Source organism: Medicago truncatula, chromosome 3, assembly GCF_003473485.1.
Source record: "Medicago truncatula cultivar Jemalong A17 chromosome 3, MtrunA17r5.0-ANR, whole genome shotgun sequence".
NCBI lineage: Eukaryota > Viridiplantae > Streptophyta > Magnoliopsida > Fabales > Fabaceae > Medicago > Medicago truncatula.
In genome coordinates this window covers 25,385,287-25,452,141 of record NC_053044.1, presented here as the reverse complement: position 1 = coordinate 25,452,141, position 66,855 = coordinate 25,385,287, and the positions used below count along the sequence as shown (strand labels likewise).

At 32.7% G+C, this 66,855-nt stretch overlaps 6 protein-coding genes and 1 pseudogene across 10 annotated transcripts; 2 read left to right on the top strand and 5 right to left on the bottom strand.

Annotated features, from left to right (window-relative positions):
• Positions 1-8,551: 8,551 nt before the first annotated feature.
• Positions 8,552-14,073, top strand: LOC11444833 (protein TORNADO 1). The gene is made up of 3 exons (XM_003600202.3): positions 8,552-10,187; positions 10,625-11,871; positions 12,430-14,073. Exons 1-3 carry the CDS (start codon positions 8,675-8,677, stop codon positions 13,813-13,815), a joined length of 4,146 nt encoding a protein of 1,381 aa, XP_003600250.2. The 5' UTR covers positions 8,552-8,674; the 3' UTR covers positions 13,816-14,073.
• Positions 14,074-14,311: 238 nt separating this feature from the next.
• Positions 14,312-17,077, bottom strand: LOC11444832 (uncharacterized). 4 transcript variants are annotated; one of them, XM_003600201.4, is made up of 2 exons: positions 16,832-17,077; positions 14,312-16,091 (listed from the first exon to the last, which is right to left on the bottom strand). In XM_003600201.4, exon 2 carries the CDS (start codon positions 16,071-16,073, stop codon positions 14,775-14,777), a length of 1,299 nt encoding a protein of 432 aa, XP_003600249.2. In that variant the 5' UTR covers positions 16,074-16,091; positions 16,832-17,077; the 3' UTR covers positions 14,312-14,774. The 4 variants fall into 4 exon arrangements, with proteins under 4 accessions (XP_003600249.2, XP_039687132.1, XP_024633403.1 ...); XM_039831198.1 differs by having other exon boundaries at positions 14,312-16,083; positions 16,830-17,076; XM_024777635.2 differs by lacking the exon at positions 16,832-17,077 and adding an exon at positions 16,367-16,493.
• Positions 17,078-25,315: 8,238 nt separating this feature from the next.
• On the top strand, positions 25,316-32,306 carry LOC11444830 (kinesin-like protein KIN-12F). The gene is made up of 16 exons (XM_003600199.4): positions 25,316-25,702; positions 25,791-25,919; positions 27,028-27,111; positions 27,221-27,346; positions 27,445-27,504; positions 27,615-27,668; positions 27,775-27,867; positions 28,049-28,144; positions 28,248-28,393; positions 28,991-29,140; positions 29,514-29,637; positions 29,717-30,523; positions 30,605-30,703; positions 30,780-30,869; positions 30,978-31,763; positions 31,860-32,306. Exons 1-16 carry the CDS (start codon positions 25,472-25,474, stop codon positions 32,109-32,111), a joined length of 3,327 nt encoding a protein of 1,108 aa, XP_003600247.2. The 5' UTR covers positions 25,316-25,471; the 3' UTR covers positions 32,112-32,306.
• A 163-nt stretch (positions 32,307-32,469) lies between these two features.
• Positions 32,470-36,043, bottom strand: LOC11438006 (disease resistance protein RPM1). 2 transcript variants are annotated; one of them, XM_003600198.4, is made up of 2 exons: positions 33,000-36,043; positions 32,470-32,771 (listed from the first exon to the last, which is right to left on the bottom strand). In XM_003600198.4, the coding sequence occupies exon 1, from the start codon at positions 35,846-35,848 to the stop codon at positions 33,017-33,019; it is 2,832 nt and encodes a 943-aa protein (XP_003600246.2). In that variant the 5' UTR covers positions 35,849-36,043; the 3' UTR covers positions 32,470-32,771; positions 33,000-33,016. The 2 variants fall into 2 exon arrangements, with proteins under 2 accessions (XP_003600246.2, XP_024635466.1); XM_024779698.2 differs by having other exon boundaries at positions 32,470-32,767.
• Positions 36,044-36,666: 623 nt separating this feature from the next.
• LOC11419536 (probable cytokinin riboside 5'-monophosphate phosphoribohydrolase LOGL3) lies at positions 36,667-40,439 on the bottom strand. The gene is made up of 4 exons (XM_003600194.4): positions 40,124-40,439; positions 38,431-38,559; positions 38,069-38,253; positions 36,667-37,241 (listed from the first exon to the last, which is right to left on the bottom strand). Exons 1-4 carry the CDS (start codon positions 40,349-40,351, stop codon positions 36,845-36,847), a joined length of 939 nt encoding a protein of 312 aa, XP_003600242.2. The 5' UTR covers positions 40,352-40,439; the 3' UTR covers positions 36,667-36,844.
• Positions 40,440-53,927: 13,488 nt separating this feature from the next.
• Positions 53,928-56,909, bottom strand: LOC11430892 (disease resistance protein RPM1-like; annotated as a pseudogene).
• A 4,293-nt stretch (positions 56,910-61,202) lies between these two features.
• On the bottom strand, positions 61,203-64,635 carry LOC11419533 (disease resistance protein RPM1). The gene is made up of 2 exons (XM_003600185.3): positions 61,635-64,635; positions 61,203-61,476 (listed from the first exon to the last, which is right to left on the bottom strand). The coding sequence occupies exon 1, from the start codon at positions 64,413-64,415 to the stop codon at positions 61,659-61,661; it is 2,757 nt and encodes a 918-aa protein (XP_003600233.2). The 5' UTR covers positions 64,416-64,635; the 3' UTR covers positions 61,203-61,476; positions 61,635-61,658.
• Between the last annotated feature and the right edge of the window lie 2,220 nt (positions 64,636-66,855).

Below are 66,855 nucleotides of genomic sequence, written 5' to 3'. Positions count from 1 at the left end.
CTCTTGACTTATAAGAAATAAAAAATATATATATCAACGAAGTTAGATATATCCTTATGAGGGGGCTAAATCTAAACTAAATGAAATAAAATATATTTTAAAGGGGAATGCTAATACACACCCACTTCAATTTTAGAAGGTGTGCATTAGCATCATACACCTAATTGATTTGGATAAAAAATATCCCTTCTATCTTTTTTAATTGTTATTAAACACATGCCCTCTAATGTAATTGGTGTGGGCCAGGCATGAAATTACATTAGAGGACATATGTTTAATAACAATTAAAAAAGATAAAAAGGGTATTTTTTGTCCAAATCAATTAGGTGTAGGATGCTAATGCACATCTTCTAAAATTGAAGTGGGTATGTATTAGCATTGCCCTATTTTAAATGTTGTTTTTACAATTTTAATTGTTAACTAAATTCTTTTTGTATTTGTTGAAAAAAAATGGTAAAATAAGATAAAATAGATTTATTAAACAAGAGAATATCTTTTAACTTTTTTCTGTCCGCTGCTTTTGACAAAATATATTTGTTCAAATTAAAAAATATATTTGAGGTAACGAAAGCTACCTCACTCATACTAATACCTTCGCCGCTGAATTAATGCATGTGTTTATTTTTTAATTTTTTTATCATCTACAATTTATCCACATTTAAAAACTCACAAAATTTTGATGTTTAAAAATCATTTCACTTATGTTTATTCACCATATATACGCAAATTCTACAATGAACTATTTTGATTAGTATACGGTGGGTGGATACTTTAAAATTATTTCAAACTTCAATTACCACAAATATTGTTTTTCTAAAGTAAAAGTTTATAATATTTCTCGTTCTCATAGTGATCCACGGTAGATTTGTCCATTAAAATTCATCCCATATTTATTTAGGGTATTTTAAAGGATAAATCTATTGTGAACCACTATCAAGGAGATCTAACATTTATTTAAAAAAATAAAAATAAAAAAGTGAAGTGCAAATGCAAAGATTGAAGGGAAAATACATTACATTTTTTTAAAACAATCGTGCCACGATCTCTAAATGGAAAATGTATTACATAGAACATGTGTATTCTTGAACTATAATCACTTCCCTACTATTTTGAATAGGATTATTATAAGAGGATATATTTCACGTGCAACAATGAGGATAAATCTTAAGTAATCAATTTATTATAAGAGGATATATATCAATTTAATTCGGTTAGGTCACAATGACTAGGTTATACGTTTACGAATGTCTATATATATTACAAACTATGAATCTAGAGTGAATTGATTACTCGATATTAAGAAATTTCACAAAGTAGCTAGGCCAATGCCCAAGTTAATAACTCTATTCAATTGTTACTGCTTCCTAATATTTTAGGTGAGCCCATAACCATTGAAGATTTAAGAACGATAAATTAAGCACACAATTATCATTAGTTTATGTCTAAAGCTAGCCAATAATTAAACAGTTAAAATATGTCGAGCTATCAAAATTAAGGTTAGTAATCATTGTGACCTAAATTGATATATATAGACATTCGTAAACGTATAAAAACCATTAAAACAATACTAACCGAATAAAATAGGAAAGTAATCAACTTAAATTAATAGAATAGTTTAAAGTTACATAATAAAAAAATTATAGGAAAATTCCTATTTCATGACCTAACCTAGAGAGGATTAGCAACTCATATTTCCTAAACATATACTAATAAATAGTGTTTTTCCACCAACCCAAGGGTGCAGTATATATAGGCGTGTGTAATCCCTAGAATTTAGGGAAAGCAGGCTCGCAATGTGAGTGTGCTAGCCCTGACGTGACGGTCACAAAAGTCACCCATTTCACATGCCACTTAATACTCGTGATGCGAGGCTCATAGCCCGCGGCGCGAGATAGGCAGTGGCTGAATTCCTATAGTTTCTTCACTGCTTGCTCCATTTTTTCTCAGTAGAATGTCTGTAACGACTATGCCCCAAGAAACATTAGTGATTAACTTGTAAAAAGCATAGCACAGATTTTTTGTCAATATTATTTCCTGGTTTCGGTGGATTTCCATGGTTTCAAGGCTATTTCACTTGTTTTGTCATTTTTTGACTTTTGAATGATTTATTTACAAAACTTGACTAAAATACAGATAAACTACCTACTTTAACTCTACAATGACTCTAAAAGTGGAATGAAAACCCAATATCATTTTATGTCATCATTCACCTCTCTTATATAGGGGTGTAACGGTTCGGTTTGGACCGATTTTTAATCAAAAAAATGTCTGAACCGATGAAATTTCGTTGGTTCGATTTGAATTGGTTCGGTTGATAGGTTTATTTGAAAATACAATTTAAAAAATTTATATTCTCACTAATTTGTATTTATGCATACATCATACACCATACTAAAATATTTCATGGAACTTTGTATTTCGTAGAGTTTTTTCATGTTCTATATTTTTCAAACAACTTTTTATAACTAACTTTACTCAATATTTCATACATCCAAGATTCATTCATCCATCATTCATCAAACTCAAATATTTCAATCATCCATGATTAGAATTGTTTGAGGAGGGATAGTATTAGAAAAATAGAGAGTGAGATTATCATCGGTTTGGTTTATCGGTTCCTTGGATCTCAAAATGTAAAACCGAGAATCGAACCCAGCAAGGTCGATTTAGTTTGGTTCGGTTCGATTATGAACCTAACCAGACATGGTCGGATACTTTTTCGGTTTGACCTTTCGATTTCATCGGTTTTGACCGAATCGCTTACACCACTACTCTTATATATCAAACACGGTGTTTATTCATATATTTGATATGGCACTTAATAACTTAAACTTAAAGTAAAAAATATTAGACACAAGTTTATTTTGGACTGTGACTCTTTGGAAATTATGGCTGATTCTAAATTTAGAAAAGAGATTCGGATTTGCTAATTTGAAATAGGTATCAAAATGAATTTGATATAGAATGATATTGGGTGTGTGTTCTTGCTTCTAATCTATCAAATAAAGTGATAAGGGATGAAAACTATGACACAATTATGTTATACTAGTTTACCTACATTGGGCTAGTCTTGTCCTTCAAATATTATACCTTTTTTCACTTCTTTTTTGGTCTAACTAACCTAAAAGATTTTGGATGACCTCTTCAAACTTTCGCAACCATAAAATCCACATTTAAAGCCCTAAAAGGAATGTGATTCCTTAACAATTAATTACAACAGTTGTTTCTGATCTTGATCTAACAATGATTAATTGATCTCACAATGACCTTTTTTTGTTTCACTAAGTTCAATCTGATCTCGATTGGATAATGGATATAAACTTTTACATATACACTTAGGATGATGTTCTAAATATATAGAGGAGACTTGTGTGTATTTGAGATTTATGTCTAATATATGAGAGTGAATCACAATTATAAGTGATTATGATATTTTTCAAGCAATCTATACTTTTTGCATTTTGATCTTCGATTGTTATAATGTTTGACTCTTTTTTGCAGAAAGACTTTGTGTGAGAATAATGAGATAAGATTTATTTTCATTTTGTAACAAAAAAAAAAAAAAAAGATTTATTTTCATTTGAATGGTGACTATCTTTATTGAGGTTTTTCGTGGTGAGCAAGCAAGAAAGTAGTCGTTGAAAATTAGTTATTATTCTTGTCCTTTTGTTCTTTACCTTGATTACCAAGTTTCTCCAATAACTATATGTTGTGTTATAGCTTAGCTTCTCAACTTATGATCTTTCAAACTGACCTTCTAACACACCTTTGATTTCATCATTCCTTTTGATGTTTTCTTACTTTCTCACAATATATTTAAAAATCAGACCGGAGATCAAACCGATGAGACCTTTGGTTCAAGGGTCAACCGATCGAACCGGTTAAACCGTCGGTGAATCAGATAACAATTAAATATAGTTTCATATGAATAACAAATAGCTAAATAATACAAAATTATCAATAAAAAAAATAAGAAAATAACTTTTTCTGACATTCAAAATGTCATATTGACACATGAAAATGACATTTTTACCCCTAGCAGCAGTTAACTACCGTTGAATTTATCCGGCGGTGGTTAACTACCGTTCCAAGTCTACAGCACAAAAAAAAAATAAAAAAAATTGCTCCAACGGTAATTAACTACCATGGAGCATGATATCTTAAAATTATGAAAATTATTTCTGCACCAAAACACAGTCCCGCAATGGGTGCTCCCAGAATTTTGAGAAGAGAAGTTAATTGATTCTTTTTCATACTGATACACTACCATCTGTGAATTAAGTAGTGATAAGTTACAATTACAATAACTGCTACAATTAAACTGAAAGTAGTAGTTACTGACACTAGATAACTACAAAGGAAACTAGCAAATAAAATATTGACTTAATAAATTAAATCTAATAATAGTCTTTCATTCAAATGGGCTTTTTGCTAATTCTGATAGGTTTCTTTCTTTTGATTCATTAGGCATATGCTCACTTGTCTCTTCTTGCTGAGAAGCTTTGTTTGTCTTGATGCACGTATCATCCACTTAATCATCAGGGTAGAAATCAATATACATGCTCCATGGTAGTTAACTACCGCCGGAGCAAATACTTTTATTTATTTTTTTGTATTGCATACTTAGAACAGTAGTTAACTATCACCGAAGGTAAAAACGTCATTTTCATAAGTCAATATGACGTTCTAAATGTCAAAAAAGCAATCTTCAAAAAATAAGTAGTGCAAAATCAAGTACAACGCAAGCCCATTTTGTAAGGAATAAGGAAGCCCATTAAAAAAGTATAGGAGACACAATAAGCCCAACTTTCAAACAAATATAAAACATAACAATACTAATGTTAAATCCATGATTCTAGTGTATACATATAGTGCCGCACAAGCATATCTCTCGCGTCATTTTTTAGAGATCAAGATTATTTGATTAATTTTTGACTCACATATTATTTCACGACTGAACATTTAATTTTTTTTAAGAAAAAGGGGAAAAAAATTCAAACTACCCCTATTTGAAAAGATTTAGGGTTCGAGGGTTAGTTACATAAAGGGAGTGTATTAGCACCTTTTATGTCCGTAATACACTACGAGAACCTCTTGTTTTTATTTAATTAATGTGCTATAAATTTGCTTGCTTTAAAAGAAACTAAAGTGATGATTAAAAGAAAAAGAAAGTGAGACCTAATTTATCTACATTTTTTATGATTTGGAAGGACATGGTCTCGGGATAGAAAATGACGTTTGATTGATTTTGTGTTTTTTATTAGTTTTGAAAAAGGTTTTAAAATGAAAAGCCAAGTGGCAAAATAAGAATTGATTTGTGTTTTTTATATTAAAAGAAATATGACTCAAAGTATGATTAAATTGATTTAAGTTTGATTAAGAAAGAAAATAAAAATGGGAATCACTTGATTTAGAATCAAGATTTGTTTAAGAAAATATTTTTGTTATTTGCATGTTTTGTTGTTTTTTTTTTTAATGATTGAACTAAAATTAACTAACAGAGCAAAAAAGTAAAATGTATGTACCTTATGGTGGCGTTGGACCACCACAAGGATCTTTGACCTAAACTAGGAGCATAAAAAATAAAGCATACGCACGCACGCACACATACATGATTTACATTAAACCTATATTTAGGTTCTAAGTTATGTGTAATAAAAAAAAATGACATAAACAATAAATATGTAATCAAAATGCAGAATAAATGATTCTAATCCTAAAATATGCATGAGAAAGAAAAATAAAATGCTAGAGAAAACAAAAATGAATGAAGAAGGAATTAAAAAAAGAAATGCAAAGGGGCCACCAGCCACGGCAATAGCAGTTGCAAGCAATTGAGATTGTTAATAAATTTATCGTTAAAATAAAAATAAAATTTAGTTACTAAAAATTTATAAAAAAAAATAAAAAAAAATGTATAAAAGTATGAGAATTGACCAATCAAGTTCTTATACATATAGGAATGAGAATTGAACAACCATTTGCGAGACAATTTATATTACAATCAAAGATATACAAAGAAAAATTCGTATTGACACAAAAACTAAAATAATAGAGAGAGAAAGTAAAAACACAATGTGAATATGAATATGAGAGAAAAAATTATCACAAAAGTTGTCATAAAATAATTGTATAACTATCATTTATCATTTCTTATCAACCTTATTTCATAATAATATTAACATAAGCATTTTCCTTTTACATTTATAACAACCTCGACGTTTCCTTCAAAAACAAAAAAAACAACCTCGACCTTAAATCCTTCAAAAAAAAAAACCAACCTCGACCTTAAAGAGATTCTTCTGCATAAAATATATGAACTTTTAAATGTTATTGGGACTAAAACACTATGACGTAGACCAATTCAACTTGCAGCAAGGAACATTGATCCCCAATATTTGTTTGAGACAAATCTTTTTTTTTTTTAAGAAGTGTCACCCCAAATCTTATAAGGTTCTGTAAGTTTTAGTTAGGTACAACTCATATTTTAATATGGTGTTAAATCCTATTATTTCTGATCACCTTCCAGTTATATACATTTGTCAAGCCTAATAGTATTATCCTTCAAAAAAAAAGCCTAATAGTATTAGTGCGAGGGTTATATTGAAAAAACCAGCGATTAAAGATAAGGTATGATTAAGGTTTGTAATTAGTTTTTAATGATGAATTAGATTCAATATAAAAACTTAATAATGGTATCATAATCTAACAATCGGACACCCAACATTTAAATATAACAACTAAGTTCAATAGCATTGAACATGATACGGTGTATTGGAAAAAATTCAAATTCAAAAATATATAATTTGTGATAAAAAAATTATAAAGAGTAACCACTCTAATCTTATTAGTGTTTTTTTATAAGATTGAGTTATATCCAACTCATTCTAATAATTAAATGCAATAAGGTAAAAAAACATAAAAGGGAACAATGGACCCATTATTTTGTATTTTTAGGGAACTGGTGATTCAAAAGTTAACTTACATTATAAAAAAGGATTTATTCACCGTTTAGTAGCCTTGAGAAGAGGTTTAATTTGTCCCCTACTTAGCCTCCCCTTTCCCCTACTTTATAGGATTCTAGGTTCTTTCTTATTCAAATGGAAAAGGAAGAAAATAAGAAAGGGACAAAGTTTTCATCGACCCCAAATGTCAAAAAGCACATACCCCACTGTCATTAATTGGCTCACAGTTTGTAGATATAGTAATACTAGTAATTTTTTATTTTAGAGGGAATAATACTAATAACTTTTTTGTTCTTCATGTAAATAAATCTAATTTCTTTTTAAATATTAAATAATGTGAACATTTTTTAAATATGTGCACCTCATGAAACATGTCAAATATCTCAGCAACGTTCTATATGTAAATTGTAATTGTGAGATTATTTTAAAAAATAATAATAATTGGTGTGGAACACTATTTTTGACGTACAAGAACTCTCTAAGAGCATGTGTTTGAGATAGTCATGCTTACTACATAATGCATTCTAAATAATGGGGTAATCATATGGTCAAGGTTTCATGCAAAGTAAAATTACAAGTTTTTCTTACTAGCAAGTGTTGGATCTTAAGTGGTTAGTTCACTCAATGTGATTGCATCAGCTCTAATTGTGCTTACATCTGATGCTTGACAATGCTGCATTGGTAGAGTAGAGATCCAATTTTGATGCACCATCTGCATGAAATTAAAACAGGGTATTAGTCATTTTAGTTTCTGAATGTATAGTGAGTAATCACAATAATCAGTTAATGTATCGAAATTTCAAAATAATTTTTGATTGTGCAATTTGTTAGTCAAAATAATCTCTACCGTTAATATAGTCCTTCAAAATAGTCTCTAACGTTAAAATAGTCCATCAATCCTGACAATAACTCTTTTATTATAGAACTGATATGAGAATAAGTAGATACTTATAAGGATCGATATGATAGTAAGTATATATATTGAGGGACTAATATGATAGTATTAATAGAACATTTTAACGTGAGAGACTATTTTGACTAACGAAGTGTACAATCAGCGACTATTTTGAAATTTTAATACATTCAAGGACTATTGTGGCTATTTATTACACATTTAGGACAAAAATGACTATTATCAATTAAACTATTTAGTGAGTTTGGATCTCAGTCCAAAAATTAGTTTAAAAAATGAAGGTGCTCAAAAACACTTTATCTTTAAACCGGCTCTAATATCACATTCAATAAACTTTGATTTAATATAAAAAAGATGAGATAAGGGTGTTCCAACACATTTATACATCTAACAGATCCAGAAGTTGCATAATGTGAAATTCCAAACCACTTCAATACCTACTCTTCCAGGTTTAAATCTCATCCAAAAAATTAGCTCAAATGAGGGTGGTAAAACATTTTTATATCCAATAGCCAACAAATCTGAACAATTTCAACTCCAAACAAACTTCAAACAACTTAAATAGGAATAATTATTTAAAATAAGAAAGAAACATCTTTATTCTTTACTAAAGTGACACCATCAATACAAGTTAAGAATATAGCAAGAATGTTTAATCCAAAATTCTTATAAAGAATTAAAGTCACTACAATGTGAAACATTTGTACATTATCTTTCACAAACAAAAACATAAAACATTTGATGTTGGGCTATAAAGACAACAAATTTATGCAACATTGAAAGAGCTTCTACACTAATGATGTCATCAAACCAGAACATAAAAGACATACAATGGGCACAACAAGCAATCAACATGATGGAGAACCAAAATCTACACAGCATTTCCTTCTACCTTTCCCAACCAACTTCAACTTGTTACCAAGAAACAAACAACTCCATAAACATAAACATTTCCAAACAAAATCAGCAACATTTTACCAACCTTTTAGCAACATTAGCATCATGTCACCACACAAATTCAACCTTGAAAAATTTGGAGTTTCACAGAGTTGAATGGGAATCACAACAGGTAAAAAACCTTGGAACCCTTCTGAGAAATTATCATACTATAAAGCAAGTTGTTTTTAGAAGAAACAGGTTCAATGGAAAAAGTATGTTAGATCTTTCTGACATTTTGAAGGAGAATAAAATGGTTAAAGAGATTATGTTTTCAGAATCATGTATTGGTTCTGTTGGAGCTTGTTTACTTGCTTCTTCACTTATGGTGAATCATAGTTTGGAGGAGTTGCAGATTTGGGAAGATTCAATAGGTTCAAGAGGTGCTGAAGAAATTTCAAAGATGATTGAAGTTAATCCATCTCTTAAGCTGTTAACAATTTTTGACTCAAATTACATCACTGCTACACCTCTTATATCTGCAGTTTTGGCAAGGAATAGAACCATGGAAGTTCATGTTTGGAGTGGTGATCAAAATGGTGAAAGAAGTTCAAAGGTTGTTGAGTTTGTACCTGGGAACAATACACTTAGAATTTACAAGCTTAACTTTTCAGGTACTTGTAGGGTTGCATGTTCCTTAGGAATGAATTTCACAGTTAAATCACTTGATATGACTGGTGTTAAGATAAAATCAAAATGTGCTAAGGAATTTAGATGGGTTTTAGAACAAAACCAAACCCTAAAAGAGGTTAATTTTTCAAGAACATGTCTGAAAGATAAGGGCATTGTGTATATTGCTGCTGGACTGTTTAAAAATCATAGTCTGCAAAAATTACATGTAGCAGGAAATTGGTTCCGCGGAATCGGTGTCGAGCATTTACTTTGTCCTCTGAGTAGATTTTCATCATTGCAAATGCAAGCTAACACTAGTTTGAAATGTGTTACTTTGGGGGGAGGGAGAACAAGAATAGGAAGGGATGGTTTAGTAGCTATAACACAGTTTTTAGTAACGAATGAGACGGTGACGCGGTTCGGGATACATGATGATGAGAGTTTGAAACCAGATGATTTTGTTAAAATCTTCAAGAGTTTAGAGAAGAATGCTAGCTTGAAATGTTTGTCTTTGCAAGGTTGTAAAGGTGTTCAAGGAGAGATGTTGCTGCAGACAATTATGGAGACACTTCAGATAAATCCTTGGATTGAAGAAATTGATCTTACTAGAACACCTTTACACAATTCTGGAGAGTCTATTGGGATTTATCAGAGATTAGGGCAGAATGAGAATCCTGAACCAGAAATGGATTTGATCAAAGATATGCCACTCACTGAGCCTAAGAGTTGCAGAGTTTTCTTTTGTGGACAAGAATATGCAGGTAATGTTTAAATATAAATTGATTTCACAAAACACCGCCTTAAAATGTAAATAAAACAAGATCATGAAACTTAATTAAGCAGAATTTTCATATAAACACAGACTAATAGTAAAGGTCTGTTTGGATTGACGTATTTGAGCTTATCTGCTGGAATAAGCATTTGTGAAACTGTTTTGAGAGTTTATAGAAACAACTTATGACATGTCCATAAATTGTTTTAACTTTTAATCTTATTTTCATAAGCCCTACATGATAGCTTATGAAAATAGCTTACGACTTATATGAAAACAGTTTGACTTTATTTTATCATTTGTTATATAAATAGCTTATACATGAGCATTTATATGATAAGAGCTTATATACTCTTCTAAACATTTAATTAAGCTGTTTTTCAAAATGAAATCAATCTGAATTATAGCTTAAACTCATATTTCCAGGAAAAGCCACACTTTGTCATTCAATATCACAAAACTTCTCTGCTTCGGCGGCACTACCCTACTTGGATCAAGTAAGGACAATAGTGAATCCAGTGGAGCAGGCTGTCAAAACAGTTGGAATGAAGATAAAAACATTCAAGGATGAGGATACAAAGATTTCAATATGGAATCTTGCTGGTCAACATGAGTTTTTCTCCCTCCATGATCTTATGTTCCCAGGTAGCGGTAGTGCGTCAATTTTCATCATTATATCGAGTTTATTCAGGAAGCCAAGTAACAGAGAACCAAAAAGCACTGCAGAGATTGAAGAGGATTTGCAATATTGGCTTAGGTTCATAGTTTCCAATTCCAAAAGAGCAGGACAACAATGCATGCTGCCAAGTGTAGCTATTGTTCTCACACACTTCGATAAAATCAACCAATCATCACAAAATCTGCAGCAAACGGTAGATTCAATTCAGAGATTGAGAGACAAGTTTCAAGGCTATGTTGATTTCTACCAAACTGTATTCACGGTTGACGCAAGATCATCAGCATCAGTTGGTAAACTCACTCATCACATCCGAAAGACGTGCAAAACAGTTCTGCAAAGAGTACCACGAGTTTATCAACTTTGCAACGATCTAATACAGATTTTATCAGAATGGAGATCAGAGAACTACAACAAGCCAGCTATGAAGTGGAAGGAGTTTGGTGAGCTGTGTCAAGTAAAAGTCCCATATTTGAGAATTCGATCAAGACATTATAATAAAGAAGCGGTGGAAATGAAGCGAAAAGCTATAGCTACTTGTCTTCACCACATTGGAGAAGTGATTTATTTTGATGAGTTGGAGTTTCTAATTTTAGATTGTGAGTGGTTCTGTGGTGAAGTACTTGGCCAGCTCATAAAGTTGAATGTTAGAAGGCAACAATCTTCGGAAAACAATGGATTCATTAGTAGGAAGGAACTTGAGAAAATTTTAAAAGGAAGTTTACAAAGTCCAATTCCTGGTATGGGGTCAAAGGTATTTGAGAACTTAGATGCTAGTGACCTTGTGAGAATGATGCTTAAACTTGAACTTTGTTATGAACAAGATCCATCAGATCAAAATTCTCTACTGTTGATTCCTTCCATTCTTGAAGAGGGTAGAGGAAGGCCTCAGAGGTGGCAGATAAGCTCACCAGACTGTCTTTATGCCGGACGCCATCTTGAATGTGATGATTCGAGTCATACGTTTCTAACTCCAGGATTCTTCCCTCGCTTACAGGCAAGTGTTTCTCCATCATGCTCCTCTTTTATTCCCTCAGTTTCACTCTTTGCAATTGTTTCTTGCAACTTCTTTTACATTTTTTACAATAAATCATTCCCTGCACTTAGTATTTCAAAGCAATGTTGTCAACAGAAGATCACGGAAAATAATGGTTTGTTCGTATTTTGTCATGCTATAGCACTATAGCACCTCTACAAAGACTTCATACTAAATAGCATATCGCGGAACAACAGTGGTTTGTTCAAATTGTGTGGTGCTATGGTGCTCTGCTATAGCCGCTGTTTGACAACAGTGTCCCAAAGTTCATTAAATGTTAATTATTTTTCTGATGATTCAGAAACCTAACTCAAATGAGGTTCAAAGAGTGCAAATATATATATAAAATAGTTTGGAAAGGAACATGATTAGGTTTTACCTGCAAAATACACAAGCCATATGCTACTATATTTTTACAAACTGTTTCGATTTTGATCTTCACCCATAAGTCTTTAAAGCTACGTTTTCTAGGATTTTCAGTATTTTCCTTGACTACAATTTTCTCGTTTCGTGCTGCAGGTACACCTTCACAACAAAATAAAGGCTCTGATGAATCAACATGGTGCAACTTACAGTCTTGAAAAGTACCTCATTTCAATCAGCATTAATGGAATCTACATCAGAGTTGAGCTTGGAGGACAACTAGGTTACTACATCGACGTTCTTGCATGCTCCACCAAAAATTTGACAGAAACTTTAAGAGTCATTCAGCAACTTATAATCCCGGCGATTCAAAGTGTTTGCCATGGGATCACCTTGACAGAAAATGTCATTAGACCTGAATGTGTGCGAAGTTTGACACCCCCTAGGTACAGAAAAACTCAATTTGCTTCCCTGCAGCAACTGAAACAAGCACTACTATCACTTCCAGCAGACAGCATGTATGATTATCAGCACACATGGAGTCCGGTCTTGGATTCTGGTAGGCCTATTCTCCAAGAAGGGTTTGATTTTGCGCGAGACCTTTTATCAGATGATGACTTCCGAGAAGTGCTTCATCGCAGGTATCATGACCTACACAATCTTGCTCAAGAGCTGCAAATCCCACCTGAAAATAACCCTGAAGGGCGAGATCAAGATATAACCTTAAGCAATGAAGCTGAGAAAGTTGAACCATCCTTTGGTGGCATTGCAAAAGGGGTTGAAGAAGTTTTACAGAGACTCAAAATTATTGAACAAGAAATCAGAGACTTGAAGCAAGAAATCCAAGGGCTAAGGTATTATGAACACAGACTCCTACTTGAGCTTCATCGCAAAGTGAATTACATAGCAACCTTCAATGCACAAGTTGAGGAAAGGAAAGTACCGAACATGTTCTATTTTGTAAAAGCAGAAAACTACTCAAGGAGACTGATCACCACCATGGTTTCTGGCATGACTGCTCTCCGGCTTCACATGTTATGCGAGTTCCGAGGACAAATGCATGTTGTTGAAGATCAGATGGGCTGTGAAATGATGCAAGTTGATAACATGGCTGTGAGGTCTTTGGCTCCATATATGAAAAAGTTCATGGTCATGGTAACTTTTGCTCTTAAAATCGGAGCTCATCTTGCAGCTGGAATGGGGCAAATGATACCAGATTTGAGCAAGGAAGTGGCTCATTTGGGCGGCTCTTCGCTTCTCTTTGGTGCAGCCGGGGCAACTGCAGCTGGTGTTGTAGGGGCTGCTGCTATCGGTCATAGAAACAGGTCCGCAGAAGGTTCAAGGGGCATTCAACAAGACATAAAAGCAGCACAACAATGGATGGTTGATTTCTTAAGGGAAAGGAGGTGTTCCACAGGGAAGGATATTGCAGAGAAGTTTGGACTGTGGCGAGTAAGGTATCGGGACAATGGTCAGATTGCATGGATCTGTAGGCAGCACATGTATTCCAGATCTGCAGAGATAATAGAAGTGCCTATTTGAAACAAGAAATCATTATACAACACTAGGAACCTTTGCTTTCAAGTTTCTTTCTTTGGTTTTTTGTGTGTTCATTATTATTTCAGCCATGAATATGGAATGTATTGAAGTTTCCCGAAACATTTAGAGGAGTTCATATGTTGCCCTGCCACCGTGATTTCGTCACATTTACTGTAATTCAAGTAGATTTTAGTTTCTAAATTGATGGAATCTTAATCAATAGCATTTCTGATTATCTGATATGATATAATTACATTTTAAGAGTGCTTTTCAAATTCATTAAGAATAAATATCCAAATTTTTTAGACTCTGACAAATCAAATTTAGAATCGAAAACCATAAAGACTCATGATGCTGTATGGCATGAGCTTTTTGCATGTGAAATAGAAGAAAGATAAATCCTGGAGATTTTGCTCCATCAACTTTAGTGTTCACCATGTGAATGTGGGACCATATTATCACTAGAACACATGATTAAATAGTATGTTGTGCCATAAAGTTCAATTTCACAATCATTGACATTTAAATCAAAAAGGACAAAGAAAGAAGGTAACACAGAAAAGTTCATGCAACAGTTAAGATAGCAACAAGCTTGTGAGAGTACAAAGTAATATTCCCTGTAACCTACAACATCAGAAGAAATACAGAAGGAGAAACCACACTGGATACTACATTATTTCATTTCACTGCTATTATCAGTTTTCCGGACCCGAATTCCCTACGCTCAAAAAAGCACACGGTCGCACACACACGGGATCTGATCATTGGATGAAGATCAGAACAATTGTATCTTGAATTCGCCAAATTGACTTTAAAATTAAATTACATATTAAAATATGATCCAATCTTCATCTAACGACCGAGATTCATGACTGCATGACTACAGAGAATCCAAAACCCAGTTTTTAATCTAAAATCTACAGTCACCTGCCTGTATTCCCTTAAACCAAGGAAGCAAAAGCTCAGAAGAAAGCTCTGCTTCCATAATAGACACGGGAGTTAGCGTTCTTAGTTTGCGGTAGTTTCTGCTCAGTACTTGAATTTCCTGAAGTAGTTGGTTCACTTTCGATGTCCATAGGAAGCTTCATTTTCGCTAATGACTCGGTAAATTGCTGCATACTTTTCATGTACATGTCAACTATATCCTGCTGAACCATCTGCGGCTCTGGCATATTCACAGTCACAACAGGCTTAGGGAATAAATCACTCGGAACAACACTTGAGGAATCACTCTCACCGTCTTTAACATCCACTTTTTTCACCTCTTTGGTTCCTGAAACTTGTTCATGACTTGGGGACTTAGAAGCTGCTGCAGCATCAGATGATTCTGAGCTTTCATGAGCAGAAGGAGAAGAAACCCCATTTGTTGACACACTGCTTGGTGGAGACTCAACCTTAGGAGGTTCCACATGTACAGACTCACCACTGCATGCTGAGAAGCTTTCCACAAGACGAACACCAGCTTCCGAACTATGATTTTCAGCATCAGAAGTTGCCAAGCTATCAGAGCACTGAGTCTCCTCACATGAAATGCCAAAGTATTCCGAAACCATTAAGTGGTCTTCGTTTACAATCTTAGGATCTGGAAACTCAATTTTATCCAAATCTCTGGCCAATGACTCACATGTTTCCGAGTCCTGCTGAGTGACATGCGTAGCCACTTTCCCCGGCATAGCAGATATTGCCATAACATCAGGTGTAGCACCGGTGTAAGCAATGGACAATTGAACAAAACCTGAAGGAGAATGAAACAGATCAGTTGAAGAAAGAGAAAACTCTTTCTCTAGTTTACCATTCTGGACTAGTACTTCTGACAACGGCACCAAAGCAAAACCAAGCAACTGATCTTCAAGATAATTCTTCACCCTGCTAAGCATCCATAGCTCACATTTGAGAGACGAATCAACATCCCAAACATTGAGACGAAGATTGTCGTTAAACACAGGGTTCCTTCCACCTCCATTAATGGTCTTAGTAGAGACGCTGTTCTCCGGATTACTTGTCAGGTAAATCTTAGCATAAACATCTTGCTTGTGGTATATGCAAATATTCTGAATGTCCCTAGCCTGATGTATATAAACATCGAGCACTCCAACGCATTCCTCGGCATTTGACATGATAGTTTCCTTCCCGTTGACTTCAATATCCTTAGAGGAAGGACCATTGCTTTGTGTGGTAACATCAGACTTGTGCTTCTCACCCTCACCCAAGACTGAGGTTCTAAAGGGTGATACAACAGATTGTGGGGAATCCATGATCATACAACAGTAATTGAGAACCTGTCAAAGCACAAAAGCTACATGAATGCCAATTCATACAAGTTTTAACACAAACTTCATAACTAAGATAAAAAAAACACAAGATTCTTAAGACTAGCTAAACGACCTAGTACTAGCAAAACACAAAATTCATTACTCCAGTACTAAAAACACATAAGTTAAATGTCCTAAAATCTAGGGTTAAGCAGATCCAAAAAAGAAACTAACATAACTGCATATAAAGTAACATAGGAAAACAAGGAAAGAAAGAAGCTTGAACTTGAGTTCCTCCAAACCTTTGAGAAGCAAATTCAGAATTGAGAATCAAAACCAGCAAAACACAAGAGGAGCAAAAACCAAAACCTAATTACCTCTCAAAATTGAAACTTGCAAGTGATATACTAATATACCTAAATTCTCCAAGCTTATAAAAACTAGCAAAAATAATCAAAAGGGTCACAAAAAATATCATCAGATTCCAATAAAGCGTACAAACTTTAATTATTTGCTCAAAACAGAAACACTTCCACAGAATCCAAGAGAGAAAAAACAGGAAAAAAGCAAAAGCACAATAACCTATGCTATATATGACACAATTCCAACACAAACCCACTTTAAATTCCTCATCAAATCACACAAAAAAGTACTCAAAAGTAATAATTGAAGCAAAACTAGGAATCAATCAAAAAAATTCAAAAAGTAAATAAATCTGCAAAGTGCATATACATGTTACTGAAACAGAACATGCTATGCTTTTTTACCTGAACTTTGGTTGTTTCAAAAGTCAAAGTTGTGTGTGTGTGTGGCTCAAAGACAGAATCAGAGGATGACCCAGGTGATTGAACCGAGGTAGTGTTACAGAAAGAACAAAAAAGTTGTGAACTTTGTTGTTTAAAGGGAAAGGAGGATGGATATAGGTGATTGATGAGAGAGAGAAATGAATGATATGAGTGTATGTGATGTAGGGATCTGTGAGGAAATTACATATACAATGAAGTGCAACTATGTATATTTGGAGTGTAGTAATAGTATAATACCATTATATATACGGTAGGTACTATGTGGGAAACCAACACTAGGCTAAATTTTTTTTTTTTTTTTTTATGAGAATCGACTATCGTGTGCATGCAATTGCAAAGACTAATTTTTCGAACCCAAATATAATTGAAATGGATAGTAAAACTCTCATTTAAAGAGATTGTTGTATTTCTAGTACTCAATCGAACTCGTTGGTTAAGCTAGAAGAGATTCGTTACCATTTTATCCAAGAGTTTATAAGTTCATATGTGATATTTGTTGTTGTAACATTTGTTTTTCAACACTCACTATTTAATCAGATGAAACATTTGTGAATTTTGCGCTTTAAAAATAGATCTCACATAAAGTAGTATGATCCATATGAGTCTTGTTGAATAAGAGAATGAGTGTTAAAATGTGTGTTGAAAACAGAGTATCATTAGTGCTTCTTTTGTATTTCTTTTAAAGTGTAGGTTAATTATATGATTAACAAAGGAGGTTAATGGTGTACTAGATTTTTTTTTTCTTAGGGGAGGTTAATGGTGTGCTAGATATAAGTTTGTTTCTATTGTGTGATCAATAAATTGTCTCATGAATTCTTGGTTCCATATAAAGACATTGATTAGATATGTACTAGCTTAAAACTAATATGAAAATATGAACATGACAAACATCGTAATAAAACGGAAAAGCAAACAATGTCACACAAAGATAAGAACAAAACAACGTCGTTCTACGATAACGAAATCACAAGAGAAAAAACTTAGGGTTGTAAAGAATTCATATAAACTCTTCTCCAATATAATTTTTTAGTTCCCCTAAATGAGGAGAGTTTAGTATTATGAAGAAAAATTAACCCTCAAAGCTCTCTCCTCCTATTTTCCTCTATTTGTTCCATTTACTCATTCTTTTTTTACCAAATCTTCTCCTCTAAACTCGCAAGCGAAGCCTAAAAACTCATTAGCATTCTCTAAAAGTTAATCATAATTAACTAATATTTTTATTTAATAATAGAGGAAAGGGAGGGAGGTATAGACACGCCGACCCACGCCATGGACCCTAATCACAAAGAGACCAATCAGAATGCATTTGAGTGGATTTTTGTAAGTGGGGTATGGTGTGCTTTTTCTCATATGATATGACTTTTCTTTCCATACATATTGACAATAACACCTGCAAAAGAATGTATATTAAAGAGTGCACTGCAGTCGGCTGTTCTGTCATGCTTGTACATTTTAAGCCTGCCAATTCAAAAAACCGTTTGCTAGGGAGAAAATAACATAGTGTACTCAGTTAATAAATTTAAAATGGAATTAATTGATAATTTTTATGTAAAAAAATATTTTTTTATGTTTTAATATGTTCAATATATGAATTTTTAAGATAAAATTTTCACAAGTTTTGTATCAAATGCTTTAAGAGGAGGAGAAAAACGATTTAGAAAGATGATTTGATGTTAAAAATTGACGATAAATCACCTATCTTTGGTGAATGATGGAGAAAAAATTAGGATTTTAGGTGACGACTCACAAAAGAGAAAGGAAAAAGCTCGTTAGTGCGAAAATTCCAATGTGCGAAAAACGACGAACTTATCTCAACCGTTGGATGTGAAACTTGTTGTATTTTACTTAAGTTTGATTAAAATAAAATAAAAATATAAAATCGGTGAATTCGCAGCATGCCGTACCTTATATATTCGCACTATATAGCAGCAACTCAAAGAGAAAACTTTAAATTTTATCTTTTTAACTGTGTATTTATTGATTTATTCATTTTCTAACTTCTTAATTGGTGTTCTTAAAAAAAAAAAAGTTAACATACTCATTTATAACTTTGTTTTATGCATTATTTGAATGACTAAAAATTCGATAAAATACCAGTGAACTATATATTGTTCAAACTATAAAATATAGTTTTTGGTCTAAATACCTTCGGTGACTTTTTCAGTTGAATATTTTTAACAAGTTAGTTCTTTAAGATTTTTTGTTATAAATTGATCATTTAAGCCGTAGAATATTTATATCGTTAATCATTGTTTCATTCAACTTTGTTAAAAAATGTTTATGGATCATCTAACATTGATGTGGTAGGTCCAAAAGTGTTTATGACATCAAATATAACGACTTATGCACATTTTCTTCTTCTTGTATTTGCATTCAAGCCTAATTTTACGAACTTGAATCATCTCATTCCTTTAATTCTCTTCTGCCCCCTTTACCAAATTGTATCTATCTCTCTCTAAATATTACAGAGAAAATCAAGAGAGAATAAATAAATAAATAAAGATCAAGAGAGAAGATTAAGTGAGAGATAAATACAACTTGGTGAAGGATGAAGAATGAGAGGATCCAAGATGTAATTCTACGGATAAATATTTTATCAACATCATTATAAATCAAATAATCGATCAATTTTGTTTTAAATCAAAACTGAAATACACATATGAATCCTAGTTTTGAGAGCGGTAAATTCACACCTATCAACTTAACATTAAATTATTTCAAGAAAAAACTTAATATTAAATGTCTATGTATAAACATTTTTTTTTAATTGAGTTTGATTAAAATAAGATAATGATGCATATATTTTATACCTTAAAAGGACTAATTTGTAACAAAAATTTAAAATATTAATTTGTTATAAACATCTAATTTAAAAGATCGTGGATGATATTTCATTTTATGAAAATCACACATTAACACTTATGAGAATCTAAACACACATTGCAGTTATTGTCAAATGTCAAGTTAGATGTTGAAATCTAGGCACATGAGAACACTTTACAAGTCTACTTAGTTCTTCTAGATGACTTAATAAATTATTGATTAAAAAAAGATGACTTAGTAAATTAATACTTTTTTCTCAGTTATTTATATTTTTTTAGTATATATTTTCAAAATTTGACAGCACGTATATATACGTAAGAAAATTCTTCATTACGACCGTTAGTATCATTTTTAATGTATATTTTCCAAAATTTGACAACACGTATATATTCGTAACAAAACTTTTCATTAGGACCGTTACTATCAAGTGATCAATATCACTAGAAAGCTAATTGTAACCCAAAACAACTCTACTTCGAGAAATATTTCCTACGATTTCGGTTATAAGTAACATTTCACTCTTCAAATTTATTAAATAATTGATCTTTTTGATCTATATATTATTGAATAATTGATCCTTTTTATCTATATATCATGTCTAATACATTAGTTTATTCAAAAAAAAATATTTAATACATTAGTTATTCAATAAATTTAAAGAGTATTTTTTTATAATTAATATTGGATGAAGTATATATGATATAAAATAATTTATATGTAATTTAGCTTATTTTGTGGACTTTCCAACACAAGCTTGGTACTGCATGAAAGGGTATTTGCAAATTGCGATTGCTCTAATTTCAAAACATCAACGAGAGATTGAGGTGATTGATCCTTTGAATGATTACTACAACTAAGAAACACATGGAAAGAAAATAGAATCATTACTAATTATCTTTAACAACTATTATAATCTACATTTGCTCAAAAAAAAAAAAAAACTATTATAATCTACTTTTGATATTAATTCAGAGTTAGTTTTTGTGCAGAAGTTTAAATTGAATTTGCTTAAGAAGCTAAAATGTATTGTATCAAACTAAAAACGTTTGATTTTTCTAGCACAAGATGCGTCAAGAGGAAATTAGGAAAGGAAATATCAAGTTACATCAAAGAATACAAATAGCAAGAAACCAAAAAAAAGAACAAAAACAAAGAAAATTACAACATGATCTCCAAACAAATTAAAAGGTTAAGCCACCAAGAATAATAACTCAAAGCAAAATTGAAGCGATTTGCTTGCAATCACCAATAAGATTGAAGTTTAATTTTGTCAAGAAGATGTTGTATGATTCATCTTTTTATTTTAAGAAAAAAACGAGAATTTCTTTCTTGCCATACCCAGACACAAAAAAGTCAAATGAGATGAAGAGTTGAGCGGATACTTTTAGGTAACCCACCTAAAGCTCCAAATTGGATTAAATGATGTTTCACATGCACATGACGCACCGTCGTAAAACCCAGCCAATTACTAGAAATATCATGACAGATTTTTCCCAAAAAAATCACAAAAGAGAAATAGGTGATCTATATCCTCCACTTTGCCACAACCATCCAACAAAGCTGAACATTATGCTGAAACACACGCCTTTTTAATCAAGTTGTCCATTGTTAGAGGATTTATTAAATAATTGTGTTTGATTAAAAATATTTTTCCTTCTAAAAAGTCATTTTACATTGAGGGACTTATTGAATAAGGAAATTAAATAAGAAATAACATTTGTCATTTTAAAAAATAATAATTTTAAATATTCAGATCATCCTTTCAAATTAAATAAGAAATAATTTTTGTTCTCACATGCAAAAACAAATCACTATAGTTTGTAAAATCACAATGTTTTAATTTTGGTCCCTACCTTCATATTATATTAAAAAAAAAAATGAAAAATGTATGTTTACACCATGCCTTGATGGGTACTGGCTGGCTACTGGGTAGAGTAGAGACCAAGATTAAGACATTTTAATTTTGCAGGGACTGTAGAGCAATTTTTTTCTGCATGGACAAAAAACCAAATAAACATAATATTTATAGGAACGTTTGCAATTATTACATAACATTTTAATTAATATTGTTATAACTTAAAATTGTCTTAAAGTAGAAATCATCTATTAAAGATGTCCTCACAAGGAGGACAACAAGAGTTGAACTCACGATCTTGCGAGTAAGTCAATTCGTTATCAGCTCAGTAAACATTCATTAATAGTTTGGTTTTGACAAAAAACAATTGAATATTGTTATTTCTACTTTTTTACAAAATTTGTTTTATATTTTTAAGAAAAAGTAAAAATAGACTAAAAGTATAATAATATTACACACGTTCCTCCATTAAATTCAAGGAATAATAAATTTAAAATGAGAAGGAAGGAGCTGCGTGCGAGAAATGAAATGCTGAAATAAGCTTGGCCGACCTCAACGGCTAGTACGCTGTCCCCACTCCCCCCAATAATGCACCATCATCCTCATGGAGCGTTTTAACTTTCAATTTCTTTTTCTTCTTTTTTTCATTCTTTTTGTCTAAGATGCCATTTCTATAGTTTTTTTTTTTTTTGAGGAATGATTTCCTTAAGAGATAATTTGCCTTGTCTAAAACAAAAAATAAGAGAGTATTTGTAATGATCTAAGTTAAGCACATAAGAATAAAATAAACCAAAGTTATATTAGGTGATGAGTCATGCATTCTAGAAGGATTCAGAGGGATCTATTAAGATGAGTTATATATTAAGTTGTTAAAATACAAATGGTATAAATAAAGGAAAGATCATTATAATCATTATAAAAAGAAATTAAAGAAGAATTAGTTTGTTAGAATAATGTAGTTGTAACTTATTAGTCCCTTTTAGAGTAATTATCCTCCATTGATGAACAACCACAAAAGTTGTACATAACAATTGGTGCTTTTATTGTCATGGATTCTCCTCCCAACCACTACTACAATCACAACCTTTATGATCCTACAATCATCAATGTTCATACATTGTTGAAGCCACAAACCTATCAACAACCAAACTTCATCACCCACACTCACCAACAAAAACATACCCAAATTTTACCAACCACTCTCTGCCTCCAAACTTTCCTCCCAACACCATGTCCATTCTCAAACAAATTTTACACTCTCAACTAACTAGCCTTCAAACAATGACCAATTGTGCTAAAAGACTTTTAGCCATTACAACCGACTTAAAAACACTTAACACTAGTTTAACGAGAAATTTTAATATGGTCACAGGACCAAAGAAAAAGTATTTGGACACACACACATGAAAAATCTTTTTTTAATAATAAGGAGGAAATTGATAAAAAAAGATGATTGAATATTTTGAGAAGAATCTTTTTATGTGTGTGTACAAACATTATTGATTTGATCTTTTGACCATGGAAGAATACCTCATAGCTTAACACCTTATGGTATTACCAAAACACAACCCATACCTTGCAACAACAAACCTATGCCACACAAAAACCCTTCTACAAGCATCAACCACTCAAATCTCCTCGCCTATCACTCATCACCTAATATAACTTGAGTCTATTTTATTCTTATAAGTTTAACTTGGATCATTACACTATTGCATCCGTATTTATGTGTCATTGTTCATGGTTTACTATAATACGTAAATTGAATTCACATAAATTGAGTTTACATATTTCTTTTACATAAACTATGTTTTCTTGCTATGTTAACCTAGTTTGTTATGTATAAGGAATACATAAATTGAGTTTATATAAGGAATACCTCATTTTCTCATAATATCTCTTTTTCTATTAAACCAGTTATTTCAAATGAGAAGTCTACGCAAACACCAGTGAAGGTTCCTGCTCCACCACATCCAACTGCTTATGGAGTTATTAGAATGTCATATTAAAGTTATGGGTCATCCGGTTCTACTCAACCCTAATTCATGGAGTTTATCTCAACCCCGGGATTTTCAAAGAAGTGATGTTTGATGCCTAATTAAATTATGCTTTTAGAAAATGTAATATTTAGACTTGTTTAAATTATGCCCCCAAGTTGAATTCTTTTTGGATATGTAATATTTAAGGACATAGAAAGTATGACTTATGACTTCTTAATGCCCATGGTTGGGTTTCTTTTTACCTATGTAATATTCCTGCACTTGTAGTGTAATGATTGAATTACGATTTATTTGATGGAATGTATGACTTATGACTTGTTAATGCCTCATAGTTGGGTTGCTTTTTGCTTATGTAATGTTTTTGCACTTGTAGTGCAATGATTGAATTACGACTTATTTGATGGTATATTCAAGGATTAAATTGTGTATCTTTACTTTTGTACTTTGTTCTGCACATATATGCACCAAGGATCGCATTGACATCTGTTTAAATAATTCAAGGATTTATTTGATGATATTTTTTATATAATGCAGGGATCAATTTAATACTTAGGCAAATAATTTAAGGACTAATTTGATGAAAATATTTCGACATAAAGGTTGGATTCATTCATCTTCAACCTATTTCCATTACAATAAATCAATAATACACATACCTCTTCATTGCCACTTTCCATAGGCTTAACCATGGACTGAAACTTCTCCACCAATCTTGCCTTTCTTCCATGACCAGCACCAATTCCATTGTCTTTAGAGTAACCTAATTATTCAGCTTCATCAACCCAGACAAAAAATCCACAATTTTCAACATCATCATGTACAAAGAAAATTCAGAATTAGTAGAAGTTAAACAAACCATTATGACATCACACAATAATGGTTAAACAAACCTTTGGCAGATGGCAAGAATAGAAAGACATTCTTGGGTTTTTGATAGTGTTGCATTTTCTTACAACGCATATTATAGGACACCAACATTCAAGTACTCTCACATCACCATTAGACATAGAACTTGAAGATGAAGACCACCTATTATATAGCTATTTTTGCTCATACGTCCACCACCTATCATTTCCGAATACCAAAGCTTTGAACAATTTTTGGAGATTTTGAACTTTAAGTGACAAATTATAAAATTAGGGTTCCAATTTTATAGATTTTGGGAGGAAAGTTTTGACTCGCTTTTGTTTTTCTGCAAAGCTTTGAAAAATAAGACATCAAATATGTCTTTTTCCAAGGAGCTAGAATAATGCCTATTATTTTTCTGCGTCTACGAGCCATCAAATGTCTTTTTTCCAAAGCAAGTAAAAGACATATAGACAATCAAGTTAGTAGTAATTAGAAGAGCGGAACAAGCATGACCCGCCAACACAAAAGCTTTTAAAATTGAAAGGTCATATAGACAATCAAGTGAGCGTTTGGTTAATCAAGTGAGAGTAAAAAGTTGCTTATTGTTAAGACCAAAAGGAGTATTGTTGTTGCTCCAGTCGTTTTTAGCTGACTATGTCAATCTAATTGGGACCGGCAAATAATATCAACCTAGTTAGAATTACCCTCCATTCGAGATATGCGCTCTAATATTTATTTGTTTATTTTAATAAAATAATGTGAACAAGATCAACTTCAAAGTAGGCATTTTTAAACATCAATTAATTTATCCTTAAAAAGAAAACATCAATTAATTTAGGAGAAACACAAACATTATTAAACCTTTACTTTATATATTTAGAAAGATAGGAAGAAGCAAGCACTTCCCATAAAGCCAAAAGGACAATTTTGGAATTTAAAACATTCATAACGTTCATCTCAGTTCAAACCAAAACAACAGCTCCAAGCAACAACACACTCTTCATCTTCCTCTTCCCTCTCTTTCCTTCATTTGAATCTCTCTCTCTCTCTCTCTCTCTCTCTCTCTCTCTAACAATGAAGCCAAAGAACAACAACAACAACAACGATAACAGTTTCTTCGGAACCTTCACTTCAACTTCAATCAAAAACCTTCTTCCAATTTCATCCTTCCGTAAACCCATTTCTTCAAACCCTAAATCCAATCTTGAAAACGTTCCTCCACCAAATTCAAACATACCCATCACTCATAACCAAATTCAATCACACCCCAAATCACAATTTTCTCATAATAACCCTCACGTTAAGGCAAGTTCAAATTTTTAGTTTCTGTTTTTGTTGCATTTTTCAGTGTTCAATTTATACTGATATGTGTTGTTTTTGGATTTTGAAACAGGTTGTGGTGAGAATTAGTCCTGATGAAAAAGAGGGTGATTTGATTGTTAAGAAGTTTTCTTCTGATGGTTTGTGTGTTGGGGATGAACAGTTCAAATTTGATGATGTTCTTGATGCTGAATCCAATCAGGTAGTAGATAGAGAAATTATCTTAGATTTACTCTGTGTGTAGTTGTGGTTTAGATTTTAAACGATTTTACATGATTTTTATTTTTGAGTGAAGGGTATGGTTATCAAATTGAGATTCAAATTGAATTCTGAATCGTGAATCGGATCTTATTATGAATTGTAAGTTACATCACTAGTAAAAATGTCATGTTTTAGTAAAAAACAATAGCAAAACTATAAGCTAATTGGTATTTATCATAGTTCAATGTTAAAGTAATAAATCAAATGGGGAAAAATGTAGTTGGCTACACTAAGTTTTAGCTGTGATTCATTAGAATTAGAATTAGAATGAATTGTGATTCTTCGTAGTGAAATGGGATTTGAAATAAAATTCATGTGCAAAATAGATGCAACACAGAGATTCATTTTTAATGCTGACTCCAATCAGGTATTAGATAGCGAACTTAGATTAGATTCGCTGTGTGTGTAAATGTGCTTTAGATCTTCAATGAGTTTACACGATTTTGAGTGAAGGGTATGGTTATCAAATTGAGATTCAACTCGTGAATTCTGAACCGTGAATCGAATCTTATTATGAATGACATTTTTCAGTGAAAAAAATAGCAAACCTATAAGCTAATATATCATTAGAGGGATTCATCATAGTTCAAGATTAAATCCATAAATCAAATGGGGAAAAAACTAGTTGGATGCACTAAGTTTAGGTTATAATTCATTAGAATGACTTGAGATTCATCATAGTGAATTGGGATTCAAACTGAGATTCCCGTCCAAAATAGATGCAACATAGAGATTCCTGTCAATCAGGTTCAATTTTGTATTGTAAGATACTGATTGGTATAGGGTAATCGGAAATTTGTTGAATTTTCTGTTAAAACAAAGGAATAAGTAATTTGACTAATCTTGTCAAAAAAAAGTAATTTTACTAATTTGGTTTAATTATGTTGCTTCATATGCATATAAGTGAGTATGATAGAAGGATGTTATGACGTCATTTGATCTATATAGCCTTTTTACATGGTGAAATAAGGTTTGTTTGTTGTTTCTTTGTATGCGTAATAGAAGATCAACCACTAATGTGATTTATCGGCTGTCATATGTATGTTCAGGAAGATGTTTTTCAGTCGGTTGGTGTTCCCTTGGTTCGAAATGCTTTAGCTGGTTACAACACTTCAATTCTGTCATATGGCCAGGTACATTTTGATTTTAAACTTTCAAGTGAAAAAATGTATAGCATTTGTTATGGAAGTATTGAGGTTAATGGTTATTAACCCTTCCATATGTATTGTACTTCTTTACCAGTCTGGAAGCGGAAAGACTTATACAATGTGGGGTTCGCCAAGTGCCATGGCTGAGGATCCCTCGCGTCATAGTCAACAGGGAATTGTTCCTCGGATTTTCCGAATGTTATTTTCTGAGCTTGAAAGAGTATGTTCTACTTCCTACATTAATTGTTATTATTTTACTAAATTTCTGCATTATGGTATTTTGAATTTTGACTGTTTGAGTTTGAATTGCTAAATTAGGAGAGACTTATGTCTGACCAGAAACAGTTCAGCTATAAATGCCGTTGTTCTTTTCTTGAGGTAAGTTTGAACTTGAATGTCATTATAAAGCTTTCGAATGTAGCAGTGAGCTTGCCCCTTGGAGTTGCTAATGCATTTTTTTGCTCCTTTTTTTCCTTGTTTTGTAACAGATATATAACGATCAAATTGGGAATTTACTCAATCCAAACCAGCAGAACCTTGAGGTAGGGGTATACTGTCATCTTGTGTTAAATATGATATTATTTTCTACTCCAGTTTTAAGCGCTGCAAGATAATTATAATTATGGCTTGGTCCATATCATGTTGCAGATAAAGGATGACTCCAAAAATGGGTTTCATGTTGAGAATCTGATAGAGGAATATGTCACATGCTATGATGATGTGGCACAAGCTCTGATTAAGGTAGAGAAGCATTCTAGCGTTTTACCGTCGAAAGTCAGATTTCTCTATGCCATTTATTAGAAGCTGAATACTTGTTTATGTTAGCTGAAATATTTGTCAAGCAATTGTATGCATTTGCCTTGGTTTTTTTGTTTAATATATTTGTTCAAATCTTGATCAGCTATATTCGTTTGTGCTGCAGGGCCTTTCAAGCAGAAAAACCGGAGCAACAAGCTTAAATTTTAATAGCTCTAGATCACATGTCATTTTCACTTTTGTCATTGAGTCTTTGTGTAAGGTAATGCCATATTTCATAACAATTCTACTTAACATTTCTAGCATTGGTGTGAGGAAACTATGGCTATGATGCTAAGTATGGGTTTCATTAACTGATTCTTCAGGGCACCACAAAGGGTTTCAGTAGTTTAAAAGCTAGCAGAATCAGCCTTATCGATCTTGCCGGATTAGATGGGGATAGTGTTGACAATGGGAGCAGCCAATATCTATGGGAAAGCAGACATGTAAAGAAATCGTTATCTCAGCTTGGGTAAGATCCCATGATTAAGGCCCTGTTTGGATAAAGAACGTAATTAATTGTTTATCGCACAAGCACTTATCGTATAAGTGCGTATGTATAAATTATTTCTATAACAAAGGATAAAATAAAGTGAAATTGTATTCATATAACCTATAAGTTGTTTTCATATAACCTATAAGTTGTTTTCATAAGCTATCCTAGAGACATTACGGAAATAAGCTGAAAACAGCTTATGGACATGTCAAATGTTTTTTTCATAAGCACTTGTGAAACTAAACAGTCTCACAAGTGTTTATGTCAGTTAACGAGCTCAAATAAGCCGATACAAATAGGCCTTAAATGACTTCTCATTTCCTATTTATATCTTCTACCACATGTTTGGATGGATTTTTCAATAAGTTGAAACATAAAAGTAATGCATTATCTGCGTATTTTACTATGTCAAACTATTGCTACTTTGCTACTTAATTCCATATATTAACATTTTTCTTCTTCGAAGAGCATTGTCCGGCTACTTGTGGATTAGTTGCTTGTATCACTACTTAATAACCAAGTCCATCACCTTGATTGTTTTCTATTTGTAACTTTTGTATTTAACTGATGTAGGCATTTAGTGGACGCTCTTACGGACAAATCTCAGTCTAGAGAAGATGAAGACATTCCACACAGTAACTCCTGTTTAACTCGATTGCTACAAGAATCACTTGGTGGAAATGCTAAACTCTCAGTAATATGTTCCATCTCCCCTCATAACAAGTACTACCTCCCTTCTTTTTTATAACTATCTTTGACATTTCTCACATATATTAAGAATAGTTAGCAATGTCATTAATGTGTACATTTTTATAACTATCTTTTGTATATGTATTAAATTCTAACTTTCCATGACAAATTGGTAGTAATTATAAGGGATATATTTGTTTTTTTATATGCTATATTTGCAAAAAGCTAATGAAGTATCTATTAATTTGAAAAGGTGCTTATATTTAGGGACAATATTTTTAAGAGGGGGATTATCATTAGGGGCATAGGTAGTATTTACCTGGATCAAAGAGCATAGTTTGTCTGTCTATAGAGTAATAGGAAAGTATTGAGTTCTAGAGATAAAGATTCAACTTTTTGATTGTAGGAGCAATGATGAAACAGTCTGCACACTCAGATTTGGGGAGAAAGTAAGATCCATTAGAAACAAGCCAATTATTAATGTAATAAACGAGGCTGACGATTTGAGTGGTAAAATCCGACACTTGAAGGTAAACTCCTGGACTTTTTAATTGAAACAGTTTTATAAGGATTAGACTGATGCAAGTCTCTGTGTTTTCTTTGGTTCAGGAAGAACTTATTAGAGTGAAGGCTGGTGATGTTCATAGCTCAGTTGGGGGTAAGAATGGATGCTTCCAAGGACATAACGTGCGGGAAAGCCTTAATCAATTGAAAGTCAGCTTAAACCGTTCTATACTCCTATCTAACTTAGATAATAATACTGGTGTAGCTGTAAATGTCGGTGAGGATGACATACAGCAATTACGCCAGCAAATTGATGAATTAGATAGTTCATGTGAAGGGGTTCCAAAGTACATTTCTGTCGGTGAAGATTGTGTTCAGTTTTATTCTTTTGAGGAAAATTATGATGCAGACACAACCATAGGTGAAGAAAATTCTGTTGGTGATAGCATTTCAGTCATTTCATGCAGCAAATCTCCAATATTTGATGGACCAGAGTTGTCCGAGTCTCCAAAATTCAGAAATAACCAAAGGAAAAGTGTGGCTTTTTCATCGAGTTATCTAGGAAGTGGGAACAATGTTTCTGAGAGTTCAACTTTCGGGAATGACCTTTCAGGAAAATTGTTTAAACGGGGTGAGCATATGCAAACTTCATTACAGTCAGGCAAAGCTGAGTCCTTGGCAGAAAGTCTCCAGAGGGGATTACAGATAATTGATTATCACCAACAGAACTCGCCATTGAACAAATCTTCAAGCTCCTTTTCTTTTGGCCGTTTAACTTTGACACCATGTCTAGAAATCGACAAGGTTGAACCTTATGATCAAACAATACAACAAAACATTTCTAATGATGAAGTAACTTCCACATTCCTTTGTGCATCTTGTCGTACAGATTTAACAGATAAAGTTCCAAAAGTATGTTTCAACCTAATCTCTACAAATTTCTCTTTCAAAAGTATTTTTTACTGACTATTTTTCCTTTTTTCGCTCTTAAAGCATTTGGAAAATGTAAGGGCAAAAGACCAAATGAGAGAGACGGAGCTCGAGAGTGTTTGTAAGGAGCAAGCAGCTAGAATTGAGCAACTAAATCAATTGGTATTAAGATTCTGCCTTCCTGAATTATGTTTGTGGTTGGTTTCTACATTTACTGATATTGTGCATTTGTCTCCAGGTGGAGAAATTGAAAGGAGAGAAAAATATGAACTCCATTTCTGTGTTTGATGAGGGTGAAGAGTGTAGCTCCATGAAGGATGAAAACAAGGTCCATTGTTGATCTTTAATTCAATTTAATTTTATACATATAAATTCTACCCAGACGACGGTTTGTTCTGATTTGATTTAATTTGTTTTCTTCTTTTGTCATTTGCAGCTTCTGAGGAGCAATTCCTTGCATGGTCATTCGCTGTATGTTATAGAGGAAAAATGTGAAATCAAAGAAGTCCTTGAAGAGTTAGATCAGAGAGAGATCTCTTTTGATTCAACTGAGAAAGAATCACTACTCAAGGAAATTCAGAGTCTTAGGAGCAAGCTGCAATTATATAGTGATGCACCAGTCAAAATTTCTACAGACAAACTGAGAACTTCTTTAATGTCAAGATCCATACAACTGCAAAAAAGTGGAGTATTTTCTCACGATAATAGGAATGAGGAGCTGGAAAATGAAAGAGAGAGATGGACAGAAATGGAAAGCGATTGGATTTGTCTTACTGACGAACTTAGAGCTGACCTTGAGTCATACCGCCGGCGTGCAGAGAAGTTGGAAACTGAACTGAAGTTAGAGAAGAAGGGTGCAGAAGAAATGGACGATGCACTAAAAAGAGCTGTTAACGGGCATGCAAGAATGGTAGAACACTATACTGATCTTCAAGAAAAATATGATGACTTGGCTTCAAAGCATGATGCTATGAAGGAAGGGATAGCCGAGGTGAAGAAGGCAGTGATAAAAGCCTCTAAAAAAGGTAAAGCACGCTTTGCCAAATCCCTTTCTTCTGAGCTTTCTGCATTGAGGCTGGAGAGGGAAAGGGAGTCAAAATTATTGAAAAAAGAGAACCAGTGTTTGAAAATACAACTTCGAGACACTGCTGAAGCTGTTCAGGCTGCCGGGGAACTACTTGTTAGACTAAGAGAAGCTGAACAAGCTGCATATGTTGCAGAGGTACAATTCTATCATTGATTGAGAAGATTTTTAGTAAATGTTGCATTGCATATTTCTGACTCATTTATTGTTTATTACATTTCTTATGTTATACAGGAAAACTTTGCAAATGTCCGACAAGATAACGAAGAGTTAAAAATGCAAGTGGAGAAGCTGAATAGAAAACACAATACAGAGATTAATACCATGAAGCAGTATCTTGCAGAGAGCAAATTGCCAGAGTCTGCATTGAGGCCACTGTATCAAGAGGATTCTGATATGAAACACAATAATACAACTTCTTCCTATGCTTATGATGATCAAGCATGGAGAGCAGAATTCGGAGCGATATATCAAGAGCATTACTAATTCATCGATACTGCAATCACCTGTTTGTCTGGAAGTAGATCCTACTTGGATCGAAAGGAACCCGTAAAGTCAATTTTTAGATATTTTTTCAAGTTGTGATCTATCAATCAACACTTGGTCTATGGGAAGTATAATTCTTTGTTTGCTTGTATACTTATAAGTAATATAGTAGCATTTTTTTTTGAGGGAAAGTAATATAGTAGCATTGAATTCTTGTCGTTACCACCTTGAATTTTAATGTGTAAGTAAAGCTCCTCATGCTTTCTTCTTAAAAACTATCAACTAAAAGATGTGAACAGAAAGGTCTGATTTTTATTCTTATTGCAATCATGAAGTTCTATGTTATGAAACATATGCCTTTGCCAACGTGAAAGCATTATAAAACCAAGTGAATTACATGAAACTTTTTTCGTCCTTATTTCAAAGTAAAAAGGAACATTACAATTCATTAAAATTGAATTATCATAACATGATGCAACCATTTATTACATATGAATCAAACATGAAAAAGGAAAAAGGTCTTAAATCACTCATTTGTTCAAAGGTCTCATATTGCTCTTTTTTTTAGGATTGCAGCACCAAAGCAGAAACTGAAATATGCAATGTCATTATTGTTGAAAGGCCATAACGAGAACCTGAATTAGCCCCATGAGTTCCTACCTAATCAAAGCACAAATATTATCAATAATATAGAAACTATTAACAACCTTTTTTAATGATCTGGTGATTATAATTGGTTGACATTTGATAGTATAACTTTTTTAAAAAATTGGAGACAAGAGAAACTATTATTAAAAGTGACATTAGCAATTTTACAACCTTTTTTGAGCGAATTTGAACAAGTTACACTGGCTGTGTATATATACATACAAACGGGAAAACACATACCTTTATCACCAAACAAGTTAGACATTTTCAGGTGCCCAACTTCGGTCAACTATTCCTACACATGGAACCTTCTCTATGATCCATTGATGTTGTCCTCGAACACGATCAATGCTTTGCTCAAACTCATCAGTCATGTTTATGATATGACAAACTAGCCTGGGCAAGTTGTAGACACCAGAAGGCACCTCCATCAGTTGTGGAATATTAACTAACTTGAACTTCTCAAGAGAGGACAATGCTCCTTTACCAATTTTGATGGATTTCAAATTATACAAGCGCCTAAATACCAGTTGCTTGAGACTCTTAAACCCTTCATCTTGAAAATGCAAATGTTCACCTTCATATGCACGAAAGAGGATGCTAAGGCATAACAAATTCGGAAGATCTGTCAATGATTTCAATGGATCATGAGTTAACATGGAATATGACAAAGACAATTTAACAAGGTTTTGAAGCTCTCTAATCCAATATGGAAACCTCTCCAACTTCCCTACTAGGCGAAGCTTCTGAAGTTTATGTAATGATACATCAAAATTTGAAAAATCAATGACTTCATCTTTATTTATTGCAGCAATGTATAGCTTCTCCAAGTGTTGCATCTCGTTTATGGAAGAACATACAGCTTCTGTGTATTCTTGCTTAACATTAGTCAACCCCAACATTTTTAACTGCTTGAGCCTCTCAAGATCGGTAATCAGCTCAACTCCGCCATCATCTGCTTCCACTTCGCGTAGCGTTTGTAGGGACACTATGTCTCCAATGCCAATGCCATCATTCAGTTGAATTCCATATCCAACACCTTTAGACTTATCATAAGCTAGAAGGTGCCTTAACTTTTGAAGCTTGTTAATCTCTTTTGGTAACTTGCGCACCATAGTTTGCCTTAAATCTAAGGTCTCTAGGTTATGAAGCTTACCAATAGATCCTGGGAGATACCTTACTTTTGTATTTCTAAAGCTTAAATATCTCAAATGGAATAAATCCCCTAAATTTTTTGGAACATAATGATGTAGCGCAACATCTTCAAAATCAAATACTTTTAGTAATTTGAACTTTGAAGGGATACTTGCCACAAAGGAATCTGGTAACTCTTCATTTTTGAAAACATGCAGTGACCGAATGTTTGAGCATTCAACATTTCTTGACAGTAAAGTGTTGGAACTGGTTGATATTGTTAGGCGACGAGTCATCAAGCTTAGGACTGACTGGTCCTCATTATCTTGAGTAAAGTTGCAAAAGCTTAGGTCCTGAATTTTATCAAGGATCATTTCTCGTATTAAGCCACGAACATGACAACTTCTAGCTTTGCTATTACTTGAAAAAGAAGATACAAGAACCAACCTTCTATGGATCAACTCTGTTAAATATTGTTCCGCAATTTCTTCCACCGTTTTTCCTGTTTCCTCTTTGACAAACCCTTCCGCTACCCATTGTTTAATTAGTTTCATGGTGTTAACTTCATAGTTTCCAGGAAATATTCCAAAGTATAAGAAGCATTGTTTGAGATTGTAAGGTAAATCATGAAAACTAAACCCTAAAATCTTTGTTATAACATGTATACTGGGATTGTTGTCCAACTCTGAACTCAAATTTTCACTAAACCTTTCCCATTGATGTGAATATCTTTCTTTGGTAGATAAAAGACCACCAATAGCCACAATTGCAAGTGGCAGACCCTCACATTTTTCAACAATTTTAGAAGATACATTCATAAGGTTTTTAGGACATGGTCCATTCAAGTCATTTAAGTCAAAGAATGCCTTCTTATAAAAAAGCTCCAAAGATTTTTCATGACTCAAAGGTTTCAACTCATGCACTTCAAGAAAAAACGAAGACCTCTTACAAGACATGGCAACATCAATCTTCCTAGTTGTGATTAATACCCTACTTCCTTTTTTACTATCAATCAAAGAAAATCCAATATCATTCCAAAATTGCTCATTCCACACTTCATCAAAGAAGATGATATACCTTTTGTTTTGCAAGAAGTTTCTCACGTTATCAATTAACGACCTTCGATCCATTTCAGAAATTCTACAAGGAAGATCTTCTTCTGTTTGTTTGTAAATGTTTTGCAACATGTCCCTCAGCAATCCTTCAACTGTGTGTCGAGACACTGTGATCCATACACGACAATCAAAGTATCCAATAACCTCTTTGCTGTCAAAAACTTGCTTGGCAAGAGTTGTTTTACCTTGCCCTCCCATCCCAACCACCGAGACAACAGTGAGCTCTTTTCTTCCATCTATCAACAAATTAACCAATTCATCCCTTGGGGCTTCGAATCCCACAACTTGAGCTTCTCCAATGTAAAATGGAGCCTCTCTAAGGTTGTTCAATATGGTGTTTTCAGTTGCTGCAGAACTACTTGATCCTCGTGTCAAAGATGATTTGATTTGGAAGAATCCATGGTTTTTTCCACCAGTATCATCCATTGCACTAACTAGTGACTTAATGTCCTGAATCTTGTAAGCTATTTGTAGACGAAGAATCCTGGTTTTGAAAAAGTCTTTAGTCACAGGAAGCAAAGCTGCACATCCAGGATCATGAGGCTGTTGTCCCTCACATATCATATATTCATCAATGACATCTTGTATCTGAAAAGATGCTTCTCTCAGCTGTCTGATCTTTGCTTTGATTCCGTCGCGCGTATTGTCTTCTTCAGCTTCGGTCATTCTATCTGTATTGTTGATGAAGTCTTCAATGCTTTCTAGTTCATTTTTCATGTCTGCAACTTCTTTTGGGACACCTCTTATCATATTGGTTACTTCCTTTAATAGTGGAAGCAAATGGTCCCGAGCTAACGGAAGCAACTGATCGAAAGCAAAGGAGATCACAGTGTCACACATTTTGTTGTGTCTATGGTTTCTCCTGATTAATGGTGAGATTGATGAAGTAGAAAATTATAGCATATATGTTCTTCAAGCTCTTGGAATAGTTAAGTCTATGGTGAGAAAGACATTGACTTTGACTTGCTTTTCTCTATCATTGTTTGATATTTATTGAGCAACTTCAGATCTGCCATACAAAATAAATTCATTTTGGTTTTGGTTGAGGTTGGTGATTTGTTGTCCACACTTCTTTGATTTCTTTCTTATGATAAGTTATGACTGGCTACAAGTAATTTAAATTATTTGAGGTTTTAAAATGCAAAATCAATTAATAAATTATTGAAGTCAATTTCTTTAACATTTATTTTTCAATCGATAATAAAAAAATCATTGAATTTTTTGTTGAGACTGAATATCTTTGGATAAGTTTTTTTTTTTTTTTTTTGAGGGAAAGAAGCTTATAGCATTTCATTAATAAATAATGGAGTTGGATGAAAATGTGGCTACCCCTGCTAACGCGTGAACAATCTCATTTGTTTCTTTCCGACTAAACTCAACAAGCATGAGAGACATCAATATTTCTTGGATAAGATTTTCTTAATTTTAGGTTTTTGTTAAGTAATTTTTTGATGAAATTAAATTATTCCCTTGATGGCCTCTGGGCTGCTACAAGTCATCCATCCAAAGATGCCTAAGAGTGGTGATTTTTTTTAGGGTTTGCATAAATTATAATGCAGTATTAGACACCAATATTGTTGTTCTTGTTAGAACTAAAATGTCAATGCGCTCGTGCGGGCACGCGCCCATACAGATATCACTTACTACTACTGTGACTATAGAAGAACCTGAATTTTTCATGCAATTATCACTTGCTACTGCTACACATGTCAAAAGTCAACCATAAGGCTTGGTGTAAATTACAATAATTTAGGAGAATAATCTACACCTCAAGCTTTGTTAAGAAAGCAAATAATTACTAAGTATTCAAAGTGAAAGTTAAAACATAAACTCTTATCAAGAGGGTAAGTCATGTGTACTTTGTAATTTAGTTTCCTTCTTCTGACTTATATCACCAGAAGAAATGCAGTAGAAATCGGCAAGGTAAGCCAAAGCTTCTGAGTTGCTATTACAAACCTTCCATAATGATGCAACCTCTCCTTTAGAGACAGTTCCCCGATCCTCACAAACATCTAAAAAGTCAAGTAGTTTTGAATAAAATGAATCATAATTCATCAACAGGAAGGGAACAGGAAGCTTTGATCCGATCCGTTCTAGTTGGATTAACGCCAGCATCTCGAACAACTCATCTAGAGTACCAATCCCACCTGGAAGGGCAACCACAGCAGTTTTATCGAATGAGTTGTTCCTCACTACAGCATCGACTAGCCCATGCTTCCTTGCAGAGAAAAACCTGAACTTAAATCGAAATAGTTAATAGCAGTCAAGTATATTTTGGATCCTCTCAGTCTCCTATTTGAATGTAAAAAAATACCATCCTGTTAGTAGTGTACACGGGTCGGATAAGGTCAAATTTGGCCAAACCTCATACCCATCCTTTGGTTGGGGTTGGATACCCCCCCGTAGGTTTTACGACAAAACGAAACCAAACTAACATGGTGACAAACAGGTTGAGTCAGGTTGGGCTGACAAGTCTTAGAGGGAAAAAAACTAACTTTTTTATTCTAAAATATTGTAACTACATCAAAACACTTTAAACATTACAAAAACCACAATTTCAAGCAAAATTATGAAGCACAAGTAATATTCTTCCAGAAAACATACTCAAATTGACAGAAAAAATAATTGGGTCGGGTTAACTGGTTTACAATTCTAAGTCCGTCACCTGAACCACACTTGAATTTAATCGGGTTCGAGTAAAGTATAGTTTGGGTTGAGTTGAGTCATTGGATTAATCGGTTCAATCCAAATCTGTGTACACCCCTAGATCTTATTGGAGCGTGAATGACACATTTTTTCATACACTAGTAGTAATAACCCTGTGTTGGAACAGAGGTCTAAAGAGAGTACGATACTTTGATTAAATAAAGGATTAATGACATATGACAGAGCAAAGCACAGTTTTCTTATTAGTATTACGACAGAGCTTCACCATGATCTTTTGTATGGTGCACTAGTTGTATACTTGTATTACCAAATCAAATGTCTTTCTATCTCTAGTACAACTATATCTTGTTATCTTCAAATAGAACAAACTGTTAAACAATGGCGGTGGATCACCTGCAAGTAAGGTAATTTTCTGATGGTAAGTATGGATGAAAGTTGGATGCTGTCCATTCCCCGGCTTCTCTTCCGATCTTGAACCCACCGACCGGTTTCCCTGCCAGCAGAGCACCTTGAGTAACAGCATCCATTAGTCCTGGTCCAGCCCCTGACCATGTAGTACTGTCCAAAAGATTTGCTATCTGCAAATAAACATTTGTTGAAAAAAATAAGCATAACTTCCAAAGAAGAACCTTTTCAGTCTCAATTGTTTGTGCCAGAAAAACATTATTGGTTAATAAGAGAATAATAATTTATATAAAACTCACCAGCAAGTAACCAAGAAAACATGCTGGAAGCTATTGTAAGAATTTACTTGCCTCTTTGGCCAATTCTTGTGCTTGCACATAATGTGAATGGCTGGAGCCCATTCTAGAAGAACCAAGATACACAATTCCTCTTCCCAATCTGTTTATGAGTTCATAACATTGTTTGATCTCTTCTTTAACCTGTAATTTTGAAGAAGAAAAAATGAGAACTACAGATATTAATTGTACAATCGTATATAGTTAAATCAATCATGCAAAGGAATTCATTAGATAGAACTCTCGGCACAAAGTGTTTTGCTAGAAAACAATGTTGTATGGTCAATTACAAGCAAAGGTTCGAGCTATTATTTCCATTTTTTTCCTTCTTAGAGATGTATCAGCACTGCACCACACTTGGAGACGCATTGTTTGAGTCCAATGATTCTAAGGGTGGTACTTTTTTTGATTATGTAAGGATTAGTGATGATAAATAGGGATGCTATAATGTAGCAGAATTTGAACAAATCACTATTTTTAGCAATACACAATTTAGTGCAAAGTATAGTCAAATATCGGCAATCACAGGTGTTATAGAACTGATGCATAGCAGAATTTGAAAAAACCACTATTTCACACGATTTATGATTGACAACACTTACAAAGAATATATTGCACCAAGTCCATACTAGATACAATACACCCTATGTCCATCATAAATTGCATCTTAAGTTCTTCTGCTGTGTTGAGCAGAATAATATTAAGTTTCATGACTAATCGATATGAACCCTTGTTTAAATGAGTCTTAGGTTACTGAATACAAATAATTTTGGCAGAGATCAATCCCACTAGATGGAAGATTATATTCAAGCTTTCCAAACAAAGAATGGATATCTGTTTTCGTGTTCACAGTTTTTCATTAAATATCAAGATATTAATATAAATTATACATAATATTTTCATAAATAAGATCCAAGATAAGGAGAAGAAAAATGCTAATTTGTCATAAAAAACTTAACATCTGCACACCAACAAAAAAAGAATATTCACCGCAAAGCTAACCAATTTCTGTTAACTGATTACCAAAGTAAAAATACAATAGTTTCCAGATAATCCATTCCATGACAAAGTTGGAAGCTCATCCATGAACAACAAAAACACAGTTTTTTGTCACTAGGCACATTGGGTTTTCCATAAATAAATAACATTAAAAACCTATGCAAGGTCTTAAATAGTGGTTTTTGATAACGATTGTGGTTGCAGCATGATCCTTAATATTGCGGAGAAACACAATGAAATAAGACCAAAGAGACCTCAATTGTGATTGTGTTCAAACATAAAAAACCATTACTGTTTGGATTAACATATTCGAGCTTATCTACCGACATTAATTTTGTGAGACTGTTTGGAGAACTTATGAAAACAGCTTATGACATTTTACTTAAGCTTAATGCAGTTTATTTTCATAAGTTCTCCAAGATAGCTTATGAAAACAACTTATAGATTATACAAAAAACATATGTAAGCTTATGTATAAGCACTTATCATGCATAGTAAGAGCTTGTACTATAAGCTGCAAATAAGCTGTTTATTAAAGATAAGTTGCAGACATCATGGTGATTGACCTTAATTCTTAATTTAAGTAAAAGCCTAATCAAATGCACTAAAGCACAACACAACTAACATGATTGCCCTCACTTATAAACATTTTTTGAAACTATCTCGTATCCGATGTGGGACTCTTTAACAAGTAAGTGATGGGTGTTACCTCATTTGGGCTTTTCCTCTCATCAAACTCAAATGATTCTTGCTTGCTTTTGCTTACAAAAATTGATCTGTGATTGGCCTTATGCTTTGAGAGATTGAAACCAACGCTATTGTTCTTGTGCTGTGTTGAGGAGAATAATAACTTGCTGCAGTTGATTAATCTGTTTTGATGATGAGTGGGTTTGATGAGCACAAAATCAGAGGAACCAAACGTGGAGAATTGCATCATTACTGAGAGTTGAGTTCAGATTCTCTCACAAAACAAAAGGGTCAAACAAGGTTCAGATTCTAATATTCGACCCCTTTATATTTTGCGGATTTGTTTTTGTTTTTTGTTTCCTATTCTGAATCGTACATAGATTAAAAATGGTTTAATTGCACTTTTGGATCCCTATCTTTTCAAAAGTTACGGTTATGGATCCCTAACTAATTTAAATACAAAACAGCCCTCTATGTTTTGATTCTTTGGCAGTTTTGGACCCCCAAGGTAAAAAAAAAAAAAAAATTGACACGTAGCACCTCACTTAGGGTGTCACTTCAGCGTTGACCGAGTCAACAATTGACTGGGGGTCCAAAACTGCCAAAGAATCAAAACATAGGGGGCTGTTTTGTATTTAAATTAGTTAGGGGTCCATAACCGCAACTTTTGGAAAGATAGGGGTCCAAAAGTGCAATTAAGCCATTAAAAATTTCACTTTTCTCAATTTAATATATTCAACTTTGCATTTATGATAGTGGATAATGCACCAATACTTAACAAGAACATTTAATTTTATTTTCTTTATAAGTTAAAATTATTTTTCTCTTTCCTTCATTTATACATTTATCTTAATATGTGTGAAATTAAAAAATGACTCAGTTAATTCTGGACAGAGCGAGTATTAATTACATCATGTATTTAAGGTGCATCTGAGCAATTAATTATCTAAACAACAATTTCAATGTATTTAAGATATTTTTAATATTGGGTTAAATATATTTTTGGTCCTTATAAGTATACAAACTTTTCGTTTTAGTCCTTCTAAAATTTTTCATTAACTTTTGGTCCCTATAAAATTTTCAATCACTACTTTTGGTCCCTATTTATAATTAAATTTTGGCTTAATTATCTTTTTGGTCCTCTAACTATTTAATTGGTATCAGATTGGTCCTCTAACTAAAAATTGATTTATTTCGGTCCTCTAAGTTTCTCACGGTTACTACATTTAATCATTTCTGTTAGTTTTATTCAAATAAACGTTAGGGTTTATGCTATGTGGGTACATGACATCCTGTTTCATACATACATATGAACCATAATAGTTACCAATAATATTAGTCACTATTTAATCATAATACCTTAACAAGGCATATGACCAAAATGATACTAATAAATAAAGTTAGAGGACTCACATAACACAAACCTTAACGTTTATTTGAATAAACCTAACAGAAAGGACTAAATGTAGTAACGGTGAGAAACTTAGAGGACAGAAATAAATCAATTTTTATTTAGAGGATCAATCCGATACCAATTAAATAGTTAGAGGACCAAAAATGTAATTTAACCTTAAATTTTTGTATTTTTTAAATGAAATAGTGCAGAAATGTATTGAATATTATAAAAATCAATCACAAAAAAATTAGAATTTTTTAACAAAACATAAATTAAATATGATTTTTTTACCGTAAAAAATATAAAAATTCATATTTAATTATTTTTTATTTAAAAATTCTATTTTTTTGGGAGAGATCCTTATAATATTATAAATTTTTCTGCAAAATTTTATTCAAAAATATGAATTTTACATATGAGTTTACTTTAAAAGAGAGACCAAGAGTGAAGATGACAAAATTTTGGAGGACTAAAAGTTGAATAAACTTTTTAGAAGGACTAAAACGAAAAGTTGACATTTTTATAGGGACCGAAAACATATTTAACCCTTTCATATTTAAAACATTTGTTTCCTCAAAAAAAAAAAAAATTAAAACATTTGTAATTTAATATGCTTTATTATATATTTATAATTTAATATGTATTTATAATTCAATATGTGTTTGTTAGTAGATCTTTTTAATTCAAGTATTTTATTCAATTATGTTATAATTTTTATTTAATTTTTTTTATGAAAAAGTCTTAATGCTCTAATTGGATCAAGAGATTGTGGCAAACCTAAGGTTGTTGCATGAACCTAGAAATAGAGCAAACACTCTTTTCTAAATGTTGCAAATTGAATTCTATTCTTTTCTCCCCCCAAATTTCCTTACTTCGTTTATTTTTATTTTTATTTATTTTTATTTTATGTTTTTTTTATAAGTAATGCTAGTTGTGAAATTGCAACGACAATCTCTATGAAGACGATCCTACTTACTACTTTATTACTTGTTAACGCGATTTGGTACACTTTTTGAATTTGTCCATTATCTGGGATATGGCGCATTTCCCTCACAATATCCATATTAATCAACCCTAAATATACATCGGACAAGCTAGGCATAACAGGAGGTTGACAAATGTTGAAGATACTGATGTAGTAGATACTAATGATTTATACAATGAATATTTTATATTCTAATACGTCCTTGTAGTCGAGACGGGAGGTTGACGAATGTTGAGACTATCTTTAAAATCATCAAACAATTGCAGTGGAAGGCCCTTGGTGAAAATGTCAACTATCTGATAGCGAGATGGTACATGTAGAACACGTACGTACTTGACCTTTAACAACCTTTCCACGCATAAAATGGATATCCATTTCAATGTGTTTTGTGCGTTGATATTGGATAGGATTATCTGACAAGTAAACAACACTAACGTTGTCACAGTAGACAAGAGTGACTTTGATGATCGGACATTGGAGTTCTAACAGTAAGTTTGGAAGCCAACAAGATTCAACAACAACATTAGCAACACCATGACGATATTATGTTTCAACACTAAAGCGGGATAAAGTTGATTGTCGTTTTGTAGACCAAGTGACCAAATTATTTTTAAGGTAAACATAATATTCAGACATAGATCTTCTATTATTATTATTATTATTATTATTATTATTATTATTATTATTATTATTATTATTATTACTATTATTTATTTTTTTTATTATAAAAAAAGTCATAAAATGGGACATTATTTTGATTAGAATAATTTGGTATGGAGTATTAACGAAGGACCACAGTTTGCCTCTCTATTTTGTTTGATAGAATAAAGTTTAAGTGAGTTAGGCTCCAAAGACTCATCATTATCGGAACATACCTCAAGACTAATGGAGTGTTTATAGAGATACTTATAGATCATTTATTATAGAGGTTTTTTATTTTTTATTTTTTTATTTTTATTTTTTTTTAACAAAAGGATACTTGCTGAAAAAGCAAGCACCTAGAATATATTAATAAGCAAACAGATACAGAGAAAAGGAGGGGGGACAAACAACCAAAACCCTCCCAATTATTATTCTAATTTTTCTATATATATATATTGTTAGACACTGTTATAAAAATGAAATCAAAGGAGCTTTTAATGCTGGAATCATTATGATAAATCCTCATACTTTCTCAGGATCATATCATGTACTAGCCAATGAACGCGACAACATTTAGGTTTACCATCAATGGTAAATGAAGATACTTGCACCAAATTTCTGTCGATAAGACCTATTAAATAGTATTCTGCAACTTCCTCAATGGTTTTCCCATTTTCATGGTTTACAAATACAAACCCTTCTGCAATCCACTGTCTAATTAGTCTCTTTGATTTAACTACATAATCTGGAGGGTAGATTCCAAAATACAATAAGCATTGCTTAAGGTGGTTAGACAAGTAATCATAACTCAAACCTAACCTTTCTCTCTCTGATACCCGACTCTTGTATTTTACTTTTCCAATTAAATGTGTTAGTATTCTCTCTAGGTATTTGCTTACCAATGGCTACAAGTCCACAATTTTATCAGATATGTTTTCAAACTTTTTTGGACAACTGTTTTTATCGATATCAAGTTTCAACGCAACCTGACAAAACAGCTTCAAAGATTCTTCACAAGTTAAAGGTTACATTTCATGCACGTCAACATCAACAACAGAAGACATATTCCTAGTCTTTGCAACTTCTTTGTTCATTGTCGTGATAATTATCCGACTTCCATTCTCGTTATGACCAATGATATGTTCAATTTCCTTCCAAAATTGTTTTTTCCACACATCATTAAAGAAGAGAACATACCGTTTTTTGTGCAAGTGTTTTTTCACTCTAACTTTCAACGGCTCTAGATCCATCTTATAAAAGCCATAGGTAGCCCAGTTCCTTCGCAAAGCTTCTACAACATGAATCTAAAGAATTGTTTTGGAGAGTTGAAACTAGAAATGTGGACCCACACTTTGCAGTCGAACTTTCCAATCACCTTCTCGTTGTCATAAATTTGCTTGACAAGAGTGGTTTTTCCCTGTCCTGTCATTCCTACCACGACTGTAACATTGCTCTTTGCATGTCCATCTTCCAACCAACCAATCAATTTATCACTTTGGGCTTTGAAACCCACAATTTCAGTTTGACCCGGATAATAGATCTGTGGAGGGGTCATACTCATCCATGCCACATCTGGGTTTTTTGTAGAACCACTTAGTTTTTGTTCGGAAGAAGACTTACTTTCGGTACCGCCATTGATTTTACCTAAATCTTGTTTAATTTCTTCAACCTTGCGCGCAATTTGAAACCGATCACAACACCTCATGTTGACAAATTTAGCACTGCCACAAGGTAAAGTCACACATCAATTACCATGATGCTCCTCTTTCTCACAAATGGTACACGACCATCTCCCATTCACCCTGGATATGAGTAAAAAAAAAAAAAAATCATTAGTGTTGGTTGAATTGCACAAAAAGCTAAAAAATGGAGTTATTGCTAGTTAAACCTACGTAAATTTCCGTTAGTAACAGAGCAAATGTTAGCTTTTTTTCTAAACTAAAATAATTAGAAAAAAATATATTTATAATGATGTAACAAACTGTACTTTTCATGTTGATCACACAAAAACCATTCCTCGATGACATCTTCTATTCTAAAATATATTGTTATCAGATTTGTGGTCTTGTTTTTCATGCTCTCACGATTTCGACCTTCTGCTTCAGCCACTTTCTTTGCTGCCTCCATTATGCATTCATGAAGTTTTTTCGGCTCCTTTCTAAGGTGTTCAACTTCTTTTGGTGCCTTTGACAGTAGACTGTATGCTATTTGCAATAGTTGATAACACTCAAAGGAACAACATGCTTTTTGCAAAAAATTACCACATACCGACAACATTTTCTTTTGTTTTTAATTATCTATTTGTGATTTATGATATTTGGTTAGATTCGAAGAGAAAAAAAGTTGTATGTTCTTCAAAATTTATATAGTGTATGGTTCATATCGAGAGGAATTAAACAAACTTTTTCCTTTATTGTTTTGAAAGGTAGAAGACTCAGTTTTCATTGGTCATTCTTTTAATATTATTGTTGGAATCATATTGTAAATGAATATTAGTAAAAACACCTGTGCTAACGCACGGGTACAATTATAATTTGAGAATTGAAAGTTAATGCATATTTTAATTACGAATATGACACTAATTATTTATTAACTTTATTGTTGCAATAATTTATATAAAAATCGAACGTTAAATAGGGGTAGCAAAGATAAATATAATACAGAAATTTACATTGCAAAGGATAGTTATAGATATTGCTAAATATTGTTGGTTACCGTTATATAGTAGAAATTAAAAAAGGATAATTATAGATTATCCGGAAAAAAATATGACAAACATCATAATTATTATGCGTAAATTTGAATCTAATTGTACCAGTTTGAAACTGATTATTTCGACAATTTTTTTTTCCACTTTGGTCCAATTTTTTTGGTTAAGTTGTCGTCAAGATTGAGAATGATATAAAAAGTTGATGATCTTCATTATCTCCACATAAGATTAAAGTTTGACGTATATTATGTTGGAGGTATTGACCAAAGTCCATAGTTAGTTTCTGCATAAGAAAACAAAAAAACAAAAACAAAAAACAATAATATATAAAAAAATAACAAAGTAATAATTGTTACAAAAATGTTAATATTTGTAAGCAAATATAGTTGACTTAACCAGATTGTTTCTTTTTGTTAGACCATCCCATAGTTGTATACCAAAGTACTTAATTTCATTTCAGTTTCAAACATCTAGTGTGAAATGCAGGTAGTTGATAGAAGCAATTGACTTCAATGAAACTTTGGACTTTGAATATATTCATTCCATAATAAGCAAACATGACATTCACATTGGTTGGAAAACAATATAATTGTTGAAGTGTATTCCAACGATTGGTTATAGTGGGATTATAGTAGTTTTTTTGTTAAATCAAGCGTTGCAATATTTTCATTAGGTATAACAATGTTTTACTTGTCAACAAAGTCTGGAACATATTTATCAGTCGGGTCTTTGATGGATCCAATTATCTCCACAACAATTACATCCTTTCAACTGGTAGCAAAAAGTTGAGAAACTTCAATTGTGTCCTGTTAATAAAATGATTTTTTGTTATCAAATATAACTCATGAAATATTTCAATTATTATTTAAAAGTTGAATAAAGATATCGGCATATTTTAATAAAACATGACTTCAACAATTAGTCAAATTGATGTAAATAAGACATTTGAACCTATATTGTTTGATAAATATCTCAGTATCATTTTGATATTAAAAGGTTAAATTGTAAAATAATCCGTAAGACAAATTGATAAATTTTAAGATCGGATGGAGATTGTATGATTTAAGGAATGCAATACAATTATGAATTGATTATCAAATTAAATTGATAGAGGTAAATGAATTATAAGAAATGTCATATAATAACCTGATTTGGATGTATGATCGTTTCAAAGCCCCTCTTGATGAATTTCGTTCTCCATCCATTCTATGATTTTTTTTTGGATATAATTAAACATGAACAAAACACTTATTGTTATGGAATAATTAAACGAAATGTTGTGTAGACTGAAAAAATTCCTTTTAGCTGTAACATAGAAATATATTTAAATATCTAAAAATAATGCAGTTTAGATATTATTATATTTGGAGAGTTGAAACTAGAAATGTGGATCCGCACTTTGCAATTGAACTTTTCAATCACCTTCTCGTTGTCGTAAATTTGCTTGACAAGAGTGGTTTTTCCCTGTCCTACCATTCCTACCACGACTGTAACATTGCTCTTTGCATGTTCATCTTCCAACCAACCAATCAATTTATCACTTTGGACTTTGAAACCCACAATTTCAGTTTGACCCGGATAATAGATATGTGGAGGGGTCATACTCATCATGCCATACCTGGGTTTCTTTTAGAACTACTTAGTTTTTGTTCGGAAGAAGACTTACTTTCGGTACCGTGATTGATTTTACCTAAATATTGTTTAATTTCTTCAACCTTGCGCGCAATTTGAAACCGATCACAACACCTCATGTTGACAAATTTAGCACTGCCACGAGGTAAAGTCACACATCAATTACCATGATGCTCCTCTTTCTCACAAATGATACACGACCTTCTCTCATTCACCCTGGATATGAGTAAAAAAAAAAAATCATTAGTGTTGGTTGTATTGCACCAAAAGCTAAAAAATGGAGTTATTGCTAGTTAAACCTACATAAATTTCCGTTAGTAACATAACAAATGTTAGCTTTTTTTCTAAACTAAAATAATTAGAAAAAATATATTTGTAATCATGTAACAAACTGTACTTTTCATGTTGATCACACAAAATCCATTCCTCGATGACATCTTCTATTCTAAAATATATTGTTATCAGATTTGTGGCCTTGTTTTTCATGCTCTCACGATTTCAACCTTCAGATTCAGCCATTTTTTTTGCTGCCTCCATTAAGCAGTCATGAAGTTTTTTCAGTTCCTTTCTAAGGTGTTCAACTTCTTTTGGTGCCTTTGACAGTAGCCTGTATGCTGTTTGCAATAGTGGATAACACTCAAACGAACATGTTTTTTGCAAAAAATTACTACATACCGACAACATTTTATTTTGTTTTTAATTATTTGTTTGTGATTTCTGATATTTGGTTAGATCCGAAGAGAAAAAAAATTGTATGTTCTTCAAAATTTATATAGTGTATGGTTCATACCGAGAGGAATTAAACAACTTTTTTCCTTTATTGTTTTGAAAGGTAGAAGACTTAGTTTCCATTGGTCATTCTTTTAATATTATTGTTGGAATCATATTGTAAATGAATATTAGTAAAAACACCTGTGCTGACGCACGAGTACAATTATAATTTGAGAATTAAAAGTTAATGCATATTTTAATTACGAATATGACACTAATTATTTATTAACTTTATTGTTGCAATAATTTATATAAAAATGGGACGTTAAACAGGGGTAGCAAAGATAAATATAATACAGAAATTTACATTGCAAAAGATAGTTATAGATATTGCTAAATATTATTTGTTACCGTTATATAGTAGAAATTCAAAAAGGATAATTATGGATTATCCGGAAAAAAAAATGACAAACATCATAATTATTATGCGTAAATTTGAATCTAATTGTACCAGTTTGAAACTGATTATTTCGACAAAATTTTTCCACTTTGGTCCAATTTTTGTGGTTAAGTTGTCGTCATGACTGAGAATGATATTAAAAAGTTGATAATCTTCATTATCTCCACAAAAGATTAAAGTTTGACGTATATTATGTTGGAGGTATTGACCAAAGTCCATAGTTAGTTTCTGCATAAGAAAACAAAAAAACAAAAACAAAAAACAATAATATATAAAAAAAATAACAAAGTAATAATTGTTACAAAAAAGTTAATATTTGTAAGCAAATATAGTTGACTTAACCAGATTGTTTCTTTTTGTTAGACCATTCCATAGTTGTATACCAAAGTACTTAATTTCATTTCGGTTCAAACATTTAGTGTGAAATGCCGGTAGTTAATTGAAGCAATTGACTTCAATGAATCTTTGGACTTTGAATATATTCATTGCATAATAAGCAAACATGACATTCACATTGGTTGGAAAACAATATAATTGTTGAAGTGTATTCCAACGATTGGTTATAGTGGGATTATAGTAGTTTTTTGTTAAATCAAGTGTTACAATATTTTCATTAGGTATAACAATGTTCCACTTGTTAACAAAGTTTGGAACATATGTATCAGTCGGGTCTTTGATGGATCCAATTTTCTCCATAACAATTACATCCTTCCAACTGATAGCAAAAAGTTGAGAAACTTCAATTGTGTCCTGTTAATAAAATGATTTTTTGTTATCAGATATAAATCATGAAATATTTCAATTAGTATTTAAAAGTTGATTAAAGATATTGGCATATTTTATTAAAACATGACTTCAACAATTAGTCAAATTGATGTAAATAAGACATTAGAACCTATATTGTTTGATAAATATCTTAGTATCATTTTGATATTAAAAGGTTAAATTGTAAAATAATCCGTAAGACAAATTAATAAATTTTAAGATCGGATGGAGATTGTATGATTTAAGGAATGCAATACAATTATGAATTGATTATCAAATTAAATTGATACAAGTAAATGAATTATAAGAAATGTTCTATAATAACATGATTTGGATGTATAACCGTTTCAAAGGCCCTCTTGATGAATTTCCTTTTCCATCCATTCTGTGATTTTTTTTTATATATAATTAAACATGAACAAAACACTTACTGTTATGGAATAATTAAATGAAATGTTGTGTAGACTGAAAAAATCCCTTTTAACTATAACATACAAATATATTTAAATATCTAAAAATAATGCATTTTAGATATTATTATATTTGGAAATTTGACTGAAAAATTAAATTTTAGTTGTTATTGAATTATCCCTAAACACATCTAAACAAAAACATTTGTGTATATTAAACGAAATGATTTAAAAAAGTAGACAATTAATAAAAAAATGTTGCTAAATAAATTAAGAAATAGCATAAATAAACTTAAAGTATGGTAACTAAAAATAAAAAAGAAACCACAAAGGAATATCTTCGCATAATAAAAAACCATGGATCTGAATATTATTTACACAAATTTGTTAGATTGATTTTAAAATCTGAAAGAACTAATAGTATATAGTAGGCATGCAGATAAAGTTTAACTTCACTCGGTTATATACCTAATTCGTCCATTTAGACAACAATATGATAATAACAAACCTTCCTTTGAACAGATTGATATCATGAATGCCCTCATTGATGGACAACTTAGTGAAACAATAAGTGTTTGAAACACTTTTTTAGTTGAATAATAATTGTTTGATAACAACAGAAGTCAATCTTAGGAGATACACATGCAACTACAAAAACATATGTAGGGATATCACCTTCTTCCTTGATTTTGGCATACTTTAGCATCACAACCACTGGTCCACCTTGCTTCCTTTCAGTCTTGTATTTAATAAACATAGCAGCATAATCCTCCCACAAAGTGCAGTTAAGAGAAATGTCACTACAAATCCATTTGAAACACATAAACATTATAATTATGTGTATCTGATAGGTAAACCTAGTTCCCCTTAATTGTTTTAAAGATCAAATGTCCAAGAAGACATTAAGTCCCCACCTTAGATCTTTCATAGTAAAGTTAACCTGGAGCTTTTTCCCATACCTTCATTCAGCTGACAATAGCCCATGTCCTGAACAACTCCTATAACATCTTGACAACCAACATCAAATGATTATTTGAAAGAAAAATTTCAATATAAAATGGAAATGTATATAAGTTATAAGCAGTATAATAATTTCTGCAAATGGCTTGAATTTGATGTCAGACTTTGGGACATCATGAACATTGATGTCATCAGCAGTAGTGCCACCGATCCATTTCAATAAAAACTTATGTTCTGAAGCCTTGAACACTAAATCATTGCTAACAACTTGAAAGTTGCTCAAAGAGTATGTAGCATTTTCTTCTAAGATTTTATCATAAACAGCTTTATATGCAGTAGGTATAATCACTTGTATATCATTACCTTAAGTAGGAGACAACCATAAAATAACATGTCATTACATTTGCTTAAGTAAAAAACAGTAAAGATCACGAAAGTATAGAATATGACTTTAGCATCCACAATGACCATCTCCAAATGTTCTTTCCCATCTCAAATGTTTTTATGGAAGTTTTCACTCCAATTGTTTGATTTCTGTATAATCTTTCTTTTGAGCCTAGCCTTTGGTCCAGTTTAATTAAGAAAATAAAAGTAGTCAATTTGGTTCAAATTTATACTGATGGTACAACCTTCCACGTGGAGATAACTATCATAGTCTGTTTTTCACATCTTGCAACACAATAACAGAAAACTGGAAATGGAATATGTTTTAGAGGCAGCCTAATGAATTTATTTGTGTTTGGACATCATGGACAACCTCCCGCATCGACATGGCTGAAGGCGTGCCACATTCTATACTCAGCTCTCTTCAACTAGCTCTTGAATTTGGTTTCTCTAATGTGTAAATCGAGTCTGATCGTAAGGTTTTTTTTACAATTCTACAAGGATTCGAGGGTTTTCACCAATGTTCTAGGCTTGACTATATCACAATGTCCGAGGCATTAGTACGGTATTCATTGACTGAAGAAAATTAATATGGTCCGACAGTTGGTTTTGGCTTGTTGTTATCATGGTTTTTTTTTTTTTTTTAATTTTCTCCTTTGTTTTCTGTCAAGGCAGTTTCATGGTTGATGGGGCCGAACATACATCTGGTTTTTTTTTTTTTTTTTTTTTTTTTTTTTTTTTATCAAACTGGTAGATTTGATTTTGATAACCTTGATTAATTGCATTTCTCAACAAAACATAAAGAAAAGAAATCACATTAAGCTTAAATTTCCTTTCCAAGTTCAATCGAAAATAAAGTCTTACAATCCATCAAAGAGATACAAACTCTCATAACAAAACATATTGTATGCATTACACACCACAAACTGGGTGAAGCAAAAGCAAAATGCCTTGAACCAGTCACTTATTTAGAAGTTTCACATGCCTAGAAAAGAAGTGCCAAAGCAGAAATTGAAAATGCCGTAGTTATAAACCTATTGATAGTTTATATAATTTATTTTCTTTGAGAGTAAGGTCCTCAGTGAAGGTGAATCAATAACAAAGAAAAACAGAGAGATGAGAAAATCTGGAAAATTTCCAGAAATCTTGATCAAAACCGACAAAAAACAATGAATTAACTACGACTTCAAAGAAACAACGATGATTTCACAACTAATTCAACGTGAAACCAGAGAAAATTGAGGAAGAAAACGCGAGAAAATGCAGCGAAAAGGAATCAAGGATCGTAACAAACTCTCTCTTCAAAGAGAGCTACTGATACCATATTATGAAACTGAGAAACAAAGCTTATTTTCCATTAGATTGATCAGAAGAGTACATGTCTATATATATTCAAAGTGAATTGTACTATCAATCTACTAAGATTGTACTACATTGCAGTTGCTTGTACTGCAAGTAAGTGGAAATTGTACTACACTACAGTTACTTCTACTACAAGTAACTTCTATCTCTTTCTCATTGGTTGGATCAAGCTCATGGTGTAAACTTTAAACTTAACATTTAATGATATTAAGATTACGTAAAAACACATAGCCCCATGCTTACTTTTGATTTAATGATACCAAAATTATATAAAACTCTATTGCCTACCGAATTTGTCTTCTTTGAAAGCTGTGAACCTTCTCAAGAATAGCTAGTGATTGGTAAGAGAAAGAATGAGGGAGATGGTAAAGAAAGAGAAGAAAATGGAATAGATGATTAGGTGTGAAGGATCTATGTTACTATCACATACTTCAAATAAATTTTATCACATGAATGAGGGACTTTAAATTTAAAATTTGGAGGGCCAAAATAGTTCAAAAAAAACTAGAGCGCTCAAAATCGCATAATTGAAAACCTAAACGGTCAAAACTAGTGGTGTTGGCTTTCCTCAAGCTCCCAAATTAGATTATCTCTGGTACCAATTTGAGTGCTAGTTTAAATTCTTAAAAAAAAAAACTTAAATGTGTGAACACTTTATTTTCCTATGACTATACAATGATCTTTCACTTTACATTTTAGTCAAAAAATAAATAAATTTTTTTCCTTTCACATGTAATTAATTTGGTTGAAGGTGAAGTTTCTTTAATACTAGAAACAACATATGAAGAGGCAGAGGATGACCAATTTTATTCAAACCGACAGTAAACAATGACAGCATCTTTTTTTTACTTTATTGCTAGAGGTGTGACACTGTGGATGAGTTTTATTACACAAATTACAGAATAGTAAATGAACTGAAAAATAAGGTCTCACAATTCTTGAAAGCAACAATTACAATTACAAACAATTTGGATATTTAATACACCAATGTTAAATAACAATCCCACATTTTATTTAAGGTTAGTAGAGTTTTACCCTGTAATATAGATCATTTCCGGTTTTACATCCTGTAAAAAAAAAATTATTTACCCCTGTAATTTTTTTTTATTTACCCCATTTTATAGGTCATAAAAAAACCAATTTTTTATGTACAAATTTTTTTTCGTTTTTTTATGACCTATAAAAAACATTTAGAGGGTGTAATACCAGAAATAGTCTATATTATAGGGGTAAAACTCTATTAACTCTTTTATTTATTTATTGAGAAACACAAATCCCAAAGTCCATGTGGAGAATCTGAATTGCCATCGCACTTGAAGTTGAAAGTCCATCACCTACCAAATCACAGCAAATTCAGAATCTTTGGAACAAAAGGGTTATAGAAAACTAGCCCTTGGGGGATACATAATTGGCGATGCTGAGTTAAAATAATAAAGCTTGTATTTTGATGAATGGACATTCAAAATTCTCATACATATGGAAAACAGTAAATATTAGTACAAAAATAAGTTATAGGAAGAAAAAGCACACCTGGAGTATGATAAAGCGTGATTTCTAAGTCCTTGGGTTTTTAATTTCTATCAAATTCCTGGAATAAATTTTTTTACAAGTGAAACATGCTCCATGATCCAATTCCAATCTTCAGTAGAACTGCGCTTCCCAAATTCATCATCCACACCAGCAATCCAGAGCTCTTCAAGCTTCTCCAAGTGTTGTATGCCAGTGGGTATATTCTTCAGATTATGAAGGTCTATTAAACTAAGAGCTTTTAAAGAAGGAATTGATCCTTTGTCAATAATAATTTCTCTCAATTCAATGCAATCACTAACTTCCAGTTCCTTTAGTTTCTGAAACCCTCCATCTTGAAAATGCAATTGTAAACCTTCATACTTACTAAGGACCAACAACAACCTCAACAAGTGTTGCAAACTTTTTAGTGATTGCAATGGATCTTTGACTGAATACGGCCACACCAACCTCAACACAGTAAGATTTTGAAGATCTAACATCCATTCTGGAAACTCCTTTATCTTACCTCTCAGTATAAGTTTTTGAAGCTTAGTTGGCGGTGAAATCAAATTCAAACAAATGAAGTTATCATCTGTTATATTATTCACTTAGTTTCTCCAAGTGCAGCATTTCATTGATTGAGGAAGAGAAAATGCTTTCATTTTCCTTAGGAACATTAAGCAACCCCAAATCCCTTATCAGCTTCAGCTTTCCTAGCGCTTTAATTACCTCTGCTGCTCCATCCATGTTTAAAGAAACATAACGCAGAGTTTGTAGGGACTTCATCTCTCCAATACCATCCTTTAAATGAATCAATGACAGTTCAGTGCCGATAAGATGTCTTAGCTTTCTAAGCTTCCTAATCTCCTTTGGCAACTCAAAATAATATCGACCCCTTAGAACCAAGGTCTCTAGGTTCTGGAGCATGCCAATGGATTTTGGGACTACTTCAACTGCATTAATTGACATCATTATGCTTAAATACTTCAAGTGGATGAAATTTCCCAAATTCATAGGAATATTATTCATAACAAAATCTTCAAAATCAAAAACCTTCAGTAACCTGTACTTTGTGGGGATTCCTCTATCAAAGGACGGGGACATTCGTTTAATACCAAAACAAAATAGGGACCGAACATGAGATTTGTCAATACACTCCTTGAAAACATCGTCAATGGTTGTTATTGACAGGCGCCGAACTATTCCACTTAAGGATGTTTGCCCATCATCACTAACATGCTTGCAAAAATTAAAATCCTCACTTTTTTCAAGGATCATATTGCGTATTAGATCATGAACACGACATCCTTTAGCTTTGCCATCAATTTTAAGTGAAGATACTTGCACCAGGCTTCTATTGATCAACTCTATGAGATATCCCTCTGCCACTTCTTGCAAAGTCTTCTCCTTTTCCTCCCTTACAAACCCTTCAGCTATCCATTGTCGAATCACTCTCTTTGATTTAACTTCATAATCTTCTGGATATACTCCAAAATACAACAAGCATGGCTTGAGATAGTAAGGCAAATCATCATAACTTAAACTTAAAATTTTTTCTATCCCAATTAGATGTGCATTTGTCTTTAGCTCTGAATTCAGATGTTCTCTAAATCTCTGCCACTCAAACACATTTTTCTCTCTTGTAGATAAAAGGCCACCGATGGCAACAATTGCTAGCGGTAAACCACTGCATTTTTTAACAATTTCATCAGCTATACCAATGAGCTCGTTTGGACAACACCCATCACAATCAATTTTGAATGCCTTCTTATTGAACAACTCCAAAGATTGTTCTAGAGATAAAGGTTGCAGTTCATGCACCTCAATAAAAGAAGACTCTTTACAAGACACCACAACATTCTTTTTCCTTGTTGTTATAAATATCCTACTTCCATTTTTACAATCAATTGCAACATATTTAATATCATTCCAAAAAAATTCATTCCAAACATCATCAAAGACGACAAGGTACCTCGATTTCCGCAAGTGATTTCTCACTTCATCAGTCAATGACTCCCGATTCATTTGAGAAATACCCTCGGGAGGTGTCTCTCCTTTTTGTTTGCAAACCTTTAGCAACATGTCTCTCAACAATCCTTCAGAATTATATGATTGAGACACTGTAATCCATACACGACAATCAAAGTGTCCCATGATATCCTTGCTGTCAAAAACTTTCTTGGCTAGAGTTGTTTTTCCTTGCCCTCCCATTCCTACCACAGAAAGAACAGTGCGCTCTTCCCTTCCCTTTACCATCCACTCAATCAATCTTTTTCTTGGCGCTTCAAATCCCACAACCTCAGCTTCCTCGATGTAAAGAGCAGCCACTCGAGGGTCGTTCCATTCGGCATTCCTGCTTCCTCTAGAATTGCTTGTTCCTTGTTCAAAAGAACGTTGGAAGCCATATCTTTCACTTCTTTCTGTGATCTCAATAACAGATGACTTAACATCTTGAATCACAGATGCTATTCGACGACGAGGTAACGTAGTTTTGAGCTTATGAAGTAAAGCTATACATCCAGGATCTCGAGGTTGTTGTCGTACCTGGATCAAATAATCATCAATGATATCTTCTATGTGAAAAGCTGCTTCCCTAAGTTGCTTCACCCATATTTTGACTCCTTCACTTGAGTTGTCTCCTTCAGCTCCTGCTGCTCTTTTATCAGCATCCTTCAGGAATGCTTGAATGCTTTCCAGTTCAGCTTTAATGTTTGCAAAATCCTTGTGAATGCCTCTCAACAGCTTGGTTTCTTCCCTTAACACTGGAAGTAGTTGGTCAATAACTAAAGACACAACCATTTCGGCCATTCGTCAAGCTCTGATTATTGATGTTTTTCTATATGAATTGAAGGCTACACGGTTTGTTTTTGATTGAGAATTGTTTTGCGAAGTTTCTGTTATGAATAAAGGAATAAGGTAATTGCCTTCTATCTACGAAATGGGAATCCGTAAAGCATGAAGTAACAAGGGAATAAGGCAACTTCTATCATGAAGAAAGGAATAAGGCATGTCTTTTGTACAAGTTAGCAAACAAATAAAACAACAAATAAACATTTCCATAAAGCATGTCTTTTGTATAAAGCACAGTACAGAACGATTATTTCCAAAGAATGTAATGTAAAAAGAAAAAAAATTAAATTAAAACTTCCCAATGCCGTCTGTAGAAAAAATATATTTCTATTTACTTCTTCGTTTCAAAGTTTTTTTATACATACATCCATTCCTCTCAAAATACATGTTTTCATCATTCATTCAACCATTCATTAAATCATTCATTCATTCCTTAATAATTTAGATACACAAAATAAATGAAAATTAACCAAAATGTCATAAAAAACGCAAACACGCAAATGTAAATATATTACATTCATATCCGACAAAATGTCATAAAAAACTAAAAATATATAAAAAAAAAAAGGTCATAAAATAAGAGCCTACTACTCCCGTGGACTCCTACTACCCCTCCGCGGAGCCGGAACCTCCTCCAACACGCGATATTGTTGTCGAATGGTCTCCATAATGCGGGCAACAACAGGATTTGAATAAACGTCAGGAATCCCCTCCATACCGTTGTCAACTACGGCTCTGACATTTTGCATGATCTGGAATGGGTCGAGTGGATGTCTGGCCCACTGCTGCTCAACAATAACCTCCTCGTAGGGAGAGACAAGAATTGTGTGCTCAGGAACGGTCGCATGGGCGATCATAAGAGGATGGGATATACGGGAGAACCATTCCATGTACCCCTTTGGTTGCTTCCACCCCTCGTCCTCCGGGACCGGCTCACCCCTCTCTTGCTGGCTAAGGACATAGACAACAAACTCCATGAAGGACGTAACCACCTCCTGTGGCTCAAGATGCCCAATCGTCGTTGGAGGTCTAAGAAAGGTCTGGACCTAGCCGTACTGCCTCAGAACCCGCTCCGGCAAGTGATGCACCATCCTGGATTTGCCGGCCATGATCCACCCGAAGTACCGGCATACGTCTTGAAAAGGTGTCAGGTTTCGTCGAGTCTCCTACGACCTCCAGATGACATGAACATGCTCCATCGAATCAATCCTGGTTCTGAAGTGTCCAGCATCAGAAAAGCCCCTGGGAGGTTTCCATTTACCCACAAGCGGGTCAGCACGCACGTAATCTTCATTAGGCCTCCTCGGTGCTTTTCGTATGGTTCTTCATATAAAATTAAATTTTTGTGTGTGGTTATAACAAACTTGTTGTGGATTTGAAAAATCAATGGTATTTATTTTTTATTCATAGTAATATAACCTTATAGGTCTTAAAAATATTTAAAATGGTTGGAAGCCTATAACAGATATCGACAGAAAAATAAGTTCTGGAAATCAACGAAAGGAAAGATCTCATAAGCATAACATGTTGCATACAACTAAAATCTTAAATCAACAGCAAAATATCTCGCAACATTATTTTTTATTTTAGGAAATAGAAGTGCCAATATAGGAACAGAAAGATACAATGCCACTGTGGTGGAAGTCGATATGGCGAATCTGATTTTCCATTGCATTGGAAGCCTAGCCCTTACAATTCACAGAAAATTAATATAATTGAAGATTAGAGTATGGAGAATTAAAGGATTGCATCAAAATAGAACATATAATGATTGATAGAATCAAGAAAATTTAAAACACACCAGAACAAAAGTAAAAGAGAAAACAATCGATAATAGTTTTAGGAAATACTTAAAGCTTGTATATTAGAGACCAAGCAGAAAATACATAGAGTATCATTTTACAATAATATTAGTTTCAATGTTTGCTCACATAACACTCAAGGCACATTCTTCAGCCTGCGGAGTCTGTAACTGAATCTTTTTCAGAGAAGGTAGCGCTCCTTTGTCGACAGTAATATCTCTCAATTCAGTGGAGTATTCCAAGGTACAATTCCTTTAGTTTCTAAAACCAACCATCTTGAAAATGAAAATTAAACCTTCATAAGCACAATGCACATAGCAAGGATCAACAAGTATTGCAAACTTTTTAGTGATTGCATTGGATCTTTAGTTAAATGGGAGTTTATCAACCACAACTCAACAAGATTTTGAAGCTTTGGAGTCCACTTTGGCAACTTTTGTAACCTCCCATACAATGTACGTTTTCAAAGCATAGCTGACGCTGAAATCAAATGCAAACCAATGACTTATGGTAGACTCATGATGTATCCCTTCATGTTCTACAATACATTAAAGGATCTTCGAGGAAGGGTTTATTCGATATCCACGTCTTCTAATATAAATCTGTTTGCATTAAAGGATGCTGATTGGAGTTCCTGCGCCGACTCTAGAAGACCAGTTACATGGTATTCAACGTTTATTGCTCCATCATTGATCTCTTAGAAGTCTAGGAAGCAACCAACAGTCTGGCTCCAGTTTTCAGGCTGAAAATCAACGTTTATCGGGGCACTGACATTTACTACATGACAGATTCTACGTTTTATGTACATCTTACAATATCTGAATGCACTCCTTCTGGTCCTGTTCCATTCTATTGTGACAACAACTCCACCATTATTTCCATTGATTGAAATCCATCATTTCATGAGACCACGAAGCACATAGAATTGATTTCCACCTTGTTTGAGAAAAAGTTCAGACTTGAGTCATACTCTATTGTGACACAAGTCATCCATTTCCATTGTCTAAATTCCATCATTTAATGGATATATAGATTCTTCCAGTCAATGCAAAGTTAATTTTGCCATTTTACACTTCAAAATAATAGGGTTAGTTTCCTACTTTTAAAGTTTTGTTGATTATTTGAACGAGTTTGGTTTATATCCCCCTCTGTAAGTTACTTAAGTTCTGTTACTCTATTCTATGGTTCGTAATGGTTGAAGTGTCAACTTAGTTGAGATCTCTATAAAGGAGTTAGAAATCAACATAACATCTGTCTTTTTTATTAAGCTCCTCATGCTACAATAAAGCTGCTACACCATAGTCCTTCAAACATAAGCATTAAACCACTTATTGATACTATAGTTTAAATGTTTTCAAGCAAAACTTTTGTTTCTTTAACTCTTCATCAACAAAATATCCTAAAACTAAACAAATTATTATCATTTCTATTTAACCAGTGACTGAAGAAACTCTTCATTTGAATAATGAGGGTATCAATAGAAAAATAAATAAGGTCTCAGTTTTTGAAAGGGAAAGTTCTCATAACATGTTAAATACATGATACACTACAATTACAACCAACTCAAATATTGAATCCAAAGCAATAAATTAGAGATTTCATACATCATGATTAAAAATGAAAAATATTATTTTCGAATTATCGATGAACACAAGTCCGAAATTGTTTTAGCAAAAGTTACTGTTTGAGAATCTGAATTGTCATTGCACTTGAAGTTGAAGCCCAACATCTACCAAATCACATCACAACAAACTATCACGTTACTCAACTGAACTTTATAGAGAAACTACAAAGCATCTGAAACGCCTAGACATATAAAACTGCAGAGCTGAAAACTTTAACTTCAAGTAATCACATAAAAAACTAGAAGAATGAACATTTTCTTTAGTGGAATTCTATAAATTTTGGATAAGCTTTAAGAATACATGGTTAATCAAATTTGGTCTATACACGAGCCACATCAAATTGATTGTCATGAAACTAAGCTGTACAAATGCATCACTGAAATAATGCAACCAACCAATACCAGTTAATGAATCACTAAATTTTTGCCTCAGCCTACTGTCACTAAATCTAGTCATTTGTAGATAACATGTTAATAGTAATATTGTCCAACACATCTATAGATAAAGCTATAAACACTCCATGATGTTTAATTTGAACTGTTCTATATCTTATGCATCAGAAACATTGGATACACATGCTATTCAGCAAAGCATTCAAAACAACCATGATATCCATAAGCATGCAAAGCGACAGGTGGATCTCTCACATTATATCTTCACATCATGGAGATTATACTATGAAGAGGCAGAGGATGACCAATTTTATCCAAACTGACAGAAAACAAGACAACATCTTGTTTTTCTCTCCCTCGTTTCACATTTATATGTTGCATTTTTATTTTTATTTAACTTTATTATTAGAGGTGTAACACTATGGATAAGTGGTGTGTACTTTTCTTATTACACAAATTACGTAACATATCACTTGTATTACACCAAAACAGAAAAGTAAATGAACTGAAAAATAAGGTCTCACAATTCTTGAAAGCAACAATTACAATTACGATTACATAACACATCATTTTTATTACACCAACATAGAAAGGAAATCAACAGAAAATAAGGTCTCACAATTCTTGAAAGCAACAATTACAATTACAAACAATTTAGATATTTAATACACCGATGTTAAAGAACGATCACACATTTTATTTATTTATTGAGAAACACAAATCCCAAAGTTCATGTGGAGAATCTGAATTGCCATCGCACTTGAAGTTGAAGTCCATCACCTACCAAAGCACAACAAAAGGTTTATAGAAAACTAGCCCTTGGTGGATCCATAATTTGCGATGCTGAGTTAAAATAATAAAGCATGTATTTTGATGAATGAACATCAAAAATTCTCATGCAAATGGAAAACAGTAAATATCTTTATGAAAAAGCTCACCTGGAATATGATAAAGCGTGATTCCTAACTCCTTGACTTTTTAATTTCCATGCCCATATACCTACAAGAAATTGTTACAAGGGGCACATGTTCCATGATCCAATTCCAATCCTCAGTAGAACTGCGCTCCCCAAATTCTTCTTCCACACCCACAATACTGAGTTCTTCAAGATTCTTCAAGTGTTGAATGCCAGTGGGTGTATTCCTCAGATTCATGTGTATAGTAAACTTTTTCAGAGAAGGCATAGATCCTTTGTCAATAATAATTTCTCTCAATTCAATGCAATCACTAACTTCCAGTTCCTTTAGTTTCTGAAACCATCCATCTTGAAAATGCAATTTTAAACCTTCATACTTACCAAGTTCCAAGAACAAGCTCAACAAGTGTTGCAAACTTTTTAGTGAATGCAATGGATCTTTGACTGAATGCGGCCACACCAACCTCAACACAGTAAGATTTTGAAGATCTAACATCCATTCTGGAAACTCCTTTATCTTACCTCTCAGTATAAGTTTTTGAAGCATAGGTGGCGGTGAAATCAAATTCAAACAAATGAAGTTATCATCTGGTATATTATCCACTTTTAGTTTCTCCAAGTGCAGCATTTCATTGATTGAGGAAGATAAAATGCTTTCATATTCCTCTCGAAAATCAAGTAACACCAAATCCTTCATCTGCTTCAGCTTTCCTAACCCTTTAATTACCTCTGCTGCTCCGTCCATATTGAAATAAACAGTACGCAGAGTTTGTAGGGACTTCATCTCTCCAATACCATCCTTTAATTGAATCAAAGACAGTGCATGGCCGATAAGATGTTTTAGCTTTCTAAGCTTGCTTATCTCCTTTGGCAACTCAATAGCACATTGTTGACCGCTTATATCCAAGGTCTCTAGGTTCTGGAGCATGCCAATGGATTTAGGGACTTCTTCACTCGCTATCATGATGCTTAAATACTTCAAGTGGATGAAATTTCCCAAGTTATCAGGAAAATCACCCATAAAATAATCTTCAAGATCAAGAACCTTCAATAACTTGTACTTTGTAGGGATTTCTGTAGTAAAGGACTCGTTATTTCCAAAACAAAATAGTGACCGAACATGATGAGGTTGATCAATACACTCCCAGAAAGCATTGTCAATGGTTGTTATTGATAGGCGCCGAACTATTCCACTTAAGGATATCTGTCCATCATCACTAATATGCTTGCAAAAATTAAAATCCTCATTTTTTTGAAGGATCATATCACGTATTAGATCATGAACACGACAACCTTTAGCTTTGCCATCAATTCTAAGCGAAGATACTTGAACCAGGCTTCTATGGATCAACTCTGTTAGATATCCCTCTGCCACTTCTTCCATTGTTTTTCCCTTTTCCTCCTTCACAAACCCTTCAGCTATCCATTTTCGAGTTACTCTCTTCGATTTAACTTCATAATCCTCTGGATATACTCCAAAATACAACAAACATGACTTGAGATAGTAAGGCAAATCATCATAACTTAAAGCTAAAATTTCTTTTATCCCAATCAGATGTATATCTGTCTTTAGCTCTAAATTTAGATTATCTCTAAAACTCTTCCACTCAGACACTTTTTTCTCTCTTGTAGATAAAAGTCCACCGATGGCAACAATTGCTAGCGGTAAACCATTGCATTTTTTAACAATTTCATTAGCTATACCAATGACCTCTTTTTGAAAACACCCGTCATTGTCAAATTTGAATGCCTTCTTATTGAACAACTCCAAAGACTGTTCAGGAGTTAAAGTTTGCAACTCAAGCACCTCAATGAAAGAAGATTTTTTACAGGACACCGCAACATCCATGTTCCTTGTTGTTATTAATATCTTACTTCCATTTTTACTATCAATTGCAGCAGATTCAACATCATCCCAAAAAAGTTCATTCCAAACATCATCAAATACGACAATGTACTTCGATTCCTGCAAGTAATTTCTCACTTCATTAGTCAATGACTCCCGATTCATTTGAGAAATACCCTCGGGAGATTTCACTCCTTTTTGTTTGCAAATCTTTAGCAACATGTCTCTCAACAATCCTTCAGCATTATATGATTGAGACACTGTAATCCATACACGACAATCAAAGTGTCCAATGATATCCTTGCTGTCAAAAACTTTCTTGGCTAGAGTTGTTTTTCCTTGCCCTCCCATTCCCACCACGAATACCACAGTGCGCTCTTTCCTTCCCTGTACCATCCAATCAATCAATCTTTTTCTTGGCGCTTCAAATCCCACAACCTCAGCTTCCTCGACGTAAAGAGCAGCCTTTCGAGGGTCGTGCCATTTGGTATTCCTGCTTCCTCTAGAATTGCTTGTGCCTTGTTCAAAAGAACGTTGGAAGCCATATTTATCACTTCTTTCCTTGATCCTACGAACAGATGACTTAATGTCTTGAATCTCAGCTGCTATTCGATGGCGACGGGTCATGGTTTTGAGTAAGTGAGTAATCTTATCAAATACAGCTACACATCCAGGATCACGAGGTTGTTGTCCAACATGGATCAAATAATCATCAATGATATCTTCTATGCGAAAAGCTGCTACCCTAAGTTGCTTCACCCATGTTTTGACTCCTTCACTAGTGTTGTCTCCATCAGCTGCAGCTCTTCTATCAGCATCTTTGAGGAAGGCTTGGATGCTTTCAAATTCATCTTTAATATCTTCAAATTCCTTGGGAACACCTTTGAGAAGATTGACTTCTTGTGTTAACAATGGAAGCAGTTGGTCAATAGCAAAAGAAACTGCCATTTCTGCCATATGACTCTAGTTGTGATTATTGTTATTTTGTGAGATGACTACACTATTTGTTATTCCAAGAGATTTGTTAAGCTCAACATCAATTATCAAGTAGTACGAAAAATGGAAGTTGCATGCTAACCATCAAAATTGTCTTACTTAAATTGAAATCTATAAAGCGTGTTTTTTGGATAAGCAACAAAATCTATAAATGTTTTTCGGAGTAATAAGGGATAGAGGAAGTGAGTTAATGCTTGTAAGTTTGGTCCTGTAAATTAATAGTATTTCTGGTGGTAGTTGTAGTGTACCAAACCATAATTATATAAATTATGACTCGTGTTTAATGCCGGTCGGTGTTAATTTTCAACTTCTACGTACATTTGGTGTCAGATTATGGGGCATATCATTGATGTTTCTTAAAATATCAATCAATATGCGGGGGATGGACAATAATAATAGAGTGAAGATTGCTGGCAAACGTTTTTGAACATCTTTGATATTTGTTGTTGTCTTGTCATTTTATGTATGTTTCATTTCTAAAGTGTAGAATTTATATTAATTTAATTTAATAAAAGAGTAAGTATCATAAATAATTTTTAAAAAAGATTGTTCTTAGCACTACTGATAATAAGTGTATTAATCTTAAAAAATAAATAAATAATAAGTGTATTAATGTTTAACAATTTTTTATAATAGTATATAAGTTTTCATGATTAATTATTATATTAGCTTTTTTTATCCATATACGAAGAATCGGAGGGAGTGTCATTTATATAGCTAAGTATACAACTTAGAAATGAATTAGATTGATGGATTTATATGTAATATTACACATGTTAGAGTAATTAAAATAAAATAAAATAAATTATTGAAAACAACAATTATTTATGAAAAAATGCATATTTAATATTAAATATACAAGTTCCAATACAAACTAACTTTTTAAACTTATGAATATGTGCGAATTTGCACATGTTAGGAGTTAAAACAATACTTGTAATTCACTGGGGGTGGAGGTAGTAAAAAGTATATGAGAAATACTCACAAGAGAAACGCTAAATTGGTCAAAAACATAAATAAAAAAGTTTAGACACATGCTCATAAATAGAAAAAAAAAAAAAAAAAAGAGAAATTAATTGCATGAGATGACTAGATTCTTTTTCATTTATTTTCCTTCATTTATGTGAGTGTGTCCAACCCTTATTTATTTGTATTTGTGCGCATCAAAGTCTTGCTCACAATCACTATATCTACTAGTGAAAAGACGGGCGCTCACGTGTCTCTCTTTCCGCTCTTTTTATTGCGTTAACGTTTGAAAATTATGAACGGTGTTTTTTTTAAGAAATTTTGATTTTGATTAAAACTAATCATATAAATGTTTGTTGGTTTCAAGTTATAACAAACAAAAACTAACCATGATTATCTATTTCAATGACATCAACAATATAATAAAAAAAGATAATCTAATATTTTTTAATGACACCAACAACAATCTTTATTATGGAAAAAGTTGTTTAAGGGTATAATTGGGATAATGAAAAAGTAAGTATAAATAAATTTATCTAGTTTGTTACATTTTTTAAATGATAAAGGAAAAAAACGAAACATATATATCCATATCGTGTTTGTTACATTTGTTTTAATATTTAAATATAATCTTATCTATTTGTTACATGTGTTATTTGTATTGAAAATTGAGGGTATTTTTGGAATGAAAAATCCAATCCAAAAGTGCTGAAAGGGGTAGTTTTCTTTATATATAGTATTGATAAAATAATATGGAAATGCAGTTTTTTATGAAGAAGATATGAAAATACTTGACAATCTTTGTCGGTTGTGTCGAGGGGAACAACACAAATGTACAACATAAAAGCGGCTGATAAAAAAGTAACATGACTTTTTGTTTAGTGCTGGTTTTTTGTGAGTTTGATTTGTGATTAACGGAGGTAAAAAAGGGTTAATGGGGACGATTAGTGACATGGATTAGTAATCCATGTGTTATTTTATAATAGGCTAACAGTAAGAACAGTTCATAAAAAACTGTGTGTAAGTTTTCTCCTTAAATTAATTTTTTTTACTTATTTGTTACATGTGTTATTTGTATTTTAAAATTAAGGGTATTTTTGAAAAGAAAAGTCTAACCCAAAAGTGCAGAAAGTGATAGTTTTCTTTATATATAATATAGATATAGTGTATATAATAAAATAATATGGACAAAATAATAAAATAATGTGGAAATACTGTTTTTTGTGGAAGGGATATGAATATACTTAGCAATCTTTGTCGGTTGTATTGAGGGGAACAACACAGATGTGCAAAATAAAAGCGATTGATAAAAAAGTAACATGAGTTAACGTGGACGATTAGTGACATGGATTACTAATCCACGTGTTATTTTATAATTGGCTATTTGTATTTAAAATTAAGGGTATTTTTGAAAAGAAAAGTTCAACCCAAAAGT

Excerpts from the sequence above, each read along its gene's own strand:
- LOC11444833 (XM_003600202.3), top strand. The coding sequence starts at position 8,675 with ATGATGTCATCAAACCAGAACATAAAAGACATACAATGGGCACAACAA. Across the intron at positions 10,188-10,624 it reads TTGTGGACAAGAATATGCAG|GAAAAGCCACACTTTGTCAT; the intron begins GTAATGTTTAAA and ends TCATATTTCCAG. Across the intron at positions 11,872-12,429 it reads GATTCTTCCCTCGCTTACAG|GTACACCTTCACAACAAAAT; the intron begins GCAAGTGTTTCT and ends TTCGTGCTGCAG.
- LOC11438006 (XM_003600198.4), bottom strand. The coding sequence starts at position 35,848 with ATGTGTGACACTGTGATCTCCTTTGCTTTCGATCAGTTGCTTCCGTTA.
- LOC11419533 (XM_003600185.3), bottom strand. The coding sequence starts at position 64,415 with ATGGCAGAAATGGCAGTTTCTTTTGCTATTGACCAACTGCTTCCATTG.
- LOC11419536 (XM_003600194.4), bottom strand. The coding sequence starts at position 40,351 with ATGATGCAATTCTCCACGTTTGGTTCCTCTGATTTTGTGCTCATCAAA. Across the intron at positions 38,560-40,123 it reads AGAGGAAAAGCCCAAATGAG|GTTAAAGAAGAGATCAAACA; the intron begins GTAACACCCATC and ends TCAAAATTACAG. Across the intron at positions 38,254-38,430 it reads CACAAGAATTGGCCAAAGAG|ATAGCAAATCTTTTGGACAG; the intron begins GCAAGTAAATTC and ends GTTTATTTGCAG.
- LOC11444832 (XM_003600201.4), bottom strand. The coding sequence starts at position 16,073 with ATGATCATGGATTCCCCACAATCTGTTGTATCACCCTTTAGAACCTCA.
- LOC11444830 (XM_003600199.4), top strand. The coding sequence starts at position 25,472 with ATGAAGCCAAAGAACAACAACAACAACAACGATAACAGTTTCTTCGGA. Across the intron at positions 25,920-27,027 it reads TTGATGCTGAATCCAATCAG|GAAGATGTTTTTCAGTCGGT; the intron begins GTAGTAGATAGA and ends ATGTATGTTCAG. Across the intron at positions 27,112-27,220 it reads CAATTCTGTCATATGGCCAG|TCTGGAAGCGGAAAGACTTA; the intron begins GTACATTTTGAT and ends CTTCTTTACCAG.